The sequence below is a fragment of the Condylostylus longicornis genome, unplaced genomic scaffold (genome assembly GCF_029603195.1).
Source record: "Condylostylus longicornis isolate FDR11 unplaced genomic scaffold, ASM2960319v2 ptg000010l, whole genome shotgun sequence".
In the NCBI taxonomy this organism is placed as follows: domain Eukaryota; kingdom Metazoa; phylum Arthropoda; class Insecta; order Diptera; family Dolichopodidae; genus Condylostylus; species Condylostylus longicornis.
In genome coordinates this window covers 848,307-909,254 of record NW_026577979.1, presented here as the reverse complement: position 1 = coordinate 909,254, position 60,948 = coordinate 848,307, and the positions used below count along the sequence as shown (strand labels likewise).

Below are 60,948 nucleotides of genomic sequence, written 5' to 3'. Positions count from 1 at the left end.
TGGATATAATTTAAAACTTGTTCTTAAAAATAAATAACAAAACTCTATATAGATAGAAAAATAAACTTTGAGACTATACAAATGTTAAAAATTTTTGTGCTTATTGGGAAAGGTAACAAGGTAAACTAAAATTATAAAATTAGTGGAATTTCAAAGTTTAAATACGAAGTTTAAGGTGAACTTTTCAAATATACAAAAATATGACATTATTTTACTAATTTTTTACCATTATTCTAGGGCAAAACGACAGACATTCTCTTAATTCTCTTAACGACAGACAAAGAAAATTCTCTTAATTTTTGGAGAAAAAACTTAATTTAAAAAAAATTTGTAATGAGTTTTGAATTTTGATATTTGAGAAAAAAAAAATTTTGATATTTGAGAAGAAGAACCTCTGAGTCTGAACTGAAATAAATTTCTTTCAACTTTTTACTGCAAATCGCGAATGCCTTTCTTATTATACTACATGTATATTAATTTTATACTATTGTAACGATATTTTCAGCATATATACGAGTATAAATTTTCACAAATTTTCGTGCCCCTGATTAATAACTGAATATAAGTGCAGTGCTTGAAAAAAATGTATTAAAAACCTTGAAAATGTAGAAAATTAAAATTAAAATGTTAAAAAATCTAAAATCAAGTTCAATTTGAATATTTTTAATTCTGCAACTGTAATAATAATTTAGAAATACCGGACAACAATGGGAACAGAAAAAATTTGCTACAACAACTTTAATATGAAATTTAAGTGCAGATTTTCAGTTCATTAAGAGGCTGCTAACCAATTTTCATAGAAAATTTAATTTAATTTTTAAAAAAATTTTTTTAAATTTGTACCAAAATTTATTTTTTAACTATTACTAATTATTATCAAAACAAATGATAATAAATGATTGCATCTTAAAATATTTTCTAATTTCTACACATGAAACGTTTTAGTTTGAAGCTAAAATCTTATTCGAATCAAAACACTTAATTCGCAAATCTCAAGACATTTACGGCAAACTTTGAAATTCAAAATATTGAAATTCAAAATTTTCTAAATATGACAGTCTAATTTTAGGGGTACATTTAAACTAACCGATGTTTATTATGCAGAATTGAAAAGGCGAATATGCCTTAATAAAATATTTGAATTAAATTTTACTCTATTGAAATTAAATTTTTCTATATTTAATATAGAGTAGGGTGGGGATGATGACAAAAATTGAAATTTACACTATTCAACAGGATCTCATGCTGTAAATTGTTTAATTGGTAAATACTGGTATATGTAGAAATTAAAAAAAAAAATTTACATTATCCTTATTTTGCTATTATTTCCTTTTTTTCATGCTCTTTCAACTCTCCGTTTGCTAATCAACTACGAGTACGTCTATTTTATTTGTCATAATTTGAAAATAGATTTTTTTTGTTTCTATAGTCTTTGAAAATTTTTTTTTAAATTTTATTTTGAAACAACACGGAAAAATATTTTTCTTTTTTGTCTTTCCTCAAATATGTAGGAAATTTTAACAAAAATATTCAGAAAACAAATTTTTTTGTATTTTCATATACCTACATTTGCGCGTTGAATTTCAAAATCATATCCTTGATTTTAGTTTCTACATAAATGTATGTATGTATGTAGATATTTAAGTATATTTAAATGTTTATTCAGAATAATATTACAGAATATCGTTGTACAAGCAATACACGCTGAGATTACAGGACATACAATATGTCTTTTATAACAGTAAAAAAAAAATTAATAAAAAATAAAATAAAAGCACCATCCTAAAAAATAAAATAAAAATTCCGCGAAAATTACTTAGAATTTTCAGTTGTTTTTGTTTGTCTGTTTTGTTTTTTGTGTTCCGGAGAAAAATGGAAACATTTTCACGTCATGAAATTTAATCCGTTAGATAATAAAAACAGAAACGGAAGTTTATTTCTTTCTCTCTTATTTTTGTTTTTTTTTTTTGTTTCTGGCTTTTTTTGTTTTTTAAATTTGTGATGTGATTTGAAGAGAAAAATTGACAATATAGAAAGAGGAATAAGCTGTGTTTAGCTTACTACGATATTACAGTAACATGGTGATGGTTTGGGTTTGGGGTAGTGGTGGCGGTGATGGTGAAGGTGGAAAATATTCTCAATGTAATGAAGCATGGAAGGTTTTGTATTGTGACATATTTTTGATGCGATACACATAGGTATATGAGTACGTTGAAGTACGGTATTAAAGTCAAAAGATTACAGGTTTTGACGAAGAAAAAAAAAATTATAAAACATAAAATCGGGTTTTTCCGACTGCGAAATATTTTATTTATTTTTTTTGTTTGTTTGTATTTCGTAAATTGCTTAAATTTACAATCAGAGCGGATTTATTTATTGCTTAATTTAAGAGAATAAGATTTTCATTTTTAAATTTTTATGCTTTCTGAAAAAAAAAAAATGGCAAAGAAAAAATGATGTATGTAATAAAATATGATTTGAAGGATTTTTGCAAATTACCTTGCATACTAGGATATTTTTAAATTGATTTTGTTTTTTTGCTTTTTCTTTATGAAAACTTTATTAGAACTTAATTTTATTAACCCATTGACATCCAATATGCAAATTTTAAATATTTTAGTTTTGAAACTTGAAAAGTACTTGTATTTTATTTGTCAGTCTTGCAATACATCTGAGAAATTTGAAAATATGGCACGATTCGATTTTAAAAATTACGTAATGACGCTTGAATACAGAAGAGTGTAGGGTAAATTAAACAAAATAAGAGAAAATTAAATATATCAATTTTAAAATGGGCACGTCTTTTGTCTTATATGATGAAGATCACATTAAGTTACTAGCAAATATTATGAGCAATTTCAATCAAATTGTATTGGATTTTTCTAATTTCAAAAACTTAAAGGACTTCTTTTGAAATATTTAATCGAACTGTTTTTTCTTTACCGGCAAAAACAAAAAATATTTAAATGGAAGTACTAATGTAATGGAGTTGTTTTAATTTACAGAATACTCTTCCCTTTATTTCGTTATACCCCATTCTGTATTTCGGCTTTTAAATCACCCAATAAGGGTAAATTGATTCTTTTTATTTGTTTAACTAAAATTCTCATTTGCTCTGAATCATCAAGCGAACTCTCAATCCTTTTCCGTTATAGAAAGACTTTAAAGTATCGTTCATATTTATCTATTTTTTAACATAAAGCGATTGAATTGCATGAAAGTCGAAGTACATGTTATCACCGTGACATTCCATCACTTTTCCGCACTATATCCGAATATGCAGATTTACATTTCAGAACTTGCATTTCAAAAACCATGGTACATTAGTGAGGCTTCAGATTAAAATAATACTATATAAATTCGAGTTAATAAGAAAGAGTTAAATTGCACATTAAAATATTTTAAAATTATTGAAGGGATTTTGAAGCTAGTAATATCGTAACAGTTTTAATATATGATCAAATAATTTTTTTTTTATTAATCAAAGGAAATAAAACGAAATTTAATTTTCTTTTCTATTATCCTGTTTTTGTTGTTTTTATTTTTTTTTCTAAGTTCATAATAAAAATTTATTGCTATAAGCTTCTTCGCTTGATGTGTTTTTCTTTTTTTCAAAATGGTGTTGGATGGTAATTGTATAACTTTGAAAATAAAGTAACTTTTCAATCAATGTCACCGGGAATTACTTATATTTCATTGAAATAACTTCGTTTTACTAAAAAAAAAACGAGAAAAAGAGCGAAAAGAAAAATAACTTTAAATTATATTAGATATAACGGATGAAATACCATCAGAAACTGAAATAACAGTGGAAAAGAAATTTTATACCCTCGGAAATATTATTCGCAGTTTATTTTGATTTGATGTTTTTTTTCCTTCAAATTTTCTTTTTTTTCTTTAAAACTCATTCTTCTACTCGTTTAGTTGAAACAGATTTATTTATTTCAAGTAAAACTGCTTTCGACACACTAAATCTTGATTTGAATCCTTGAAATAATATTATATGTGTATATTATCTTTATAATGTTGGTAATAAAAAATATAAGAAAAGAAAAAATTAAATGAAAAAACAAAAATATTCAACGCCTAAAATGTACACCGAGAAAAATTATTAGGTTATTCAAGTTAAATCAACTTGTTGTGCACGATGCTAAAATTACTATAGAAAATTAATAGTATAGGCATTATTAAGGATTCGACGTATTGAAATAAAAAAATTAAATTATTGAAGAATTTAATAATCATAGGCTTGCAAATCCGCAATAGAAAAATTTATCAAAAAATTTATCTACTGTATTTTCATAATGAGAAATTAAAATAGTTTTATAATAGTTAGCAACTAAAATATTTTAATAATCTGTTACACAATTTTGTTGTACACGCTAAACTATTGCTAAATTAATGAACAAGTTGACTGTAAATGTGTAAAATGTACCGAATGAATTGCGTACCATTATAGATACCTACTCGTACCAATTAGATCTTCGAACTAGCAAAACTATTTATCTCACCTAAACTTCAAGTTTCAATAGCTTTTTTCGTTCTCTGATAACTGTTTCATTAATAGACGCACAAGCAAAAGAACATGGCTACAGTCAATTTAAAATTAATTTCTGACCAAGCATATGTACTTGACATAAATGATGTCATAAACCTTCTTGGCGTTAAAAATATTCCAATTCATGAAATAAGCATTTTTTTGTTATTTTTTTATCTTACCTCATTTCTCGGAGGAGTATAGGACTGGTGCATGATATTGTAGGTGAACATGAACAATTTTCTTGCGTTATTGAGTTTGTAACATGTATATTATAAGTCAAATTTATTATTTCAAGTGTTATAAAGCTGTTTTTTGTTGCTTTTCAGCAAAATAATATGAATTTTTCTCTATTGGCCTACTCTCTTACACTATATTGTTAATAATTTAAATATGCGAGCGGCTCACTCACTTTAATTCACTCAAATATTTTCTTTGAGTGTATCACATTGTGTTTCACTAAAAATAATAAAGATCCTTATACATTTGTTTTTCTCTTGATATGATTATATTTTGAAATGTTAAAATATAACAAAAGGATCAAATAAATTTATTTAAGTGAGATGCGTGTATACTGGTATGCATGTATAAGAAACAAAAATAGATGTGTAAGAAAAGGAAAAAGAAAGGAACAAAAAAATAAATAAAGTATAAAAATATACACAAATAAATTTTATTTTTTATGTTATCCTTTAGTACTCTTATACTGTTACTGTTGCTATTTTCTCTGTTTTTCTTTTTAATTTTCTCGCATTTCTTCCTTTCAAAAATCTCCTTTTTGTGTACATTATTATCTCACTTCCTTGTTAGTTTTATATTTTTTTTTTTTTGCCTCATTTTGATTTAATAAAAACATTTTCAATGTTCTGACAACTTAATATATTGAAGTCGTAGAAAAATAAAAGATTCGTCGATTTAAAAGAACAGCTTAAACCAACTGCGAGTATAAAAGTAAAGGGGAAAAAAACGAAAAAAAGGATATACGCGGTGATTGCGTTTTTCATTTCATTTAATTTCATTTTCGTTTTTTTTTTGGTTTTTGCTCATATTTCAGAAAATTTCTGCGATTTATTTTTTTTTTGTTAAAACTTAACATAATGAATGTAAAAGAAGACTAAATGAATAACGTTATTCCTTTTTTCTTGCCACTTTTTTTGAAAGAAAAATAAAAGAGAAATCATTACTAAGCTTTACAAGAAATAAAAGTAGGAAAAATCATTTAAATTGTGCAAAATTTTTCAATAAAAAAAAAAATAAAAAACAAAAATATGTAAGGGAAAATGAAAAAGAAAATCTTAAGTTAAACTACATGTTAGTCGTAAAATTAAGAAAGTGAAAAAAAGCGATTTGATCTGTTGTTATATAAAAAAAAAATTCTTTTTGACAAGATGGATTTATTAGAATCCTTGTGTCATTGCATATCAGATAACTAGCTTAATCTAAATTGAATTTGAAATAAAATGAAAAGCTTTAGTGATTAAGTATTTCGACATTATTTCGACATTATTTCGACATCATTTAGTCATTATTATAGTTGAAATAAAATTTTCCATTTGCATATTATTATAAAAAATTGAACTAAGTATAAAACTAGCAAGAGTGTATTATTAATAATTTATTTTACTTTATTATTGTTTGAATAATAAGGTAGCTTTAAGAGGTCTTGAGAGAAAAACATATTTTAAGAGTGGAATAGAGAGTCTCTTCAAATCATAAACAATATAGAATAAGAAGAGGAATAGGCTTGAGTAACAATAACAGACACATTTCCTTATTTTTTATACTCGTACGAATGTGTGTTCGAAAGATATAATGAATTTATCTTACCATTTGTAACGATAAAAAATTATTGTTTGAGATATATACATAATCAGAGCCAAATCCTGAGTCGATTTAACCATGTCTGTCCGTTTATCTATTCATCTGTCCCAACGGTAATAAAGCTAAGATCACGAAATTTTCATGAATGATTTATAACAATAAAATGCCGAAACCCGAATCAAATTGGATGTGATTGAAGCTACCCTTATATCCTCAAAATCTATTTGGTTATATTCCAGAAATTATTGAAGGAAATAATTGATGATGGCTCTTATATTTAATAAAACTAGTTAAAGTTTCTTGATTTGTGATAGTGATTGTTATTAAACTACGAAAGCCATTTGGTCTTATATCATGGAAACTACTGAAATTATATTGTGCTTAAATTTTGCATTAAGGAATATAAAAGAACTATTAATATAAAAAACCAGGAATATTTGTGACATAGTACGTTAATATATACAGCACTTAAAATCTTTCATTCGTACGGATATCACAAAATTGACATAGTCAACTCCACAACCTTCTTGTTTTTACTATAATATGGTTGCCAAAGATACAACAATACCCTTGGTACAAACTTAAATATTGTTTAATTAAAAATTTTTTATTTTAAAATTTTATTAATTTTTGACCATTTTTTTATGTTCATAAAATAATGCTCAAATTTAATTAGTCTAATAACGAAAGTTGGACCACATAATGCACTACAAAACAGAGGACACTATAATTAAATAAAATAATACAAAGTAAAATTTCACCTTCAATTTATAACCTTTGTGCATACATAGATGAACCTAAGACATTTTAAAATTTCCTATAAAAACAAAATTTAAACTTAAACGTGACAAAATCTACTTTACCGATAACAACAAACTTACTGTAAGAAATTTAATAAAACCATTATAATGTCTTCTATAATGAATAAACCTTGATCGTAGACTTAATTTTCAAGTTATAATCAGAGATTTAAGAAACTCTTTTTTTTTTTTTATTGATTTTATTGATTTAGTAGATAATTAAGTTCTGTTTTTCATTCTCTTTATCTATAAAAAAAAAAAAACATTTTATTACTTTGTAATAAACTCGAATTTCATTAAAATTGAATACAAAAATAGTGCTAATAAAAATTAGAGAGAGTATAAAATGTATGTATGTATGTACATAAATAAAACATAAGAAAGAGTATCGACACAATAAATTACTAAAAATTAAAACGTGTCATATTGCTACTGTGTTTATAATTTGATTTTAAGGCAATAAAATAATAAAATTAAAAAAAAAAAACACACACACATAAAATTAATTTATTCAAAGACATTATAAAAGCACAGGTGATTGATTTTATATTTTAGGGGAAATTAAATAAACATGCCATAAAAAATTAAAATTTTAAGAAATTTTTGTAATAATTAATTATAAGATGCCAACTCTTATCAGGTATTTAATAAATGTAACGTTGAAACTTCGGAAATCAGTGATTTAACATAGTTGAATGATCTTGTAAAGGATGTCATTAAAAATTTGATTCAATTAAATTTAAGTTTGACAATGGCTGTGTTCAGTACGAATATTCATAATAAATATTAGACGAATTTTATTATCATAGAACGCTCAAACTTTTAATCGTTTTACCTGAACATCTTTATCTATATATAAAACTTTGGGACTATATTCGTTCTTTACATTTCTGAAATAGAAATGAGCATACAATTTACCAAACTTGCGATTTCACCAACGATGTACGCTATTACTGAGAGACTGCAATCATGTTAAGAATGGTGAAAAATAAAAGGAAATTTCACTCAAAATATTATTATTTCATATTTCAAATATTTAAAAGCAAACATACATACGCCTGAATAGCCTATATTTCAATAAGAATTCATTGTTATAAACGTTAAATTAATATTATAAATAAACTTTATTAATTACTTAAAACAAAATTTAATAAAAAGTTTTTTAATATTATAAATTTTCGATTTTATCATATAGGTTTAATATAAAAGTATGTACATACATTGTAACAGCTGTTTTTTAAGGCCTAACTACGTCAACTAAGAAAAATTTTAGGAAAATTAATATTAATTTTTTAATGATATTTTTCACATATAGTACGATGACAGTAGCATAACATTAAACATTGATAGTGTGGGTAAATTAAAATCAATAAAAAATAATTATACTTTATTCATCTAATTTTATAGTTTTTATAATCACTCTCCTATACTTTCTATATTTACTCTATTTTTGGTAAAATGTAAAGAAGAAGCATACAATTGTTTTGTGGAGAATGTGGAGAAGAAAAATCCAATGCAACAGTTCTACTAGAATTGAATTTAACAATAATTGGTATAGCATTAGATCGAAAGTAGTAAGAAAAGTTGGTTGTAATAAATCTATATTAAAATTTTTAGTTTTGTGTAGACTGGTAACCTTTTTAGTGCTGGTTTGTACTCTCAGGTACAATTAATAATTTTTTATACCATATAACCAAATAATTGGTAATTGTGGCATTGTGTATAAATTTGTTTTGATTTTTAAGTTTATAGTTCATATAATTTAATGGATTACGCCGCCTAGAAAGCGGTAGGTCACTGGTTCGAGTCCAGTTCGAGGAGAAACATTTTTTAATTAATTTTTCTGCCTTTAAATCGTTCTTTTGATTACGTCATCCATCTGTTCTGCAGTTGCATGAAAAATTTCCATTAAGTTAAATTATTAGGATAATAAGCACATTACTTATTAATTTCGCAACTATGACGTTGTATTAGTAAAATTCATAATAGTTCCATTTAACTTTAAGTGTGATTAATGTAGCAATTATCGTAAGCGATAATTTGCATTAGAGGAGCATAATAATTTATAATAGGCCTTGGGATGTCATAAATTACTTTTCCTATGTAAACAAATAACTGATTTGGAAAGCCTCTTTAGAATTTTATTAATATAATTATTCAATTTACAAATATTTTTTTGAAATTATTACCAATTGTCAGCTAAATCTTGATATTGTTTATAAATTAATAATAATAATAAACAAAACTTCGAAAGTAAGAGAAATTAATAAGATTATTTAAGTATAAAAAATTTTAACAACAGTAAAAAATTTCGTATAACTAGATCGAACGAAAACAATCAGCTTAAGTTTTTATAAATTTTCATAAATTTAGGTTTTAATAACCCGAAACCATATTTAAAAATATTGAAGAAATTTATACTTAAAATCATTGTTCTTTGGAAGTAAAATTTTTTATTATCATAACATTGAAATTCGAGATAAAAACGATCAATAATTTGCTTTTTTTCGATTTATTTAATAAAACAAAAAATTTGTTGATTTTAACAAATTTTTAAACAATAAAATCATTGGAAAGTAAACATGAAAGAAAAAAGATTATTTTGTTTTTTTTTTTTTCAAAATCTAAACATAAATTTTTCAAATATTTTTCTTTTTTAATAAACGAATGCATAAATATTTATGATAAACACACAAGATGTGCAAGAGTATGCATTTCAAAAAATACAATTAAAATCCTAAAATAATAAAGAAAACAAAAATAACAAAAAAAGAAATAATTATGAAATTTTTATTTTGAAAACACACAAATCATAAACACAAACATAAACAATCTTAAGATTATTATTTATAGATATTTTAATGTTATTATTACTGCAGTTAAGTGATCAATCTGACTGCGCATAAATATCATACCATCAAAAAATCAAAATCAATTTCAATCAAACAAATTTGTCTAAACATAAAAATTTTAAATAAAAAATTTGTGAGAGAATAAATTCCGTTTTATTCGGGTATAAGGTCTATGCCGCTTAAGGGCGATCCTTATTATGTATTGGGAAAAAATAATTGAAAGAAATTCTGATCAAGAATTTGCATATTTCTATTAACAATATTCAAAAGTTAGTTTACACTATTAAAATACGCGCTCATATGCAACTGTATGATTGCATCTGTAAAATTGTAAATTTGAAATGTAAAATTGAAAATTGCATGGGTTCCGAAATCCTCACCTTGAACTCTATATAGCGGATTTACAGTATTTGGTTTAAATTCAGTATTAACACAAATTTCTTTAATAGAATTTACAGCATGTATGACAGCATTATAAAACTTAAAGGTATGTATATTCATTCTCTAAGAAAGTTATTTACAATAATGATTTAAATTGATTTAATGTGATGTTTTTCGGGCTTAAAATCTGAATTTAATATTGCAAAAAGAACTCTGACAATTTTTAATTTTGCAACTGCTTATTAGCATTCCATAGGTTTATATTCAAACGGACACACATACAACTGTATGATCACATGCAATTAAGTAATCAAACAGTTTGTAATTTTTTACAAGCTGGTGGCCATTTTTAATTAATTTACTCGATTTGAAATAACGTAATACTTTAGTTGCTTAAATATGTGCTTAATGATTTTGCAATCAAAGCAAAAATTGCACATTATACTAATTCGAGCCGGCACTACGAAAATTCCTCAAATATTAAATATTATTGTAACTTAAGAAAGGCGGATTGCCCTTAAAATAAAGTTTGTGAAAAAAAAATAAAAACAAAAAATAAATAAACAAAAAATATTGAATATTCAAAACTAATATAAAAATTAAGTGGCATCTAATGAAAACTCATCAAACACTGCATGATTGCCGGGAGTTTGTTATTTTCTCTCTTATTTTCTTTTTTTTAATTTTGAAGCACTTTAAAAAAAAAATAATTTTTTTTCTTGTTTTTCTTTAACCCCAAGTGTTATTCTAAATTTGTTTTTTATTTATTTTCATTAATTTTCTTATATTTTCTTAGATTTGTTTTTTTTCTTTGTTTTTTTTTTTAGTTCAAGGTTCTAAACTATTTGCATAAATAAAAGTGTATATTAATTTTCGTTTCATTTCATAAACACTTGCACACATACATAATATACATACACACAAACCTATCCACTTATAATTTTGTGTTTGGAATTTTTTTATTTTTGGTAAAGAAAGTTGGTCATGAAAATTAATGCTGAATGCACAAAAGAAAAAATTAAAAACCTTTAGAAATGCTTAAATGAATGAAGGCTATGAGATATGGATGGCAGCTCCCATGTATATTCCTATAAGATGTAAGTATAATATGATATGTTTGTATGTATGTATATGCTAAAGAGCTATTTCTACCACCCAGGTAGAAATTTCTTCTGCAGTTTTTTTTTTCTAGTAAAGTAGAGACAAAATAAAAATAATAATAATTTTTAACTTTTAGCTACGTATATGAGAATGAGATATGCAAAGCGTATTCACTCGAAATATTTTACAATCACGATGATGTGTGTGCTATTTTCATTCAGTAGGTCACATATTATCACACAACACTTTATAGTAAAATGAAATTTTAGGAAGAAATTTTTTTTTTTCATTTCATACCACACAATTGCAATCAAACAACAAAATATGCTGAATGGTTTATAAAATGCAGTTTTATAGGTTAATTATGTAGTAATTTTCTATTTTCTATATACAAATTTTCTTTATTATTTTGTTAAAATGTCGTTCTCATTTGAAAACAGTGTTTTATGCCTTTAAGGGTTTCATGTTTAGAAAATAAAACTATATTATGTAGCTGGCTGTATAAATGCCTACTGTGTTTGATTACTGCAGATTTTGAGAGAATGAAAATAAATGGTAGGTATTTATAATTTTTTCTTGAACAATATTGACAGCTGTTACTGCTTGAATTTTCTTGAATTTCAATAAAAAAAATTGAGTATTTTTTTGTTTTTGGGAAAATAATATTCGAGATTTTCTTTTAAAACATTTGAAGAAAGTGTGTTTGTTTGTGTGGTACACAATTGCTATTGAAATTATTTTTAATTTTAATACATAATAGCTTTCCTTTAAAATCATTTTGTCCTGAAGTAAAATGTAAAACAGTTTGTTAAAAATATTGAAAGAAAAAAATTCGTTTAATTTTTTTGTTTTGAAATTATTGTAAAATAAATAGTTTTCACTTTGCTATTATAAAGTGAAATTTTTTAAATTAAATTAAAGTGCCAAAATAAAATTTTTATTTTAAAATAAATGTGAAATATTTAAATTATATAAATTAAAGCTCAAATATTGTGTAGTGCTAAAATGAAACTGTATTTCGAAGTTTATACCTAGTATACATACATACCTTAAGACTAGGTTCAGTTCATGACCATTTATATGAACTCACTTACGATGTGGCTCCATGGTAGTTATTGGCCTAGTATGTTAAAATTACCGGTTAAATTTAAAACAGTCCGAATTGGTGCAACAAATATAGTAGGCATAGCAAAAAATTTGAATTTTTATTTAATTCCTCTTAATTAGTATTTTAATATGAACTATACTATACTCTAGGTTTGGCTAGTATACTAAATTAAGGTTTAACTATTAGCCAGAGAACCAGAAATATTTCTATTTGCTGACACATCATCTCTATTGAATATCTTTTAGCCTTTAATTTAAATTAAAGTTTTTAAGAAACAACAACAGCTTTCATTAATTTTAAACGCCCCCTATTACATAAAGGCGCAATTACAATAATAATGTTTTTAACTTTTGTTTAAAAAATATTTCGCTATATTTCAGCTAATATTATACATACATTATTTCCGACGCGTGTGACAAGAAATTGAAAAGTGTTATCGCACATTCTGTTTTTATATTGTGCATCATTGGAAAAATAACAACAGTTGGAGTTTAAGTATCAACTTTTAATTGCTACAGTTTTCGTTTTATATCACAACGAGATTTCTACTTGATTTTAAACTTTATTTGCTTATTCCGAGAGAGAGTAGATTCCATCTGTATGCGCTACCAATTTTCTTAAAACTATGAGCTTTAGAACTACCATTCTACAATATTCAATTAACTAATTAATTTTTTCAATATGTTGAGTCTTCCCAGCAAAAAATAATTCATGAATCTTAATTTACAAATTGTTACTCTTGTAAAGCAATAAAATTTTTGTTAATAATATTTTATATATAGTGAATGCATTTAAATGATATTGTGTTATAATTTTCAGTATTCGAAATTACATGATTTTATGTTAATTATTTACATTATAATAATAGTAACATAAAACTGTTACAAACATTAAATTTAACCACCAAGCTATAATTAAATTTTTTTAATTATTTTAATGCAAGTATGTACAAAATATATAAATTAAAATGACTTTTAACAAATTGTACATATTATTCCATTTAAAGAGAAAATTTTAAATTTTTATTTATTTTTATCAGGTTGTTGAGGTTTCACTTAATTTTACAATTACACATTAATGTTTTTGTAAAAATATAAAATGAACTATAAATATTTTATAAACTACACAACTACTTTTTATAACTACAACAATGTTCATTTTATGTAATGTTTATGCTCATATTATTTAACATTGCTATATATGTAATTATTTCTCCTTTAAATTTTCTCCAACAAGTACACAATATATGTTATATAGAAGTATGTATTGGTAATGTAAACATACCTAATAGGCAAATTTAAAAAGTTATAGGTCATTTAAAATTAAAATAAATAAATTGAGTCATCTGTTTAACTTTAAAAATTGTTATAATAAATTTTTAAGAGAACCATATTTTCTCCAAATTTCTATATCTTCGGTTAATTAAAAGGTTTTATTTTTAATTATTAAAGCAGAAATAAACCTTTTACGTACAGAAATTGGTACTATCGAAGATTTAAGGCTTAGTTTTTTATACTATATTCATTTTTGTGCTCGTATTCTAGTTAGGTGTAAACATTTAGAGATGTAAAATAATTTTTAAAAGGGGTTAATATTAAAATTTCCAAATTAAAAATACATAAATGGAAAGAATATTAGAATATTTAGTAATTGAACGTAATTACGTGCTTGTTGAAACTCTCCTTTCTAAATTTATGAATCGCAAAATGCATTACAATCGAATTTGAACATTTTGGAAAACCGACTTAGCGAAATCCTAAAAAGATTTCTGAGATAGTCGTTCGGGTTATAGTTGAAAAGATCTTGACAACTGTTAAAGATCTATTACATTTGTTTTAGTCAATTTTGAAAATCTGAGCAAGAGAAGCCTGCGGAAATGTTAAAAAAAATTAATGTAAACATGTCATGTTATCGAAAATTTATTGCTTGGGAGCAAGTTCAACGATCGTTTTCATAACTTTGATATACCTTAAATATAGAATATTCAAAATTGCAATTTCCTACCTTGATAAAAGCTGTAAGTCTCCGTCATGGATTTAGTACACCAACATAATAGACCTGGTTATTGGCAATTAACTAATAATTCCTGAATAAAATTTATCCTTTTCGAATTTATGATCCCCTTTCCAATTGCAAGTTACTAAAAACCATAAAGAGAATTTAGTTTTAAAAAATACGCAACTACCTACCTTATACACAATTACAAATTAAGTAAAGAATTATTTTATATTTTAGTTAATAATTTTTGGTTAAAATATCCAAGGATATTGTTAATTATTATACGGATTATTTATACTATTATTGTAGTTTCAAGCTTGTTAATTGCAACTCTATATACCTACATTATACAAGACGTGTTGTTCCAAACATATTAAACATATTTTTATTTAAATTTATATAAAAATTTTTTCATGTAATACAGGACAAAAATATTTTATAATAACAAAAAGTAAAATTTTAGCCTTTGTATGGCATTGTATTTTCAAACTGACACCAATTTCTTTATACAAAGGAGAGAGGACATATTGCAATAAAAGCATTTATTTTAATTTCTTTTTGTTTTTGTTGTTTTTATGCTTTTATTTACTTTTTATCTCTGTGATAATCATTTTGACCCTTCTTCATTTTTTGTTTTAATTTTTTTGTGTGGTGTTGTGTTGTGTATAGTTTAACGATCTTCTTATTGTATTTTTTTTGAGTGTAAAAGGAGTAACGAAATTATTTTTACAACACTTAAAAGAATGATAACGACTTAAAATATTTTTTGTGCCAATGCTGCATTTTAATATTTTTAATTTCGTATTGTATTAAAATATTGATTATAGATGTGTATACAACTGACCCACACAAATTATTAATATAAATTAATTTTACTTATGTACTTACAATGTTTTTGCACCTGTTGCAGAATGACTCTTAGATTAAGCATTTTAATACTAATCCAGATAGCATACTTGTATGAAAGCCAGTACAATATATTGAAGTAATAGTACAATTCTTATTTAAAAAAAAATTATACTGAAGGTTTATACTTTAAAATATAACCAAAATGATATTAAAATCGCAGTTCTCAGAATTAACATCATTTAATTGTCATTCTCTGGTATGTAAGCAATAGTGGAATTCAAAATAGTTTGGGTGTCAGCGAGGTAAGCGAAGAAATAAAGCATCTTGTGAATATTGAGGCTTCTGGGTTTATAGAGGAGAAAATTAGGACAGAAAAACTGACACGAACGAGACCTCCCCAAAGCCTAAAGTGCTGAGACAGAACTTCTATGCCTTCCTTCACAGAATATAATCACAAAAATGCCATAGAGCAAAATTAATAGTTAGTCAGCTTAACTAGTTTTAGGGAGCTGCGGCCACTTAGTTTTATTTCAGTTTGGATTAGATTCCCCCACTGTTAATCGGTCAGACGACGCCTATCTTTTTTCCCGTCTATTTGAGTCTGCCTCTCGATGATTTTTAAAATCTGTGGAAGGAAAATAAATAAAATAAGAATTACAGCACTGTGTGTAAAGTTATGGCCATCGAGTTTTGGGAACTTCTCAGTTTAAAATGAAAAATATGGTTAAATTTCAAATTGTGGAAGTCGAACTAAATAGTGTAGCGGATATATAATATTTGATAAAATTCTTTTGGCATGACCGAATTAATCTAACTGCGATGGCATTATTTTAGATTTTGTAATATTCACATAGATATCTTAGAATTTCCGTTCATAGTACCACGTTATTAACTAAAATAAAAGAAATTTCTGATTTTATAAAAAATTGTATTTTTCGGAGAACTGGCAAAAAATATAGGAAATACAGAAGAGAAAAATTATCTCGTTAAAAATGAAGATAAACAAAACTTTATGCCGGTCATTAAAAATAGGACTATTTATTTTCGTTACCATATTACTTTAATATTGGACCAGAAAATTTCCTTAAAAATATAAGAAAAATAAAAGTCCAGAATTTTTGTTTTTTCTCTTAAAGTTTCATAAGTTTCATTTGTTATACTTAAGTATAACAAATTAATAGATATAGAAAAATGAATGTAATATTGAAGTTCTATATGGTAATATTAGTGATGTAAACGTTTATGTATAGTATATATAATTAGTATATATATATACAAATTTATTTATTATATTTATTATAAATAAAACAAAAAAAAAAAAAAAATAATAAAGAAAAAGTTTTGTTCTTTAGTCTAAAAAGAAGTAAAAGTTTTACTTGAATTGCCAACAAAGCAATTATCATTAACAACATCAGTTACAAATACTTGTAATTTTACCCCAGTTTCTTTTACAATTTTATGTTGGATATATAGTAAAGTTACTTTACATTGTAACTGGAGCTGTGAACAAATACAGTAGATACATGTGCTACGCATATTTTGTATAAAAGTAATATAATATTTTTGTATAACATATATAATGAGAGAGAGAGGGAAAGAGAGTACTCGTATATTGGAAATGAAAAACAAAGGATATTTTGGAATCATTAAAATGTCCTTTTACAAGGAAAATTTTTGTTAATTTATTTTTACAGAAAATTGCTATAGAAAAGTTATACTCATTGATTCTTTTATAAAATTTGCGAATTTATTTTATTAGTTTTAAAAGTGTTATTTTTTTTTTCTAGAAAAAAACTGTGTAAATTTAAAATTAATATTTATAAAAAAAAAAATTATTTTAACTCAAAATTTAATGAATTTTTTAATAAAATAATTGATATGCTCTCAAAATGGTTTCTTTGATTAAGGTGTAATTGTTTTGTATTGTAACTGCGTTATCAATTGCTTTTACAACTCAGTTTTTTAGCACTTTTCCAAAAAATTTTTTGAAAAAAGTGCTTATTAGTTTCACTCTGTCCGTCCGTCCGTCCGTCCGTGGACACTTTTTTGTTTACAAAACTTCTACACCCTTGAAGATAGAAAGCTGAAATTTCATATGTACATAGATCTTCACTAGAAACTTATTTCCTTAGAACAAAATTTTTACCTATCTCTCCCCCTCTAGAAGTTATACCCCCCCAAAACCCTAAAAATGGCCTTTTTTAAATATTTGTTGCAATGAAACCATAAGCATTTTTGAAGTTTTGCAAACGCAGAAAGGCAGTGGCTTGCTTCCCCTAGCGCGATATACTATAGTTAAACTTTAGAAAAACAAAATGGCCGTTCAAATTTACCGTTATCTAAAGTCCTTTTTTTCCAAATTTTTGATGTCGTTTTTCTTCTAGGCCCCATACTGTAGTATGAAAATTCGAAAATTCGTAAAATTTCAAGAAGCGCAGATTAAATTCAAAGAATTCAGAATCAAAATGATTAAACCTAAACATTTGAAATGTTTTTAATTTTATGTAAAAATTTTCCATTAAGAAGTTACCTGCTGTATTTTTTCGTTATCTAGCCTTTTTACTCTATCATAGTTTTCAAAAATTTTCAAAGTTTTATGGTAGTATTCCATATCCTTATTAATTGAAATTTTCGGATTTGATTTTTTTTTTGTAAATTCAAGAGCAATTATAATTTCTGACGTAAAATTAAAGAGAATAACGAGACCAACTCATTCGTGTCAAAAACGATTTGCAGACTTTGATCATTATTTTAGATGCATTTTAGATGGCGGACATGAAACCTTCTATAATTTTATTATACAAGGTCTTCTACTTTTCAACTAAATCCAAAATATTCCTAATACAAAACCACTTTAAATTTTTTTTTACAAAATATAAAATTTTATGACTGCTTTAAAAACCATTACTTTCTATTTTTTCATAATAAATTTTTCGTTTTTAAATGCTCATTTGGTTGTTTCATAAGTATCGTAGGAAAATTTATATGAGAAAAATACTTTCTATTATCAAAAATGGCAAAAAAAAAATTTATGTGCTTTAATGGTTTCTACTCTTTAAATACATAAACCAAAATAATCGCAAGAAAAGGATATAGAAACCGATTTATGTCTTTTTTTTTTTACTTTTTGTTGTTAAAGCACTTTTTCCCTTTTAATTTCTTTTATACACACAATGTTTCAATGTTTTCTAACACCTAGGATAATAATAACCGCCTCTTGAAATATATGAATTGTAAGGCGTTTGAATAAAAACAAAAAAAAAACAATATCAAAAGCAATTGAAATTTTGATCTTTTGGAAGAAGTTGATCACTTCTGGTTACTTCTATATATAATAGAACTATATAGTATAAAAAATACCACGCCTGTTTAGTGGTACCTACATATATACATTTGGATAGAGTAATATAAAATATTAGTAGCTATATAGAAATAAAATAAATGAAATAAACATAATGTTATTTCCGAATTTAACAATTTCGAAAAGCTTATAAATAACATTCAAAAAAGGAAGAGGATACTTCGTTCTATGTATAACATATAAAAAGGTGATTTTGAACTTTTGGCGATGGGCCGGAATAAGTACAGTTTTTGAATTTGCATTCTATAAGAAAGACATTTAGTATAAGATTTTCAGATATTTGACTGTTGTTCAATTTGCATGAAACGTGAAACCAGAAACTAAAATTTTATAATATTCCTTTATGTGGGCACTTGAAAAAGAGGAAAACCTCTAACAGTGAAATTCAGTGAATTTTTTGAAAATTTTACTCTTCATGAGCAAAAATGGTGAATTTTAATAAATAGAATGACTAGGACTTGCATTTTTTTGTAATACAACATACCGGATGGACATTTAAAATTTAAATCATAAAATATACGATATCAATACGATAACGGATCAATAATCTTATCTTTTAGATTTAAAATACTTACTTGGTATAAGTTTGAATAAAAATGTATTCAATATATGATATTTTTATAAGTTGTGTGCAAAAACAGATCCATGCCCGACTGATATAGTCGAATAAGGCGTACGAGTTTAGTTTATCTGTGGATTCAGTTTTTACCATTATTTTCAATTGAATTTCTCTTAGACACAATGAAAACAAATTTCATAAACTTTCTAAGTGATAATTCTTCTGAAAATATTGGCACGAACGCGTCCTTTTCTAACCCTGTTTTACATTACCTACTACGAATTTTGTTACGATTTATCAATTTTTATTTAATGCGTCTATTCTTTTTTTTTTCTCTTTTTCGTACATAGCCACTTAATGCAATATATTATTTTGGTTTCATATAAAACAAGGAAAACAAAAGACAGAGAAAAAATATCTGCAAAATTGTTTTTCAAAATATAAGGATATCAAATGAAATAGAGTCTTTGTATATTGTAATAGAGTATAGAATTCAATGTTTATTACATGCCTAAAACAGGACAATAAATTAATCGAAAGCTATTATAATATTAAAAGGAGGAAAGAAAATAAAAACAGAGAAAAGGAGAAAAATGAAAACACAACGTTTCGAATGTAAATCAAAATTACACATGTCTTCTTTTAATGGTACCTACGTTTCTTTCAATATTTTGCAAAATATTTTCTCTTCTATTATAGAATCCTTATACATTAAAAAGGATATTATTATAATAATGTTAACTTTATTTTTTGTTTAACAAATTATAATAGGTATAATTTTAGATTGAGATTTTTTGATATTTTATTAGTCCTGTATTATATATAGGAATATGGTGTTGATCGCTTTTATTAGTCCATTTACGAAAGTGTTATCTTTTTCTTTTTATTGAAATGGGTAATGTTGTATTATGTTGTAACACTAATGGATTATTATTGAGGAAATTTTGTTAATTTATACACAGAATTGTATAATATGTGCTTCTACTATACATATATCTGTATATATAATGTATGTCTGTTCATTTGGAGTCCCTATCTTTAAATCACTGCCGTATACAATTTCATTTGAGTTCTTATATTCGTAAATAGAACAGATTTAGTTTGAAAATTAATTAAATAATAATGGTATATGTAAAAAAATAATTATGGTAATAATAGATTTAACTAATAGAAAAATTCTTACCAAAACAGAATTTTAGACCGATTTCGCTTCACTCACAATTATTGCAGACACCACATAAAAGAAAACACTCTATTTATTTAATATTGAAAAAGGAAATTCTTTATTTCCTAACATTTAGGTACACTAATTATATTTTACATTAATGAACATTTGTGTTTCTTCGTTTTTTTTTCATTACTACGACGACACAATATTAATTTGGCAACTTCATCAAAAATTTCTTTCAATCCCAGATTTCTTAGAGATGTACATTCAAAATAATTGACTGCACCAATTTTTTTAGCCATCTTTAAACCTTTTGAAGATTTTATAAATTGTTGATTATTATCATATGTTGATGCATTTTCATCTCTTAAATCTATTTTAGTTCCAACTAAAATAATTGGTACTTTTGAATATTCTGAACGTAATTCTTTACGCCACTTTTTCTTAACATTATAAAATGATTTTTTATCTGTTACGGAGAAACATATCAAAAATACATCTGTCATAGGATACATTAATGGTCTGAAATTTTTGTAATCATCATCATCCCAAGTATCCCATATTTCTAAGAATAGGCTCTTGTTTTTGTACTTAATATATTTGACATAATCCCAGGAGGGTGTTAACTTTTGTTTAATTGTTTTCGGAAATTTGTTCGTTGCGTATGTGGTAATTAATGAACTTTTTCCAACATTAGAATCACCAATTACAATACATTTGTTATGATACATGTTTGTTTTTTTTTTTTGATAACCTTTATTTTTCTGATTATTTCAATATTCTTTCAGGAATTTTTAAAAATTAACATTAATTAACTAAACTTAATAACACCGAATTTATTAATGTTTTTTTAAATTTTCAAATTGAATTGTTAAAATTAAGTTGAAAAAATTATGTTTTTCCGTCAAGAAGTGATCCAGAATTACTGATTAATTAATATTCAAGAAAAAATAAATTGATCTTTGATTTTAAATATTGATGTGTAAGAGAAATAAAATAAAGTATAAACAAAAGCGAGAAGAGTAACAGTAAAATCACTCTCTTCATTTAAGCTTTGATTATAAAATTTGCGGTAATGCTTTTCTCTTTTATTTTTCCTTTCTTAATGTCTCCTTTTTTTTTTGATTATTTAAAATTACAATTTTTTTTTAATACATGCAATTTTCATTAATACATGCCTCAAATCACAATGAAAACAAAATTCTATTAAGATATCAATTTCAATAAGCACAATTACTTTGATTTTAAACATGTTGAAATTTTTTATTAGTAATTTTAGAATTTTAGACTAAAAAAAATTATTTTAAATAAATTTCTGTTGCAAGGGCGCCCATACCACAAACAAATTTCCTTTCTTTCAACAAAAATTTAAGAGGAACTTTCTTTTCGCTTTTACATTAAATTACATTTATTTTTTTTCTTTGCTATTTTTTTAGGAGTATTCGCTATTATTTTTGCAACTTCATTGAAAATTTCTTCTATTCCAATTTGTTTTAAAGATGAGCATTCAAAATAATTAGTTGCACCAATTTCTTTTGCCATTTCCTCATCATCTAAGTATGTTATGCATTCTTGATCATTGCTAATTTTATCATCATTTCTTAAATCGGTTTTAGTACCAATTAATATAATTGAAGTTTTAGAATTCTTAGAACGCACTTCTGGATACCATTTTTCTTTAACATTTTCAAATGATTTCTTATTTACTACAGAAAAGCATATTAAAAAGATATCTGCTTCAGTATACGTTGAAATTCTTATAATAGGAAAATCTTCACTATTACCAACATCCCATAATTCTAAATAAAGTTTTTTGTTTTCATATGTAACACTTTTACCATAATCAAAGTTATCTGAACTGCATATTGGTATGATAACTTCAGGAAATTTGCCTAATGCAGTAGTTATTATCAACGAAGTCTTACCAACTTGAGAATCACCAATTATAATACATCTAACATTATCTGTTTCTGATTCACAACTTGCCATATTTCGAAACGTTTACTTAATATAATATATGTATAAAATAGATTAGAACAAAGTAAAAAAAATAATTAAAAATATAATACTTAAAACGTTTCTTTATCTTTCAAAATCAAATGCTGGAGTGCTAACAAACAGTTGAAATGACAATTCGTTATTATTATAAAGTATTTATTAAAATGAAATTGGTTGTGGTTATTGAAAGAGGGAGAAAGAGAAAGACAGTCAATCGTTAAACAAATGTTGCTTACTGGTGTAAAAATCTTGGTGTAAAAATATTAGAATGAATTTGAATTCTACCATGGATTTATAGAGCGAAAGTCTGACACGTATAGCTGGCTACAATTCTATCTAGTAATTGAGAGAAAAATATTAAATTTACTATTAATGCCCAACAACATTTTCAATTTTATGAGTAACTTATGTGGACTACGCTAGAACATCTCTTCACACTTTAAGCTCATTGCATTTATTTCAATAATATGAATTTAGTACGAATAACCTGAATAGAATTTCGAAAGCAGATGGAACTCAAAGTTCGACTTTATAGGAATGTACTGTAGAAATTGTTTATTTGAAATAAAAAACAGAAAAATTGCACTCTCAGCCCAAAAGCTTTTTATTGTGTTGTAAAATATTTACATATTGTGGCTTTTTCATTTTAGTAACTTTATTTATTTTGGAAACCTCTTATGTATTTGCTTAAAGAATTTTAATTAGATTTGATATTAAGTCTGATTTTACCAAAAGTTTAAAATTAATTCTAATACTTACGCAATCGCAATAACGATCAACCGTATTATAAAAATAAAACAATTGTGATAATATTTTTACAAAACAAAATTGTATTTTTCATTTTATAATAAAGTACATTTAATTTTTTTCTTTTTAGTCACCTTTGGAGGATATACAATTAATCTTGCAACTTCATTAAAAATCTCTTCTAATCCAATTTTTTTTAAAGCTGAACACTCATAATAATTAGTTGCACCAATTTGATTCGCCATCTCTACACCTTCTGAATATGTTACACATTCTTGATCATCGTCAATGTTATCATCATTTCTTAAATCGGTTTTGGTACCTACTAAAATAATCGGAGTTTTAGAATGCTTTAAATGTACTTCCGGATACCATTTTTCTTTAACTCTCTTATATGAGTTTCTGTCTACTACGGAAAAGCATATTAAAAAAACATCCATGAAAGGATATGATATAGGTCTCAAACGATTATATTCTTCAAGAGCACATGAATCCCACATTTCTAAATTGATTGTTTTTTCATCATAGACAATAAATTTACTATATTCTCCAAATACATTAGGTATTACATCAGGAAATATATCAATAGAATAAGTTATTATTAAAGAACTTTTACCAATTTTTGAATCACCAACTAGGATGCATTTGTTAGGATTCATTATTATTTTGTTTCGTGGAGGTACTTTGTGTAATTTGAGCTCTCTTTAATGAATACTTTATTTCGAATTTTTAAATTTTTATACTCAAGTCTTTATTAATCAACATACATTTATATTGTATATTGTGCGTACTTGTAATTAATTCAGAGCGTAAAATACCAAATGAGTGGTTTTTTTGGCAATTGAAACAACATTACTACACCAGATAACTTTTTACTTATTAAGTATCTTATGAAAACATTACTCAAAAATTCCTTGTAAGCATAGTGCAATGCAATGAGAAAAGAGAGAAGGAGTGGTGATTTTGAATAGAAAGAGAATTATTTTAACAAAAAAAGTGTTGGGTAGTACTTACTCGGATATTGTGTATCAAAATTTTAAAATTACTCAATAGGCTCAAATGTATGTGATTTTCAAAAAAAAAAAAATATTAATTATTTTATAATACCGAAATTGATTAACTGTAACAGCACGGGACTCCATTCATATAAGCCCGCATAAAATATCACATAAAATTTTTCTAAACTAGTTTTTTTCATAAACATGGATAAATTTTTACAATATTCCGAAATGGTCAAAAGAGTATGATCATCATTGCGTTTTGCACTTATTTTCCTAAGTCATATAAAATGTAGGTAACTTTTTACTATACTTGTATCACTTTCGATACCCAAAACATCAAAATTACATCACCATAGTCAAGAGATATAAAGAGAATAAACTTTTCTTTGTTTTGTCTCTTTATTGTATAAAAATATTTATAAATAAACACATTTTGAATTCTCCATTCGTGTTTGATATTTACTCTTTTTACATTATTTTTATACCACAAAAAGTAAAGTAGTACAGTAGAGTCCTGTCTTTGCTGACTTTCAGTAAATTTCATGTTAATAGGTTTTTTCTTGTTTTTTTTGTATAAAACAAGGGCGAAACTTAAATTACATAATAAATAGTAATATAGTAACATTGTAATGTTTTTTTAAATTTGGTTCAGATATTTACGTTCAAGTTAAATCTATGTTTAATCTAAAGAAGTCAATGGCTTAGCTGATGTAGTCACTTTTTACAATAAGAAACTCAAAAAAATTGATATGAAAAAAAAATTTTTAAGAAGAAATTCATTTTAAAGTAGAAATGAAAAAATATGTGTAACGTGAAATACATTGGTATTTCTAACGGGTAATGAATATTTCTTGTTACTTTTATACAAAATGAGATTTATTACAATGTTACTGGAATACCTAATAAAACCTTACTTAACTATAATTCACATTTATTTTTGAAAGATTTGAATAAAATAATTTCCTCAACTTTTCTTGTTCCGCCAAATCTGTTTTTTATAATTGACTCAGATTGTTACGTGTAATTATGAGAGAGCAGTAATTTGAGTGTTTAATGAAATTATTTTCAGGCTTTTTAAACTTTCGCTCTTTATTTTTATTTTTAAGTGTTGCCGTTCGCCATTATTTTGCAGTTGTTAATATTATTGAAAACATTTATAGTTTTATAGCAGTTCCTGTGGTAATAAATTATTCTATAATAAGTAAATTTTTTATATTCCATGATAATGCAATATTAAAAAGTAATATTAATTTGAAATAGTAAAACTTTTCAGAAAAAAAAGAACCCGAGTGCAACTTTTAATTCTCAAGTAATAAAATTCATTAACAGTATTGATGTTAAAGCTTTGAATGTAGATGCATACGCAAAACATTCTTTTCAGTAATTTATACACGGCAACATCGGAAAGTTATTTTTAAATAATTTTTGTGTTAAAACATTTCAATATGGTTGAATAAAATTTGTTTATATATACATATTTACTATGACTCATGAGGTTTTTTACAAAAGTGAGTCAGTTACTCAAATTATTAATTTTGTACTATGTCCATATGTATCCATATGTATGTAGTAATATTAATATTATTTGTAATAATATGTTATATTGAATTAGTTAACCATGTTTAAAAAGTATGCATGTTGTGTTTAAACCTATAAGAAAACTCGTTATTTTATTAACTTAATTTTATTCACAAATCTTTGAATAAGTGTTATACTCGTGTATGTGTTTATCTCTTATATCATTATCATCATTCATGACAATAAGAGTAAACAAAACATTCATCTGATAATAGAAACAAAACAGCATTGCTATAATCGAAATTAAAATACAAAATTTTTTGTTAGTTTTAATTTAATTCACTGTATAACAATTAATTATTTAAAATTTTAAATTTTTATAAAATATTTAAATTAAATGCAATTAATGTAGACACAGGTAACGTTGTTTTCAGGTGCTTATCTGAAATTTCTTAAGCCAAATTCAAATCATTAATAAATGCATATTGTCACACTGGCATTGTGTACATATTGATTGATGACAGTTTTGGTTCTCAGAATCTTTTATTTACTGTTGATTATTCACTAATCTTCATTATGAACATTTAGACATCTTATGATCTGTGAACAATGTATTTCATTTAAGTACGTTGTATATATAATATTATTTCTTTATAATATTATTATGAACAGTATATTCTGTATATCAGTATAGAACAGTATATCACATGATAAAACATTTAGATTTTTTGTTTTTATTTGATTTTTTCGAAGAATTTAATATTAATCTCATTGCCTCATTTGATATTTTATTTAAACCGTCTTTTGTTAAAATTGAACATTCTAAATATTTGATTGCATTAATTTCTTTTGCCATTTCTAAACCTTTTGCATATGAAATATAATTTTCTTCATCATTTTCATTATTTCTTAAATCTGAATCAATACCAATTAATATGATTGGTATTTTTGGACAAAAATTATTTAAATGTGGATACCATTTTTCTTTAATACTTTTAAATGATTCAATATTAACAATTGAAAAACATAATAAAAATATATCAGTTTTAGAATATTGTAATGGTTTTTTTGGTTTAGATTTTAATGGAAATGGTTTATCCCATGCTTCTAAACTTATATGTTTTCCATCAAACATTGGTTTAACTGGATAATCCCATAGTTGATTTGTTACACATTCTGCAGGTATTGTTGATTCTACCATATTTTTACTAACTAATAGTGATGTTTTGCCAGTACCAACATCACCAACTACAGTACATTTTAATACTTTCATGTTAATTTTTTTTTTTAATATTAAAAAGTAGAAAAACTAGTTTTTGATCGGTGTGGTTTTTTTTTAATATTGTATTTTAAATGAGTATTTCTTTTTTAATATAAAAATTTTTATTAATTGTTTTTTAGGTAAATAATTTAATTTCTTTGTTTATAAATCAATTGAAAATACCGCAACGGAAAAAGAACGTTCACGAATGGACGCGGAATATAAAATGTTTCTACTTATTTTTTTTGTTAATTAAATTTAATATAATTTTATTATTTTGACGGTGTTTAATATTAAAATAGATAAATACTATTATTAGAAAAACTTTAAGCTTTTATTTAATAAAGAAAACTAATAAAAATACAATAAATATACATAGATAAATAAAATATAAGATAAATTTGTATTGTGGTCAGTGTTGCCAAATAAATTATACCAAATATCTTAATTTTTTTAAAAAATAAAATCTTCATTTTGAAAATTCGATAAAGAAAATCTTCACGAACCCTTCGAGATATTCAATTGAAGTTAAATTGAAAAAAGTAGGAAGCCAAAATACTACAATTTCAATTCGAACCAAATCATACTCTAAAAAGAAAAATTTAAAACATGCACGCATTTAGTTATTGCGCCAAATCGATTAATGTAGATAAAATATGAAAAAAGATTCAAAAAATTGCAATTTTGAAAAACTTCACTACCATTAAAAAACCTTAATTTTAAAGATATTTTTGTATGTAAATTTTGAAAAATTTTAAAAATCTTATTTTGAAGTATGCACAAAAATATGACCAAAAAACCTTAATTTTGAAGATAAATCTTCACTTTTGACAGCGCTGATTGTGGTTATTTTGAATTAAAAAAGCTTTTTTATCGTGTTTTGATTTTGAGATTAATTAACATACAACTATACTATAATGTATTAATATAATACATGTTTATGGCCAGATAAATTCAAAAATTGTAAATCTCTGAAAGCTTTCGAGTAATTTACGCAAAATGATCTAAATAGCAACTATTAAATATTGAAATAAAAGATAAATTGAGATTTTCAACAAATTTTCTCAAAACAAATCCAAATCGTATGTTACCATAGTGGTGGGGGAACAAATTGTTTACAAAAATTATCTCAAATTTAAATTATTTAGGTAAGATAAAATTTAGTCAAAATTAAAAGTGAGAGAATATCGTATCACGTATTAGTGTTAGTTATTACCTGTGCACATACATTATTATGTATTTACTTTAAGAGTTAAATAATTTTCTTTGGTTTTTTAATTATTCTTCCCTGTTCTTCTTCTTTCATTTGAATTGAAAATTTTCATAAGAAAGTATTTCAAAATTTTGACAACCAAAATTTCGATCATTTTTATTGATCGTTTTCGATTATAATTGATTGGTTTTTTATTCTTTGGATGAGGTGAAATAAAAAAGGGTTGTTATATCGAATTTTCTTTAAATCTAATGGATTAAATCAAAGAAAATTCGTAAGCAAAATTTGAAGTATAAACTCTAACTTAAAATGGAAATTAATCAAGGTTTAAATTGTGCACGATTTTAAAATCAAAATCATTCATCATACTGAAAATTAAACGAACATTGACCGCACTAATAAGAGTAACCGCAGACATCTAGGTAGGTTTAATAAAAAATTTCATTTCAATTGTTCAATTTCAATTTATTCCAAAATTTTGTAAATTGAGTTAAAAGTGAATTGTAGAAATTGAGTTGACACCTTACAGTGTTCATAGCAGAACAAGTGAGTTTTTCATTAACAGTTTTCAAGAATATATGCATACAGGGTGAATCTGAAACGCGATAAAGTCCCTCGGGTTTCGGGCTCAGAAAAATAGGACGATTTTATAAAAAAAATCGTTCCTTGGGCGGTTGGCAAATGACTATTTAATTCTCAAAATCCCGATTGAAAATTTTTTGTTTTGACATACAGGTGTCCGAACTTAAATGGCTGTAATTTCTAAACTTATTAACAGATTTAAAAAAACTTGTTATTCAATGGAAAACTTAAAAGTAGCACTTTATTTAGAAAAACAACGGGTCATTTGGGGTATTACTTAAAAAGCTCTTATTAACTAACTTTTACTAACCAATTTTTTTTGACAACAAAGTTAGTTAAAAAGATTTTACAAAATGGCAAATTACTAAAAAAATTACCCTATTTAAAGGAATTTGAGTTGGTCTTCAAATAATCTCTTAATAATTTTTTTTGTGCGATGCCCCGTTTCTGAGATAATACAATTGTAAACTGGAAAGCTCCCAGGAAAAATTGTTATTTTACTCTAGGTAAAATTTACATAAGCCAAATAAATTAAATTAAAGATAAGTGTAACCTAATATTTTTTGATGACTGGCACTATCTAGTGTTTAATAATTATTTTTAAATCTAGTCTACAGTAAAGTTTTATTTTCTATAATCTCTACGAAAGCAATAATTTAAATAAAAAAATTATTTATGTCTAATATTAAAGAAAATTATTTTTGTATCCTAAACTATTCCCCAAAAATTCATTAAAAATGGTGGTCAGATTTTAAAGTCCTTTAAAATTTTTGTGTTTTTTTTTTCTTCTTTTTCTTTCATTAAAATAATTTGCTTTCAATCTAATTTGCTTTAAATTTTTGTTTTTTTTTTTTGTTTGGCAGAAATTTTGGAAGGAAAAATATAAATTTTTTCCAGAAACTGTTTTGTTTTCTTTTTATATTCTCATCTTCTTTAATAACATCAAGCTTTAGTACTTCATCCCAGTTTTATATTCCACACAAAAGACTTTGAAATATAAAATTGGGAGTACAGGAGTACCATAAATGGGACGAGAAAGATTTTCTCTTATTTAAAGTTATTTAGTAAAAAGATTTCTCTTTTAATTTATAGTTTGTTTTTTTTTCGTTTTTCTTGTGTTTTTGTGGAAGTTTGTGGTAACTTCCTTAAATTAGTTAAAACTTGTGGTTCTCTAATTGATGCAAGTAGAAATGATTAGAAAACTTATGCAAAACTCTAACTATCTTTTAGAATTTTATTTTATTTTATACAGTTATTTTATATATATTTAAATGCAATTATTTATGTGTGATTGTATATGTATTTTTGCTAAAGAGAAAATGGATAATATGAGAGTTGTTGTTTTAATATAAATACGAAAATGTTACCAGGCCAGGACATTCACTAAACAATTTCATTAAAAAGTTCAAAAGTTATTTAAATTTATTCATTTAGCCATTAAAAGTTGACTTAAAAAATGAAAAAATGAAAAGCAAAAAAAAAAAAAAACAAAAAAATAAAAAAACTTTATTGTATCTCAGTTTTTCGTTTTCCTTCTTTTTCTTTTCATGGTTATTTTTTTTAATTTCAGAAAAAGGATTCTTACTTGTATTTTTGTGTATCCTTATTTTAAAGTGATTTTTTAGTTTATCCTGAATTTTTAGATTTTGTTTTTTTTTATTTTAATTTCTGCATTCTCTTAAATAATTCTCAATATTTTCGTTTTGATTATGGAGCATGGAGCGAGAGTAACTGGCTGCTAGAAGGTAGGGAAATTTTATGGAGAGAGAGAGAGAGAAAAGAAAAAAAGTTCTCAGCTATACGAAAAGTTTTTAATAAAAAAATATTTTCGGCTTTATTTATTTTTTTTTTCTTATTTATGTGAATAAGTAAACCATTAAGGATTGTAAAAGTATATTAAAAGGAATGTTTTTGAAAAAAAAAAATAAAAAACACCAAAACAAAATAGGCAAACTACAAGCTCCTATAGCTTAGCAATTGCTATGTGTTGTTAAAGCCAGTTAGTTTGTTTGTTTTTTTTTCTATTTTGTAGTTTTCGGGGTTTTTTTTTTTTGTAATTTTATAACTTTTTTTTTATTTTCTCAAAATAAGTTTTCATACGGTGTGTTGTTGTGGACTAGAGGAAATATTTTTATGAAATAAAACTTTTTACTTAGTTAAAAATTTACACTTTAATTTCATTTCATAAAAAAGAAAAAAAAGAAAAATAGAAAAATTCTTCTATTAAACCTGTTTTTTTTTTTCTTTGTTTTTTAACCGAAAAAAATTTGGTTTTTTTAAATCACAGTTGTAAAATTTTTTTTTTTCTCCATTCTATTGTTTTTAAATTTTTTTTGAAGAACTATGAAGTTTTATTAAAAATATGAATAACGATTTTTGAATATTTTAATATTAAATTTTCTATTTTATGTTTTTTTTTTTTGGAAAAATATCATAAATTCTAATAATAATAAATTTGGATCAAACCAATGGTTTGTTAAATACTCTTTTCCCTTAAAAAAGTAAAAATAATTTTTAATAAAAAACAATCTTCTAGCTATTTGAATTACTTTCATTAATATACCAAAATATATCAAATGATTGCATAACTTTAGGATGAAAAAATTTAAATAATCGTTAATATTATGGACAAATTGTCGGTTAAGTATGTGACTTAAAATTACATAATTGTAGTTTTTGATGGAATAAAATTTGGAAAAAGTTGCAGTTTCAGAAAAATAAGGCTTCGAAAATTCATATTTTAAAAATTTACAGAGGTGACAACTGTGGAAGAATATTTTAGTGGAAGAATACTTTTTCCAAGGTGGTGGAAAAAATATTCTTCCACTTAAATGTTCCACTTCTACAACTTAGTGTTCACAATTATGTAAGTTACAGGTTAACATTCTTTACTGTTTTTTTTTTCATTTTTCATAATGCAATTTTATAATATTATTGTTGTTAAAAATAATTAATATTTTTAACATATGCATTAGTTCCATGAAATTTCTTTATAAAATTTTTAAAAGTTTTTTTAAAATCAAATGTTAGTAAATGGAGTGATACTGATGCGGCATGTCTGTTAATAATATATGAATAAGTGGTATTAGACGGTAATAAGAAAATTTTTTTAGTTATTATAAATTTAATAATACTATTTGGGAGAACATTTCGTTTTATCTATGTGTTCTATGCAATTTATAATGCGTTTTATCTATGCAATTTCTTCATACCTCTGTAGCTCAGTTGGTAGAGCGTCCGCCTAGCAAGCGGTAGGTCACTGGTTTGAGTCCAGTTCGAGGAGAAAGTTTTTTTAACTCGTTTCTTTGGTTACGTCATCCATCTGTTCTGCAGCTGTATGAGGAAATCTCCATTAAGTTAAGATTGTGAGTGTAATAGGCACAATACCGTTTTTATTATATAATATATGTTCTTGTGATTGTGTGTTTCAAATAGTAGATAAAACAACTAGCCAGACTTTCAATTGATTGAAGAAATAATATTAAAGTATGTATGTTTCATTTTAATTTTATTTTTTAAAGTCAAATAATATTTTTATTTTAATTAAATAAATGAATTAATTTTTATGATAAACTCAACGAATTTCTTATTATTAAACCAAAATTTTTAATTAAATCTCCAAATATATTTTTTTTCTTAAAATTTCTCAAAAGGTTTTCGTATATTAAAAGTTATTTTTAAATCTGTTTTATTTCCATACAAAATCTGTTATCACTCTAATTTTCATATAAGAGTAACGAAAAGAATTCCCAAATTTTTTCAGAAAAATTCAGAATTCAAAAAATATCACTAGAACCAAGATTTACTTTACTTCTTTAATTCATTCATTTAATTTTAATCACTTAATTCTCATGATTTTATTAATATTTTCAATTTTGTAAACTTTTTCATATATCTTAGCCTAAGCATTATGCTTTACATTACAAAAACATTAATATTTGATACATGTTATGTAGCCACATAACACGCATAAAATTCTTGGGTTTTATTCTGGATTTTCTTTTATTATCGGGAAAGTTTTAATTTATTCTTCATGTATTTCGAGGCTCAGCATAATCTTAAAATACATGTATGATATGTTAAGAATTAGTCATTTAATCATAAATGCAAATAATTTGCCTATCTGCTTAAAATGTATCTTCCTTTTTCTGTCCTTTAAAAATTATTTAAAGGATTTGTTTTCCTCAAATTTTCCAAAAAAAAAACATTTGATTTTCTCATCTCTCTGTTTCTATTTCCCTATATTTTTCACATTGTTTTATAATTTTTAGTTTGTTGATTTTTCTTATAGAAATTTTCTCATAAGAGCTAATGTGAATCTTTGTTTCATGCAGAAAATATTTTATAGGGTAGGAAGGATTTTAATAATAATAATTTAAAAAAAAAATTGTGATATGATATTTTTTTCTTGGTTTAAATTTATAGTGTACTTAATAATTGTATTTAATTAATTCTGAAAATAGAATTTTTAAAGTTGTTATCTTTGAATCAAGCAGCCATGTTTTTTTTGACAACTAACTAATGTTGGAAAGAACTAACTAATCCTGTTAAGATTCTTGAACATTATAAAGTTGTAAAATCAACTCCTATTGAAATTGCACTGTCAGAGCCTGGATATTCTAACAAAATTAACTGATTCGAGGAAATTATTTCACTAATTTTTATGGCCAAAAATGTAAATTCGACTTGTATAGTAAAAGTCTAGTTGCTAACATCTAAATTCTTCGAAAAGTTAACAGTTTTCTCTTCAGACTTATCTTAAAAATTATCAAAAATTCAAAATTTTCTGGTAGTAATGTTCCAATTTCTGATATCTATGGCATATCTAAAAGTGATGTGGCATAATCCGTGAAATGACTTTAGTAAACTTAAATAATATGAATTTTCATCAAAACCCGCCTAGCCGAAATTGATATCCATTAGTGCCTAGAAAGATCGACAGCCGGTCATTCTTAATCACATAGAAATGAATTTCCCTTTAAAATCCGACTTCTGAAATTCCGTGTCATCACATAACTGCACCTCTTGTATGCAATACGTTCATTCGGAATAACTTTTGAACAACTTCCGAAAAATTTTACAAGAGAATCTTGCATATTAACCTTCTTAAATGTAGATATGGGGTTGATATTAAGGTTCATGTTATATAATTTGCATATAGCACGAAAACTAAAGCCAACAAATTATATAAGAGAAACTTTCTGAAATTTTAATATTTTTTCTTCAAAAGTTCAAAACTTTTAAAATATTTTTTCTCTTAAAACTTGTTTTTTTCTTTTTCTTGCTTCGTTATTTTATTTCACTTCAAAGTCAAATGTATATATTGCAATGACGTATCCTTTGAGAAATAAAAATAATATTTTATTACAAAAAACAAAAAAAAAAGAAAACAGAATTAAATCATTCGACCTTTAAATGCTTTTACTGCGTTTATACTTACAAATAATCTAATATAAGAAAATATTGTTTTCCTTTTCTTTCTTTCCTCAGAAACAAAATGAAACGGAAATAAAAATTTGTCATTTTATTAATTTAATATCAAACAGAAATTCTCTAAAGACAAGTACAATAATAACAAAAAATGTCCTTTATTTAGAAGAAGAAGAACAACAAATCTCCTCTTATTTTGTCTTCGTAAATTTATTGTATCCCATACATTGTGTAAATATATGTGATTGCGTTTTGTAACAAAGTTCTTTTATTGTTGATCTCATTACTTATTACGGGTTTTTCTTTGATTTGATTACACATTTTTACTTACATATACATATACAATCATACATAAATTTATATTTTGTTTGTTTTTGCTGTTATTCTATATTTAAAAAGGATTCAACTTTTTTCTGCCCTCACTTTCAGATTTAAAAACCAAAAAATAAATTATATTATAACTTGTATAACAAATATGGATGTCAAGAAGATTAAGTCATAATACAAATGGGGATTTTTGAAGGTCCAACAAAAAAAACAAACAAAACATGTCTTCAAATATAAAATAATAAGAAACAGAATAATAAAATATAAATACAAAATGTAAATAGAAAGAACAAAAGGATATTGTAAAGAAAAAAAAAATAACCGAAGGAAAATAGAAGAATGTTAAAGATTTTTGGACAAAATCCAATAACATTTGTTTGGTTTTTACTTTTATTTCAGTATCCCAGTGGGACTTTTAAGATAAATGGTTGGAGATTGTTTAAAAAATTTAAAACAAAAGTTTAAATAGGTGAAATATATTGTCAACTTCCTAACTGTCCTGATAAATATTTGCAACTGGAAATCGACATTTTACAAAATACCAAAAAACCACAGCAAATCTACGCGCCGGTTATTGTGAACATTGTTATAGTTCTACTACTATACTAGCTACTTAAGCATAAGATTTTTTACATATACAAGAAATTTAAAAGAAACGAGGAGATATTTCCTTAAAATACTACCCAATAATTCATAAGTCACAGGCAATATTTATACAAAATTGGAAGAGCTAAGTAAGAATATTTTTTTTAATTTTCTCTTATTTCTAAAACAGAAGTCCACTCTTAACTATACGCAAATTTTGTTTGTGCTATGATTAAAAATTTTGAGGCTGTGTTTCTGCTCGATTCTCCTAGATTCTTTTAGAATTTGGAAATGCTTAAAATTAATCATTCAAAATGATTATATAATTTCCGTATCTTTTATAAGTAAGTGAGACAAAATCAAATTACCTTCAAATATTCTATGAATATTACGCAAATGATTTTAGTCATGACCGGAAGAGAATCAAATTTTACAAAATGCTACCATGTATTTTATAAGCTTCTCAATATAATTATAAATATTTATATAGGAATATGTTTAAAATTGTACGCTTATCCAATGGACTTAAGTCAGAAAAAAAAAATGAAAGATCAAAAAAAAAAATAATAAAAAAAAGTTTATTATGTCTTTAGAAAAATTGTGAAAATTGGTAAAAAAGGATAAAGAATATTGTTTGGTGGAAATTAAATGAAAAGGATTCCAAACAAGAAGAAAACATAAAATAAAGTGATTTCATTATTTCTATTGTTTCGGAAGTGTGAGAGTGATAAGAAATACGAAGAAATAAAGAGAAAAAGACACAAAAAACAAAAATTAAAAATTGTGTGAAAATTGCAAAAAGAAAATGTTGTAAAAATTTGAAAGGAAATCGTAAAGCGGGGTTAAAAATAAAAACAAAATGAATGCGTAAATTTAGAAATTTCGGCAGTGTCACCCCTTTAAAATTAAATTTATTAGAGCTATAGCAGGTAACTGCTCTCATTTCAATTAAATGTTTAATTTAGAAATAGATAGTATTATTAGTTTAGTTCTACAATAATTTTTAATATAAAAAAATCAAGTTCGTGAGAATTGGATAGTTGTGAATTTATTATTTCTACAATTAACCAGAAATTTTAATATAAAGATAGTTGAAAATCAGGAAAATTGAGACTAATATTCAAAGAAAGTGTTGTTATGTATTATATGAGTTCGAATTGCGTTTCCCATCATTTAGGTATTTGTATTAGACATCTGAGAGGGGGGAGGCCAGACTGAAGCATCACTAGGCCCTGAAGACTGGGCTATCACTTAAACAAATTTGGACAACCTGGGTACCGTTTCTATAGATTTTTTCATGATGAAGATGAGATGGCTAAACATATTCTCTGCTTTTGTTAAGCACTGCGACCGGGATACGAATCTGGTGTGGTGGGATCTAAGGGGTGGGATCTAAGTGGTGGGGTGTTGCAAAAAATCTTTAGGGGTGCAGTTAAAGCTGATATGAATGGTCAACCCTGCCAATCTTCGAATCTAATCTAATCCAATCTAGATGTTGGTTATTATTGGTTGTCTTTAAAATTTTTCTTTTTATTAAAATTAAAATTTTATAAATTAATTTTTATATAAAATGTCACCAATTTTTTTTGTTAAATCAAGAAATTCAATACTGAAAAAAAGAGAAAACAAATAAAAAGATTTTTCACTTTTTCTGTTTTCTTTTTACATTTTCTTTTCGTATAGATTTGAGAATTTTTTAATACCATAATTAAAATTACCGCCAACATACATGTTGTATAAAAATATAAAAGAAAACAAAAAGAAAATTTATTACAGAATTACATTATTTACTTAGAAGAATGCTATCAGTGAGAAAGAGTGAATAAAGAGAGTATGACAATGTGAGAATAGAAATTATTTTATTATTCTCAATGAGATTGCTGAGAAAGGAGTGCAGGAGAGAAAAAGGAGTTCAGTTTAAACAAAGGACAATCAATGTAGAATTTTTTTTATTATTATTTTTTCGCTTATAAAGTAAATGACAAAGGATATAAAATGTCATTCCCTTTGTCATTTATTATTGGTTTATATTATAAAATTTTTGTTGTATTTATAAAAATCCTGAGAAAATCTTATTTTTGGTTTTCGCGAAAATTTTCTGACATTTTTATCGTTGTTTTTTTTTTCATCATTATTATTTTTATTATTTTGTTCTTATTTTCGGTAAATTAAATATCTTAAGAATAAGAAACCGTTTTACTTTTATTTTTCTTGTCTTCTTCTTCATTTCTTAAACGTATACACTAAAACATTTTTATTATTATTCTTTCGACGATAATGTCGCAAGCAATCGCAAATATAAAACTTTTTATTGACTTCATTAAATTTCTGTCATTAAACGTTATTATAAAATAACTTAACACACATACATTCATATATAAGAATACAATACAATCATAATATTATTACATTTTATTTGCAGATGGGAGGGAACAGTAACAAAAGAGGAAAATTTCTATAACAAACCTTCGTCATATTTATTTAGGTTGCTATTAACAAAAATAATGTTGGTGGCTTTTACTATCCATTATATGAATTCCATACGCTCCACTCACACAAACTCAAACACGCACAACGCGTACATAGAATATGTACATACACGAATGTGTATGAATAAATGCCATAGATTATATTGTGGTGTAAAATAAAAATGTTGAAGGATGAAATGCGAATAAAAATAAGGATTTTTATATTACACAATAATATTATAAAGTAAAATTTATGGCATAGTCTCGGATTCAAAAAAAGAATATGTTCTTATGTAATTTTGTAATTTTTTAACTTTATTATGTTTTTGCAAATGAAAATTGTGGGATTCAATTTTTTTGTTTTTTTCATATATTTTATGAATTTTTTAAATGTTAAAGTTGATTTTGTGCGAATTTAAATCAAAATTAAATTGTTTGTGAAGAAGCAGATTTTTGCCATTGTTATATTGCATATAACAGCAGTAACAAAATGAATAATTTGTTAACAGTTTAAGATAATTAAATATGCTCGAACACCTTCTAAGTCTGATATTACATACATATATTATACAAGGTTACCGTATCAAATGTTTTTCAGAGCCCATAGCACATTTGATAGCAATTTGCTGAAGTTTAATGTATATGGAATTATTACCGTTCTCAGATTCATCAATAACACTCTAGAATTTTTAGAATGTAAAATATTTTGATCAGATTCTGGCAGAAAATTAATTAATTATTTAGAATTTTTGAATTTGTAAGAAAAAACAAAGAATTACAGAACTCATGTTAAGCTATAGTCCTTGTAGCCACAACATTATTAAATTAAAATTATTGTAAAGTGAGAGATAATAATATTTTATTAGAGAATCTTGATATCTGTACAAAGTGATTGAATTGAAATCTAGCAAAAATAAGCCTTTTTTAAATATTTAGAAATATTTAAGAAATCCAATGATTTTGAAATTTTGGAGGAGAACAGTGGAACAAGAGGTAATTTCTCCTGTTTTAAATACATTGAAATAAAAACTATAATTTAAGATTTTAGAAGAAATTTTGTAATTTGAGACAAAATAGATTGCTCTGATCTGATTCCCAGCAAACCAAATCCACAAACAATGAAAATTAATCCCTGAATTTTATATCAAAAATAAACTAGTGTTGAGGCTTGGAGCATGTTAGATGACGCACATAATATTTAATTTTGCATACAATTTTCTGGAAAAAATTTATTAAATGTAGGTTATTGTAGATCACAATAATTATTGTTCTTTACATTTTTACGTAATAAAATATCCGAAAATTTCCATTTTTGGAAAATTTCTTGTCCTCTCCCAGCATTAATGAAAATATTGGCAAAATATACTTAAAACGCTAACATTCTTTTTCTGCTTCCACTTAATATCTGCTTAATGAAAGTAGAGCTCGTAATAACTTGTGTATGAAGCTCACACATAATAACTTGCACTTACACCATTGAAGCATATATAGGTATGAATAGCCATTAAAAAACTGAACTTAAGTAATTCATTTTATGAAAAAAAGAACAAAATTCATAAAAATAAATAAAATGTCTCCATTTTTATGGCTTTTATGTATGGAATCAACAGCTTTTATAATAATTTTATGCGTGAAGAAAATTTACAATGTACACTTGTAGTAATGTGATATAGCTACTTACGTGTAGTGTGTATAAGCATAAAATTACAATCAGCATAAATTGATTTTCACAAAAAAAATATAAAAAATAAAAAAGTGGTTTGTAGAAAATTTTTGTTTTTTATAGTCTAAAATAAAAATTTTTTGGTTGATGGTCTTCGTATATGAAAATCCGAAGGAAACAAATTAAATCAAAATATTTTCGTGTTTAAATTTTATACTGGCAATTATGGTTTCATTTCGAAATTTCTATATTCCTATTGGTTTGATTCATATATATTCATAAAAATGTACTTATGCAGGTACGGGCATCTAATATAAAACTTTATTTTAGTACCACATTTTGTTTAACTATCAATCAACTAAAAAATCACACATTGAATTCTTTTTGGGGTCAAAATATTTTCATATTAGCAAGGGATTTTATATATAGTAAATTTGTGGTACTTGTATGAAATTTATATGAGAAACATAAAAATGGTTTTATTTCTTGCTATGGCAAATTTAATTCAAATTCATAGAAATTATATATTATGCCAATTTAAAATATTCGGAAATTTGATGGCAGGCCAGTATTAACTATAACATTGATATTAGCTTAAAAAGCTGACGGATAGCTAGGGGAATGATGGATAGTTAATCAAAGTGACGGATCCTACCGTTTATAACATTGTACAATATTAATTATTCATCTGAAAAGTATTCTCTACCTGTTAAATTATAATAAACTTTACATTTTTAATAAAAACATTGTAATTACTTATTGTTCTTATTGCCATGAGCAAGCTATCGACACTATAATATATCATAAAAATTCTGATAACAATTGGTACGAAATTTAAGAATACTTTTAAGAAATCTGTATACTTTGTGTGTTGACCATAATTCGTGAATATCGTCCTGTTGTTGAAATACCCTCGCCTTACAAAAAACAATCTTAATGCTTATAATAATACAGATGACAGCAATAGAAACTGCGTACAACGCAAGGAAGATAAGTTTTCAAAACAGAAGTATGATTCGACCAGCTCACATTCACACCAATAATAACAATTGCAAGAGTACTGCCTATTGAGATTACAGCATTCACCGAGATAATCCACTTGCTACTATCAAGCACAAATACACGTTTAAAATTTATTGATATTATTTTTAATGATGAAATTTAAATTAATTACCAAAAAAGAATTATATAATTACACTATGGTTCAATAATATAATTTATTAGAGAAATTTTAAAATTAGGTCAATGTCTTGCATATATTTATTTGGAAAACTAATCGATAATACGATTTTTTATACATATAAGGCCAAAATGTTTAAAATGCATGATATTATACAACATTATACTTAAAAATTTTTTTTGAGGATATAAATTTCAAGGACTTAAGTATAAGAAAGAGAAAATTTTAAAGTTTGCAATAAATTTGCAAAAATTTCTATTTAAATTCTTAATTTATTTTATATACTTAAATGAAGTGTATATTATGTATGTGTGTGTATCACTATTCATATAAGTAACTTTAAATTTTCTTTTAATCCGATTACACATTTCACCTCAATTTTCGATTCTTTCATATGGAAATTTTGCTTTTGTAGTGTCCTTAATTTATTTTACAATCAAAGGTTATTTTTTAACCCAAAAACGATACTAAAATTTTTAGAATTGTAAAAAGAAAGTTAATCAAATATTTACATATATACATATATGCGTACACAAATATACTTATATGTGTATTATATATATATATATGTAAAAGCACACTCCCACAGGAATACTACAGGTTAAGCACGCTCATATGTATTGTTTTTTCAATGTCTTTTTTTAAATTGTTTCCAATTTATATATTTTTCATTTAAAACTTTCTAAAACATATTAAAAAATACTTGTATACTCGTGTGTATGGAATATTTTGAAATTAAAAGTACACAATATATGTATGTATGTATATAGTAACCATAAAATAGATACCATATATAACTAGGTCAGCTGATGCGCTGGCGAGGGGAGTGCCTAAGACGCCTGTCAGAGTACTTTTGCGAAATCGGATCACATACTGTTTGTTGGGAACATAGGAAAGAGTTGGAGAGAGAGAGCGGTCGGAGTGCCGGAGAAGCCTTCCGGTGTTGAGGGATCTTGTCGGTTCACTGCGGACTTAGGGGGCACCTCAGTAGACTGAGAATGAAATTAGAAATTATTGAAAAAATTGTAAGAGAAATTTTACTTCTGAAAATTTATACTTAATATAAATTTTAACTGGAATGTACTGTTGAATGTACTGTGTTATTCTGATTTTGAAATGCTGTACATTAAACTTATTAGTTGAAAACACCACTTTTGTACTTTATTTTTACCTCACTAATAAAAATTTATATACGATACTTTAGAAATAATTCTCTTACATTAAAATTTTTTTTGAATATTAAATCCAAGGACATGTCGTGAAGATTAAAAATTCCACATTTAAGGACGGATACCACATCAATTCTTGTCAACAACTTTGATTGAAAGAATACTTGAAATTAATGAGAAAATAAGGTAAGAATTTTTATAGCAGTATTGAACTATTTTTATATGTTTGTAAGCATTAAAAATCAAATGTGCATAGATAGGGTATTTTGAATTAAAAATGATGATTTGGATTAAAATTACTATTTTTTTTTTATACTTAAAATAAAAAAATAATTTCTATTGTATAAAAATAAATAGAGTAAACATGTAATAAACGTAAAGGATAATGGTGATTATAAAATTTTATCAAAGTACACCCATGCATGGTATTCAACACATTCTGAATAGAAGCGTAGAACATTGGGAGAAGAGTGATAATTCTAAGAAAAGTAAAGTGGGAAATCCTAATGCTCCCAAAGGGAGTAAGGAGAAAAAAAAATTAAAATGATTTCTCACGAAATGAAAATAAAAATTTTATATGATTTTTTTTTAGTATAGATTTAGTTTTGATAATTCTTTACAGCAGTTTGACCATTTTTACAGCACTTACAACTTTATATTCGAAACATTGTTGAAATTAGTTTGCAATATTTATTAAAAAATTTTAAAACAAATTAATTTTTAAAAAATCACTTCATTTTCACTCCAAATTTTCACCTTAGCTTCTTTAATATTGAAAAATTGGAGAAAATCAATTTCATGTTCATCAAATAGTTCCTGATAAAAATAATTTTTCTCTTAAGATAAAAGAAAAATTTCGATACGAAGTCCTTTAAGCACTAAAGCAAAATTTGAGAGCATTCATTAATTTTATTTATTTTGTATATAAAATAAAAAGCATTTTTAAAAAACTATAAATTTTCACACTTAAAAATTGTCATGTTCATTTTAATTTATATAACGCGTTTAATTATATCTAGGATAAACACATAAAATATTAAGATAAATTGAGCAATTTTCGAAATTTTATTATAAAGTTTAATATTGTATTAAAATTAAAATTTATGTTCGTATACTTTATTAAAAATATTCGATGTTCTTAATATTCAATAAATTATTTTATTTGTATGGCGAAAATTTCATATACGTTATCCTTCAATGATTGATTTATGTTAATACTTAAAAAGAGAAATAAATTCTAAAATAATTGAACGTTTTATATGAAAACAACGTTTTTGTATGTATAAAAAATAAATTTAGAAACCATAAATTGAACTTTAATAATTGAACGCTTTTTGTATATATAAATGAAATTTTGTTTATGGAATCCTTTTGACCTAATTCTATAAATTCCTTAATGTTTTTTCACACAGACACTAAGGATATAGAAAAATTAAACCACTAACATCAAGGATTTCGAAAAAATTACCATATTGACTGATATAGAACTTAACAATTAGAGCAGAGGGTATAATTTTGGAAAGAATTTTTAAAATTGTAATTAAATAAAATTTTATTAGGAGAAAATTCCGTATGTCGCAGGTTTAACAGTAAAATAATAGCTAGGTTCACAGTGAAAATAATTTCAGAAATTTAAAGAAATTGATGTCGTTTTTAGAAAACTATTAAAATTTTGTTGAAGACAACATCTGGTCAAGTGTTGGCAGTTTATATTGCTTAAGGGCTGGAAGCGTTTGGCATGTTAATTTTCCCAAATTTTTCAAACAAAATTGCAAATTTACAGAACCAAATTTATTAATAATATGTTTTTTAAATTTTGTAAGGAAATAGGTTATTCCCGGGTATATTTGGTATGTCAGACTTAATATTTAAATAACGGATTTCATAGTAAAATTTGAGTAAAATGATTATTGATGTAAATGATTGAAAATGACTCAGTGAAATGAGATTTTGTAAGAGTATAAATAATTGAAAATTTTAATATTCTTTCAAAAATAACATTATTAAAGAGAGATCTAGGAGGAGCATAGGTCTCGTGCATGATATTGTAGATAACCATGAACCAGTTTCTTACGTCATTGAGTTTTGCTAGGTAGATGATGAGTCTACCGTAGTTATTCAAGAGAGATAAAAAACGATATTTAGAGGCTTTCTTTTTGGCCTGGACTATATAATATATGAATGGTAAAGAAATTTTTTATTATTTCCTCCATTAAATATTTTGAAAATTTAATTTCTTCTTTCGCAAACACCATAATGATAACCCATTTTCAAAAAAGTTATTTAGGTTTTTCCTCGGAAAGAAAATCATATTTAAATTACAATTTTTATTCAAAATTAAAAATTATGCCAAGAATTATTATCGAATTTTCAAAGTTTTGCATAATTTAATCTATTTTTAAGTTTATCATAATTTCTTTCATTACAATCCTTTAAATTCAAATTGAATTTTTTCCAAATTTCTGGTGAAAATTTTCTCTATTTAAATTTATTTTTCTTTTCGTTTTCTTCTGTTTTTTTTTTTCATAAAAACTTTTCTTAAAATTTTTATATATTTTGCTTTTTAAATCGCGGCTTTACATTTGAATGTAAAACGAAATGAAGTCATGAATTTTCTTTGCAGTTTTCCACATTTTTCTTCGTTTGTTTTTTTTTTTTTAATTTTATTAAAATTAGAAAAATATTTCCCTTCAATTCAATAATAATTTCTTTTCAAAAAGCTTAACGAATCGTACAAAGGAATGTAAAGAAAATTAAGAATTTTATTATATTTTCGTTCTTTATCGTTGCATCCTTTATAAAAATTTAAAAAAAAAAAAAATGTAAAAAAAAATGCAATGAATTAAATTTTTTATTCGTTCTGAATATTTTAATTTTTTTCATAAATACAACAATGATTTTAATATTTTCAACAACATTGTTGCCGTTGTAATATAAAATTGAGAGAGCAGAAAAATTTTATGTAAGAAAAACACATGACACTTTTATGGTCTGAAGGTAAAGTTGACCTGTTTTTTTTGCTTAAATTGCAAATTTACGTATTGAGAATAGCTTTGACAATAATATTTTTCAAAAATTTTTAAGAACTTGATAAGCAGAATCAGAAATATTAGAGAAATTAGGACAGTTTTTAAATATTGTAATACAAAAGTGCTATTTCAAAATAATTTTTTTTAAATAAGTTTCTTTGGACATTGACGAAACCTTAAATTTTTAACGGAATATTAAGGAAGAGTAGGTTCAAATATGACTATAATAGAAATTCTTAATCAAACTTATCGCTTTGGTATAGACTTTTGAATTTAATTGGAAGGCGTCTTTTGTAAGTTGCTATCACATCTAATAAAACTCAAAATAACGCTCCATTGCGTCTCGTTTCTTATTTTGGATTGGCGTTTTAAGAATGTAGCTAATATTTTCATACAACACACTAATTAATACTTGAAAATTATATAGAAATTTTATAACACCTTTCACTAGAAATTTATCATATTATTTTATTCCTAAAAAGAAGAGGTGATAATTTTCAAAACTTCCGAACTGTCCCCATTTTCTATGATGGTTGTTAGTTTTTTTTTTTTTAGATTTTATTAAAACAAAAAGATGAAATAATAAAAATAAATTTGATATGGTTACCATATAACCGATTGGCAGGTGTATTTTGTGAAAATGCATTTTCAGCACTTCTTTCAATTGTGGTAAAAAAGTATGAAATGCAAAAAATTTCCTATGTTTCCTAATTTCCTGAAATAATAACAATCATCAATAAACAGTCGAGTAAATGTCCACTGGACTTGACATATTTGATCAATCGGCGACATACCCAATTTTTATATAGTTGTAAATTTCAACAGAGTCGGTTTAGCCGAAGTTAAAATAAGTAACTGCACACACGGACAGACATCTTGTCAAAATAGTTTCTTTATGTTTCCCTAACATGGAGGAGTGCATTCAGCTGTATGATATTTGATGCCATCACATAATCTTCTTACTTATAAGCAACGAGGTCAATAAAAATGGAAGTTGATGAGGAACAAGGCAAGAAAAAAAAGCAAAAAACAAAGTAAAGGAAATGGTCTACAGAGAATCAAAAGAACAAAAGAGATTGGGAAATTCTCTTTTTCATTTTTAATTCTGTTTTTTCTAGATTTTCACCATTTTTAAATCTTATGTGTGTTTTTTTATACTGGTTCTCATTTATGAAAAAGTCTCCAAAGTCTTAATTCTCTCAAAGTTTAAATTCTTTTTATTTTGCCATCAACCAAGCATCAATGGTAAAATTGAATTGAATAATAAGAGAGAGAAAATTTTTATGATAACCTACAGTCATAATCATTATCAATATAATCACTATAATAATTTCTATCAATATCAGCAACCAACATAATCAAATTCATCATCATTCTGTTTTTCCTAGACTATTTTCATTATCATAATCATTGCGTCCAGATGAGATTTACTAAAATATTATAAGGAAAATGAGTGAGGAAAAATTTTATATTCCATAGAATAATTGGAAGCAAAAAAAAAAAAAACCAATGTTAATGAATAGAAAAGAATATTTAGTTATAAAAAAAATACTAAAAAAATGCAAAAATAACACAAAAAAAAAAAAAGAAAAATAAAAATATTAGAAAAATTTTATTTCATATCTTTATTAAAGCAGGAATAATTTTTATGAATAGAAAATTTTAATGCTAAAAACAAGCAAAAAAAAATCTGATGTGGTCAGCACATAACCGACCGCATTGTATATTGTCTAGTTAAGTGAAAGGGTTACAGAATATTATAAAAATGTCTGTTAAATACTTCTTTCCAATTTTTAGGACATTAGTAAGCTTAACTAACATACCTAGAAATATGTAAATTTGGCTCTTAGTAGAGTTTTGCTTTGTACTACCGGAATTCCCAGAAATGCTCGCCAGTTAACCAGAACTGAAATATTAAATTTCAAGAAATTCCATCAATTCGTTCCGTAGATATGGTGAAAAATGTAAAATCGGCCCGCAAATCAGTTTTCGAGCCCTGATCTTTCCAAAAAATTTATATGTTCATTGTTTTAATACGAGGAATCCAAGTATTAAATTTCAATGAAATCGGTCAATTATATCCCTTTATATAAGCAAAAATGTATATTTGTCCCGTAGTAAACGCCCAGTTGCTGAAGCCTGATTTCTTCCAAAAGTTAGGAATTTTTGCGGACGGTCGAGAAAAGCTTATATATGAAATTTCAAGTAAATCGGTTGAATACTTTCTTCAAAATATTCAAAAATGTAAAACAGGCCCGCTAAAAAGTGCAGTTCCCGAGGCCTGATATATACCAAAAGTTGATCGATCCGTGCCATGGTGGAAATAAACTTACATATAAAATTTCATCAAAATCGGTTCAGCAGAACTTGAGATACACGCGTGCACACACAGACCGACAGACCGACAGACCGACAGACCGACAGACCGACAGACCGACGGACCGACAGGTTGCTAAAAATAGTTTACTTACACTTCCCTACTATGGAGAAGTGCATTCCCACCAAAAACTCGATATGCAAAATTTGTTGCCATCACATAACCTACCTATTGTTTACACAATACGGTCGGTAAAAATAGAAAACGGAAAATCCGAATAATTTGCAGAGCTTTAATAAATATTGCAACAAATGCTTTAAAAAACTGACTTACCTTTGAAAATAAATGGCAAGACGTCTCAAGATTACAGGTTCTCAGTTTTTCGCGATGGATTCTAAAATACATTTATCCTATCGATATGTGATGTGATAGTGATATTTATTGTAAAAGTTTCAAAAAAGTTATTATAGACAAAAATCATTTGTGTGAATTGGTTTGTGTTTACAATATTATCAGACTTCTTACGATAATTATCCTTATCAATTGGTATTTTGATTACTTAAAAAATATGCCCAAGTGATCGATGATCTGATGCTATTTCTGCTCTGTCACATTTTGCATGATGGTCGATTAGCAAATAGATAAAGTTGTTTACCTGCACTAGTAAAATATAATTAACCGGCAGATGCAAATTTATATGATCAGAGAATAAAGTTACTAATAATGATTAGATTGCCAAATTACGAATTGTTATCTTTCAAATTAAATACTTGACATTCAAGTTGATCCTATGTAGATTTAAAATTTTAACAAAATATAGATTTGAGAAGGTATCTCTTTTTGGTACTGAAGTAAACAAATGCAAATTATTTCAAGACAAGGCAGAAAAATTAAAATATTTAGGCTATGTAAAGGAAATTGATTGGTAACTACATAAATAACTACGATAAATTGTTTTTCTACCGAAAAAGCCGGGAGAAGAATTTTTATTTATATATGAAAAGTCAGCCATGTGTTGGTCAATATCAAAACCTTGTAATATATCGCGGAATGTTTTTTGCACAATTATTGTTCCTTCGTCGGTACGGTAAATGCAGAGAGAAGAAAAATTCTTCATATATTTTTCGAACATTTTAAATTTTTGTTTCAGTTCTATAAAATTTTTAAAAATCTTCTAAATTCTCAATTTGTTGTCGATACAATTCCGAATAAAATCATTTCAATTAATATTGACAATTCTATATTTGCAAAACCATAAACTGTTTCTCTTAAAATTTACGATAAATGCATTTTTTCCCTTTTCACAAAAAAAAATTCCATTGAAACTCGAGTAAATTAAAAAGGCCAAGGATTATATTTTATTTGTAACAAAAATATAATATTAAAATTCGAATAATATAATAATTTTTTAATATGAAATCAATGGAAGAATGTAAGTGTTTTTTTCTCTCACTCTTTCGGTGAATCTGAGGACAAGGTTTTGTATTTTAATAAAGTATTTAAAAAAAATTCTTTTCAAGGTTTTTTGTTTCAATTTTAATTTAAATAAAACCTTTTTTTTACCTTATATTTAATATCAGATTTTTTTATATAATTTCAAAAATTTTATTCATCTTTCAAACTTAAGCAGATTAAAAAATTTTGTGGCTTAATTTTCTGAATTATATGTGGAGAGAAAACGCAATCATAATATTTTTAATTTCTCTAATTTTTACACTCATATTTTTAGTCCTTACGATCTCCTTTAGAAAAAAAAAACACCCTCTTAAAAATAAACTTAGCAATTAACAATAACAAAGGACCTAATTGTCCTGTTTATAATTTTCTTTTCTTGTTGTTGTTTTGTTCTTTTTTACATGGAATATTCCATTTTTATATGACCATGCTTAAAATTTTAACACTTTTTGTTAAAATTAAATTTGTTAAAAAAAAATTTCCCTTTCTATAGTCAGAATTGTTAGGAGAAGTTCAGGGTTTTAATTCTTTGTTTATTTTTTAAATTTATTGAATTAAAAATCCAAATGTTACAAAATATAAACGAAGTAAGGAGAATTTAGAAAATTCCCATAAAAAAAAAGGTGCAGTTCATCATATTTGCTGCGAATGTAAATGTTAAATAAGGATAATAGATTGTCGTGGTCAAAGTCTTTTTTTTTGAGAATTTTTTTTTTAAGTTTATATTGTACCTTTTGGTAGAGTAAATTTTTTATTTTCAACTTCATAACATAATCTTGTAAATTTAGTTGATATTGTAAATTGTGTCACAGAATAAAATAAATGCTTATTATAGGCGTCTCTATATTTGCTTAAGAAATAGCCTTATTTGAATATGAAATCCATGTGATTTTTAAAGAAAATTACGGAAAGAGATTTATTGAGGAAACATGAGAGAATATACGCTCCTTAAAACCATTAAATTTAGACTTATATCTAAAGTAAAGTCTTCACAAAAAAGTAATGAAATGAGAATGTTCAAATATTTAATAGGCGCGTCATTTAAAGATTTTTGAAAACAATTGGGACTTTTTAAAAATGAGGGTATTTTAAATGATGATATTGACGTCACATGCAGTTTTAGCTGAAGTTGTTCAGTGTTGGATTAATTTAGTAAATCTGTAAATCTGTAACAGAATAAATATATTAAATAATATTGGTTTTTTTTAAATTCAATAATTTTGATCATTTCAGGAACAGGGTTCCAAATTTTTTTCTTTTTCATTAAATTGGAGAATGAGATATAAAATACTTAACCGCACATTCTGATGAAGCAACATTAACGACTAAATTATGCATCATAATATTGAAAGTTTTATATTCATGAAATAATTTTCCTGTTCCTTCAAATTTTCCAATAGTCTTGCCCCCCTAAGGCTATGAAGTGTTCTTGTACTCTCCCAATTCAACTAATTTTAATTTTACACTATAATTAAACTACATTTTTGTTCATTATAAGACCTAATTTCAGGAATATTTTCACAATTACATCATAATCTTCTAGAATTTTTTTTAACTAGATTCTACTGCACAAATGTAATAATTTTAGTGCTATGGTACTGTTTATTAAATAAAAACTTGCATAATATGGCATCCCTTTCCAAACATTTTTAAAATATAGAAAAAAAAAAGGATATACGAATAACAGATTCTTTTTAATTGCCCTCTCCTTAATTCACAACACAAAAAAAAATAAATAAAGAATTTTAAGTTTTTTATATTTGTTTTCTTGTTAGCATCTGGACATATGGTGAGCGGTTTTTGATAAAAATTAAAACGTAAATATTAAAAAAAATTAAATTAAAATAAGAAAGGTTCGGTTATTTAAAGTGAAACCAACACTCAAAAAGGACAATAACATAGAGCAACTTCTCTCAACTTCGAGTTTTTTTTAATACCTAGTTATTTTGTTCATTTGTTTATTTGTTTGTCTATTTGTTGTTGTGTGTATAGCATTTTTCCTTGTATTTCAAAATAATTACGGATGGGTGTTAGTTTTTTATTACAATCATTTATTAAATTTTATTAGCTTAAAGAAACACAACTTTAATAGTTGTCGGAACTTCTGTCTTTTTATTGTTTGTTTCTTTTCCCTTCTAATAATTTGAATATGTAGTAAAATGTAGTAGAAAAATATAATTTTAAAGTACATTGAATAAATGGATGTGTTGATGTTGGCACAATTATTTTTTTTTGAATTTTGATCATGTTTTTTTCTTAATAAAATTTTATTAACAAAGTCTATATTTTATTAGTTATGCTTACAAGTAAATGTTATGTTAATTTCATGTCCGTCGATCTATTATAATAACAAAAAATTTTTTACCAAGTAGCAAACTTTTGGCTGTTCTATTAGAGCTCATGAACGGAACCATTTTCTTAGATAAAACTTGTTCAAAAATTAAATTCAAAAGTAATAAATTCGATATGACAATTATAGACAATAGATTTATGTACTCTCTAAACCAAATTCGACTAGAATGCGGTGTTAAATCCTAGTTAAGCTTTTTTTACTAGGAATTTTATTTACGCTAGCTAGTACTTCACTTGTTGTACCTAGAATACGAAAAAAAAAGAAGTACGAAATAACTGAAAATCTCGTTAAATTTTTTTAATCCATTCATAATACCTGAGATTCTAGTTGAAAAGCTGGAAATCCAAGCAATTTAGTTTCACCACAATTCAACTAGAATTTAACTAGAATTCCAGTAGAACTTTTAATATAAAAATATACAAATTGTTGTATTCTAGTTGCCTTCTCTTTTAGTTCTCTCCAAGTTCTCAAAAAGAGAGAATTTTTTGTTAGAGTTACAGAAAACATTTCGCGTTTTCTTTTTCGGACATTTAAACATACCCACAATTATCACGGTACTTAATATTAATCTATGTATCTAAATATAAAAATGCATATCGAAATTAGCAAAAGTAAGGAGCATTGTTGTCCAATATATTTGTGATCCCTAAATATTCGAGAATGGGTGCTTGTTTTTAATAATTAGTGTTTTTTAAAGTTTAAATCTACAACAAATATCAAATTATTTGAAATTATTTGAATTTTGTTGAATATATTGAAATTATTTGAATTTTGTTAGTATTAAATAAATTGCAAATTGTTTCTTCCACTACACTGTTGTTTACACTTTTTTGTGTCTTATTATTTTCCCTATTTCTAATAGAAAATTCAGGTATATCAGTAGCTATACTCTTTAAACCAAAATCGACTAGAAAACGGGTAGTCATAACTAGATTGAGTCACTAGATTGGAGTCACTAGGACTCTTGTTCTCAATCTAGTTAGAAAATAGTAACTAGATTCTAGTAAAATTTCTTTACTGGAGCTTCTAGTCGTATCCTAGTTAGCTTTACTAGATAGTCCAGGTATTATTACTTGGAGAATTTTTTACTAGAATAACCATTGCCGTACTATTTCTGCAAATGGGAAAATCGAATTGTGTATTAGGGCCCCAGTTCTTTTTCAACTACTTTGACTAAGAATTTATTTTCACTTAATTGAAGTCATCCTTGCAAGCTCCTAAGTAATCTTAATATTTTGTGGGCAAATTAATTTATTAATTGCTACAATAGTAACTATATTCATTAAAAATCGTTTAGAAACTAGTATTTTAGGCAATTTGAATTTGGATACAAATTTTATCTACGATTCCAGTTCATGTCAACTTTTTTAAAAGTAATAAAATTTTTAATATTTGTTGTTAATTTTGTTTTTATTCATAAATTTTACTTTAATTTTATTTTTTTTTCTATATTACAAACAATAATTTTCAACATTTTATGTTTTTGTATGTAAGTATTTGAAAGGGAAATACAACCATAATAATATTTAAAACTACTAAAAAATTATTTTATTATTTAGTTTATATTTGAATTCTAAATAAAAAAAAAAAACAACAATAAAAACAGAAATTTTTTTACGTGGATTTTAACAAAAAAAAATTCATTTGCAAAGATAAAACAAAATATTTCGTACATTTTATAGTTTATAAAAAAAAATAAAATCGTTATTTTGCTTAGCTGGTGGCTAACTAATGGTATGCGGGAGTTTCGAACATAAAAATTAATTAATGTCAACCGGAAACATTGTGTTTTTTTTTTGTTTTAAGTACATACAAAAATTTTTTAGTATATTATGCGAAAGGTATATAATTTTTATATGAAATAAAAAAAAAACCATTTTGGTTTTTATTTTTATTAAATTTTTTTTATTTAATTTTTATACTACAATAATTCCTTTTGTATACTTACACACTGATAATTTTGTTTGTTTTATAAAAATATATAAAAAAAAAAACAATTTAAAATTTTGTGTTATACAAAATAAAGGGTTATTCAATACGAATTTTTCGCAATTTTATTTGTATGTTATAAAACTGCTCTCGACTGCAACAGAACTGGTTATGTGCTGTGATGAGAAAATCTTTGTTAAAATTCGTTCCGAACAATGAAGAAGTTTTTGAAGGGGCCAGTTTTATTGCACCGAATAAATGCTCAGATTTTTAACTTAATGGCGATTCTAATTGTACTTACGATAGTGTGTTAAAAAAACAAGTTAGTCGAATTAAGATTATGGTTAATTTTAAAGTTCGCCAAATGCTCATCGCATATAAATTTAAAGAATTACATTGCCTCTCTTGAAATAAGTTTGGTTTTTGAATGAATGAATCATCAATTTAGTCTATTGTAGATTACAGATTTGTGAGGGAAGATATGATGAGGAGAGTATATTTCATTTCGACAAAGATTTTCTTCCATATCCTCCTCTTGGTCATAATTAAATACCCACAGGTATCTGAAGGAATTTAATGTGTGTTCCAAATTACTGATAAAACCGGAGCTAAAATATTTTTGCGTCGTGTTCTAATTTTTGCTAAAACGGAAAACTAAAATGAGTATATAATATACTCTTATATTCGTGCCGGCGGAATCTACACAAATAAGTTTTTTTGGATTATGGACAAATATGTACCATATAAATTATAAGCAGCAATAACATTTTCAACTGACTTTAATGATTGTTTTGTTTTGACAAATTATCTATGGTTGAGCTCTATTATCTTCGATTTTGAAAAATTTTAATAGTCTCAGTTGAATATATTTTTTTCTTGCAAGCAGTACAATAGATTTTGAAGTTGAAAGGACCACATGTCGCCCATTTTCCAAACTTTGCAAATTCTCACACCTCACGAAATCTTGTGAAAAAGTTAGCAATAGCATGAACTTAATTTTGATTCATCGCCAGTTATTCTGTATTCCTTCTTAAAACCAACTCTACATGTTGGACAACCTTTTTAATAATAAAACAGTTCTTATATTAAACACCCCAACTAATATATGTAATTCCAATTAGTTTTTGTTTCTTTTTTATGACTTTATTATTACACATAGTTCAAAAATTCTCAGATTTTTTTTTTTTCTTTTCCTTTTTATTTTGTTTAATGGAATTTTTCCTTAAATTTGGTATTTTAATTTCTTTTTTAATATAAACTAAAAACTAATATATTTTTTAAGGCTATATAGGTATATATACACATTTCCTGCCCTATATTACACCATTCTTTAGCCTGTGACTACCAAATTTTATTTATTTAACTTAAATGTAGTTATAAAAAGAAACAAACGCAGCAGCCATTGTTTGAAAATTAATTTTAATAAAAATTTTTTGTTATTAATAAAAATAAATTATTTATGGGAAGTTTTTCATTTTTGGTGATAGCTTTATGATGACTTAATGATATATTTTTTTGTATAAGTAAGACAGGAATATTTGATTAGATAATTAATTACTATTTATGTAATGGGGTGATCTTTTAAAGAAATTCAGATTACATTGTTAGCTTTCATCAAAACACCAAAATTTTGAATTATTTAATAATTTGTCGTTTTATTATTTTTATTCTAATGAATGTCATTGTTTTGAATATTCCCAGAGCATATAAAAATCATAAAATTACTCCATAGATATTACAAATATGTCTTTGTAGAAAACAATTGTAGCTAGTAGAAAACAATTTGATTTACTCAAATTTTCAGTAACATTTTGAACGAAGAATGAAATTGAAAAATTTTGTATTATGGCTTAGCTCTCTTAGATCGTTTCCGTTTTTTCGTCTCATTTTTGCTTTTAGTATTTCTTATTTATGGTTATAATGGTGGAATTACAGTCGAATATAAATAACTTTGTTAGTTCAAAAAATGGAAAATTCAAAATAAAATTCGAAAGATATTCGTGAAAACTTGCTCTAGCTGAAATTTGTGCATTAAAATAAACCTCTTTAAATAAGTACAATCAATTTTCGATTTCGCTGGAAGACAGCTAAAAATACAGCTTTCTGTATTTCAGAATTAAACCTTGCTTTCTTTAAACCACTAATTATAGTTATTCTCAGAACGCTGTAATAACATTTTAAATTGAAAGAATTTCATTGAAAATTTATTAAAATTACAAATTGGAAAAAAATGATAGTTCAAAGCGTATATATAGTACATATTTGCAATTCCAAGTTTCTTTTATTACTAGAAATTGATTACAATATATATAAAAAGGACGATCCAACCATTTTTATTTATTTACCTTATCTTTTATAACGTTAAGAAATAATGGTCTGAGTTATATTTCTTATAGTAAGTGTCAGAACCTTATTTAAACTGGATATAATCGAGGTACTGGTTTGGGTAGTTGCCATGCAACTTCAAAATTTATTTGACTATATCTCACAAATTACAGAAGCTATGGCATTAAGATTTCGCACAAGCGAATATATTATTAGGGCCGTACAACTTAAATAGTTGTTGACTCCTTGTGGCCATACAACTTAAATAGTTGTTTAGCCATATCTTAGAAACTATTGAAATAACAGTACAGAAACTTTGCATAAATTAGTCCATAGTCAGCTACGGCATACTTATTGTTCCATAGGGTAAAAAAATCGTACGGTTATCACAGAGTTGACATCGTCAACTCTATTTTTATTCGTTTTTTATTGCATTTTTCAAATACTTATTTTTTATTATTACTTTTGATAATATTTCAATCAATAATATAAAGATAACTTTGAAATCGAAATGTCATTGAATTTACAAAGAATTTTTATATTTTAATCTTTTCGCAATGTAGGATCAAAATAAATATTTCTGGTTTATTTTCTATAAAAAAAAAATTCTTTTTGAATTTTTTGAAAAAAATTTTGAAATTAAATTAAAAAACTTTTTCAATTGATAAATAATCGATTTTTTTTTAAGATTAACTTTTGCACAATAATAATATTTTTCTTTTAAAGGGATTATACATGAAATTTAATTAAAAAATTGTTTTTTGGAAAATGAAAAACTATAAAACAATTATAATAGTTTGGATATAGAAAATTTTTTCTGAAAATATTTTTAATTTTTGTTTTATTAAACTTCTTTTATAATATTTTTTAATAGGTTAAATCCAGCTTAGATCTGGACTTTCGGGAGCAAAAGGGATAGAAGTTTGATTATCAATACAATTTTGATAACTTTATTTTTTTGTAATAGTTTGTTGGTTTTTTATTTTTGGTAGATTAAAAGTTTTATTGAAAGTTATTTGTACTAATATATAGGGATAATAATAATAAAATCCTACTTTAAAATTGTTGCAAAGAGTAAATTTGTGAAAGAAATCGCGGAAAATACTGGTTAAAATTCAACACAACTCTCGTTTTCAGCTAAAATCAAACCATTAATATTGTAATATGTTTTTTGAAAATGGGTTAAATTGACTTGAAGTTGTAACTACTTTAAATCTGCCTTTCTTGAAGGATAATTCCGAGTACAAAAAGATTGTGTGAATTTATTAAAATTAGTATTTTCAATATTGAATAATATGCTATTGGTTAATTCAATTTTTTATACAGAATGTAAGAAATACCTAGATTGTAGATTTTAAAATATTGAAGAGGAATCAAATATTCCACTTATATTATCCCCGTCCCAAGCAAATATCCGGAAATTTCCTTCAGGGAGTTGGAAATTTCCTTCAGACCTGAGCTTGCCAATATTGAGAAAGCCCTGCCAAACTATCTTCATCTACTGACGGCCAGAGTACATCCACTCAGAATATGTTTGGTCGTCTCTTCATTATCTCGGCAGAATCTACACAAAAGAGAGCCCAGTTTGTGAAGGTGATTTTTCAGAGGACGGTGCCCAGTAAAGAGGCCAGTAATAGCATGAACCCGATTTCCATTCATCCCCAGCAGCTATGAAGCGAATCGCTTTGAGCAAGATGGGAGAAACAGTTTCGCATGATAAGAAATACCAAAAAAAAGTGTTTTTAAAATTACGTTCAAAAATAAAAATTTCAAATTTTTGTAGAAAATAAAATATTTATTAAAATAGAGTGAAACCGGCTATTAAAAACGCTTGAATTTCTGGAAAAATTATAAGGTCAGTTAGCTTAGATTTTATATAATTATATAGTCTATAAAAATAAAGTCAATTATTTTTAGCATTACAATTTCAATATTACTTGTGTATGTGCTTTAAATATTCATTCGCAAAAATTAAAAATCAACACAATACTTGTTCCTGATGATTTTACAATTGTAAATCAAATTATACATTAAAAATCAGCCATTAAAATTTCATGTAATTTTTATATTGTTTTATTTATTCTTCTCTATATATAATATTATAAAAAGATCCTCCCACTTCCGGTTTAATGTCTCATGCTTATTAGCCCACCTATACATATTACATTTAAAATTTTCCCCCATATAAAAATAAAATCTGTCGCAGGATTAACTTCAATATTATTCGTTTAATTCTCTTCTTTTGTCTTTTGGTTTCATTGACATGTCCTCTTATATTTTGTATTATTATTTAGTTTTCGTTATTATTAAACAAGCTATGATGGTGGTCATATTATTATTGTATAGAAATAAATAAAAGTAAATTAATATGTCTAAGAGTGCATTTAGGAAAAAAAAATTATAATTGATTTAAGTCCGTCCGTTTGTCTGTCTAAAAAAGATTTCCTTAAGAGCACTCAATCTTGACTTTAAATGTAAAATCAAAATCCTTATAATTTTTATTAAATGCATAAATATGTTCTCCGATTCTGTTCACACATGAAAATTTTCTTTTATTTTAAATCTTAAGAGAAAATACCTCCAGTTGAATTGGATTTTCAGAAATGAATTGCTTTTTTTACAAAATTTCTTCATTTGAACTCCTAAAAATATGCAAAAAAGTTCATTTTTAATAATACAGTAATGTAATTTATGAATTTTATGACTTGAGTCAAATTACCCTTATTTGACTCTAAAACCCTTCTTCTCTATATACCAAAGCTTTAAATGTTGAGCTTTTTTTCTTAAGTTTCCTTTGATTTCGAATTTATATTAATTGACTTACGGTTCTCGAATATTTTTCAAATTTCTCTTTATTCATTGTATCTAGAGTGATAAGGGTAAATTAAGCTTTACAGAGGAGTTTTAGTTTTAAAATTTCCGGTCTATAAAAAATCTTCTTTAAGGCTCTCTCTTGAAATTGTAGAGTAGAGTTACTGTACTATTTGTGAGATCGCGATAGTGAATGTCAAACAAAGCTCATTTCATAGAAGCTAACCGTACTTAATTTTAACTTCAATATTTTATTGGCAATTCATATCATGTACTAAGATTTTAATGTGATTTAGAAGAAAAAAATTACTAACAGCATTAAATTATTACCTTTAGTTTCCAATACAATTAAGTGTCTACATAACCAGGTATAACCAGTGTTAATTTATTTGTCTACAAGGTCTCGTAACGTAATAAATGTATTAGTACGTAGTTATTTTTAATAAGAAAAAAAAGTCTCCGATGTAAATGAAACAAAAACCTTGCAAATTTTTTTTATAGGATTGGAAAAAAAACATAACATAATCCATAATACCCGGTTTTTATTTTATGCAATAAAACCTAAGGAAACATAAATAGTTGGAGAATTTTTTTTTTCGTAAATTACAATACGCGTCTTCTTTATTATTGTGTGCTCGTCATTGTTGCACATGTTCACATTATATAATATGAAATATGGAATGAAAACAAGAGAAAAATTTTTTTGATGACTGAAACAAAACATATTTTTCGGGATCATTTACGTTTTTTTTGTCGTCATCGCGTTTACATTTCGTATTTTGCTGTTACCCTTTATGCAATTTTTTTTTCTGTTACTCGCATTACAAACCAACGTAAAGCATTAACAACATTTTGCTTTAGTATGTGTGTAATATATAAAGTGCAGTAATAATATTTTGCTCTATGTATTAATGCAAGTATATTATAACAAATAGTATGTACATTGACTTGGAAAATAATGTGCAGTATAAAAATAATTTAAAACAAAAATCTGAGGGTAGCCAGTTGCGCGTTTAATTCTAAATTGCATGCATGTGTGCATGTTTAGTTAAAAAAAAATGCATTTAAAGTGGGATGCTTTCAGAGTAAACGTGACGTTTATTTTTTTGATTTTATGCAACTTAACCAACACATACAAATAATAAAATTATTGTTTTGTTTTTAATGCATTTTTTTTTAAATTAGAATAACAGCAGGAATTGCGTATTTAGGTACTTATGTGTGGAATGCAAAATAAGAAAAAAAATAATATTATAAAAACAGTTAAACACCTCCTTTGAATTGTTATTGACATGACAGTTGTTTTCTTTGTTTTTACAACACATATGCAATATAATAATTTTTTTCTTGCATTTTCATACTTTTCTTTTAAATTTAATTCGTTTGAATTATTTTCAATTAGTTAAACAATGGTTTTTTAAATAAAATAATAAAAGAATGCATTCCATTTTAATATTGTTTTATTATAGTGGTGACATTTAGCTATAAAGAATTTGTCAACCATTTTAAAATTTACTGTCGTCCATTTTTAATATTTGGAATAATTAAATAGTTTGAATTAATTAGTGTTTGAAATCAACAGCTTGTAGTTTAAGTTAATTTAATAAATTTGATATTAGAATAGAAAGTATGAACTTTAGCGTAAAATAAAGTAGTTGAATAGAATAAACAGTAAAGCAAGAATGCAACTTGAAAAATTGTCTCTATGTGGTACGCGGTTGGGCATTATTGTTTCACCCTTATATTGTTTTGGTCACATAAGAACTATTCTAACCGCAATACGGAGACAACCGCAGTGGGGCTGCAGTACGGTTTTTAGCGTTTTGGAGGTGCAAAGGATGACAGATTGTTGTACTTAATTTAGATATAGTTAAGCAATTAGCAAAGGATGTGACCGGTAATAGACCTTTGAGGCTCCACGCGAAGTAAGATCTTGGAGAAATATGATATGAGCGTCAATTAAAGGATACTAATACTGATTACATGATGTCATATATCGATTGGAAAGGGTTGTTATACCAATATGTTGTTCTTCCAATAAATGAAGAATGGGTAAATGGTCAGATATGTAGAGGAATATCTATCTACATGGATGGTTCAAAGGCAATCGGAGTCAATGGTACAGGTATATTTTCAAAGAATCTTGAGCTGAGAATACCGATGGAGTATTTCAGTCGGACGCTTTTGCAATATTTAAGGCGACAACACAGCAGCTGAAGGAAGTGGAGTGAGGTATAACTGTCTTTATAGATAGAAAGCAGGCTCTTGGGACTATCAGATCTAATATAGTTAGACACTACGTTGTGAGGCGGGGTAGACAGTTTCCTGCGAGCGCTCGTTCCTTATGAAAAGAAGACAGAAACTCAAAATGTATAAACATTTCTTTGGTGGATTAGATCTTTTAAAATTCGATAACTCTTGAGTAGTTCTAATTGTTGTCTTCTTTTAAAAGGAACAAATGCAATAAAAATATGATAACTAATATATACACAATCTTTCACGTGTTGTCCTTTAATAATATAAAATCAAATAAATTAATTAAATGCAAAATTAATATTTACACACACAATTTGTATATACGAATAGCTATATGTGTATAACCAGATAAGAAATAATGTTTTTTTTTGAGGGGCATAATACTTGCATTAGAAAAAATTTTTTATATTTTCTTATCTTCTTTAGATCTTTAACATAAATTGTATAGGACAGATTTCATCATATCAAATGCAAAGATTATATAAAGAACATCTATACATACAAATTCTTTCTTATTTAAAATATTTAAAATTCTCTTTTGATCATCATGATGGAATTTTTCTTCCCTAATGCAAATTATAAATAAAATGTGCTTTTAAATTATAAATCTTTTCATCTTATATATGAATGTATACGTATATAATATAGGTACAATTATTTTAATATTAAATTGTAATAGAGCTGTCATACCAATTAGTTCTACATCAATCTCAATAGAAAAAAAAAAATTAAACACATGTAATATATACCGCACATATTTACATACATACATGGATACATGCATTATGAACAAACA

The 60,948-nt window shown here is 25.3% G+C and overlaps 4 protein-coding genes and 1 non-coding gene across 5 annotated transcripts; 1 reads left to right on the top strand and 4 right to left on the bottom strand.

The window, feature by feature from the left end:
• Positions 1-20,684: 20,684 nt before the first annotated feature.
• On the bottom strand, positions 20,685-21,266 carry LOC129618830 (ras-related protein Rac2-like). The gene has a single exon (XM_055533845.1). The coding sequence runs from the start codon at positions 21,264-21,266 to the stop codon at positions 20,685-20,687; it is 582 nt and encodes a 193-aa protein (XP_055389820.1).
• A 661-nt stretch (positions 21,267-21,927) lies between these two features.
• LOC129618829 (ras-related C3 botulinum toxin substrate 1-like) lies at positions 21,928-22,524 on the bottom strand. Its single transcript, XM_055533844.1, has 2 exons — positions 22,062-22,524; positions 21,928-22,013 (listed from the first exon to the last, which is right to left on the bottom strand). Exons 1-2 carry the CDS (start codon positions 22,522-22,524, stop codon positions 21,928-21,930), a joined length of 549 nt encoding a protein of 182 aa, XP_055389819.1.
• A 722-nt stretch (positions 22,525-23,246) lies between these two features.
• Positions 23,247-24,087, bottom strand: LOC129618827 (ras-related C3 botulinum toxin substrate 1-like). Its single transcript, XM_055533842.1, has 2 exons — positions 23,415-24,087; positions 23,247-23,252 (listed from the first exon to the last, which is right to left on the bottom strand). The coding sequence occupies exons 1-2, from the start codon at positions 23,937-23,939 to the stop codon at positions 23,247-23,249; spliced, it is 531 nt and encodes a 176-aa protein (XP_055389817.1). The 5' UTR covers positions 23,940-24,087.
• Positions 24,088-26,323: 2,236 nt separating this feature from the next.
• LOC129619094 (ras-related C3 botulinum toxin substrate 1-like) lies at positions 26,324-27,261 on the bottom strand. Its single transcript, XM_055534180.1, has one exon. It carries the CDS (start codon positions 27,070-27,072, stop codon positions 26,503-26,505), a length of 570 nt encoding a protein of 189 aa, XP_055390155.1. The 5' UTR covers positions 27,073-27,261; the 3' UTR covers positions 26,324-26,502.
• A 4,804-nt stretch (positions 27,262-32,065) lies between these two features.
• On the top strand, positions 32,066-32,138 carry Trnaa-agc (transfer RNA alanine (anticodon AGC)). The gene has a single exon. It is a non-coding gene; the product is annotated as a tRNA-Ala (tRNA).
• The last annotated feature ends 28,810 nt before the right edge of the window (positions 32,139-60,948 follow it).

Coding starts and splice junctions, on each gene's coding strand:
- LOC129618830 (XM_055533845.1), bottom strand. CDS start 21,266: ATGTATCATAACAAATGTATTGTAATTGGTGATTCTAATGTTGGAAAA.
- LOC129618829 (XM_055533844.1), bottom strand. CDS start 22,524: ATGGCAAGTTGTGAATCAGAAACAGATAATGTTAGATGTATTATAATT. Junction 22,014..22,061: donor GGAAATGGCAAAAGAAATTG/GTGCAACTAATT, acceptor AAATTGGAATAG/AAGAAATTTTCAATGAAGTT.
- LOC129618827 (XM_055533842.1), bottom strand. CDS start 23,939: ATGAATCCTAACAAATGCATCCTAGTTGGTGATTCAAAAATTGGTAAA.
- LOC129619094 (XM_055534180.1), bottom strand. CDS start 27,072: ATGAAAGTATTAAAATGTACTGTAGTTGGTGATGTTGGTACTGGCAAA.